At 46.9% G+C, this 71,248-nt stretch overlaps 2 protein-coding genes and 1 long non-coding RNA gene across 3 annotated transcripts; 1 reads left to right on the forward strand and 2 right to left on the reverse strand.

Moving 5' to 3' along the window:
• Positions 1–2,509: 2,509 nt before the first annotated feature.
• LOC110151011 (uncharacterized) lies at positions 2,510–7,195 on the reverse strand. The gene is made up of 2 exons (XR_011492270.1): positions 6,763–7,195; positions 2,510–4,851 (listed from the first exon to the last, which is right to left on the reverse strand). It is a non-coding gene; the product is annotated as an uncharacterized lncRNA (long non-coding RNA).
• Positions 6,029–9,941, forward strand: TOB1 (transducer of ERBB2, 1). Its single transcript, XM_020914191.2, has 2 exons — positions 6,029–6,330; positions 8,024–9,941. Exon 2 carries the CDS (start codon positions 8,164–8,166, stop codon positions 9,190–9,192), a length of 1,029 nt encoding a protein of 342 aa, XP_020769850.1. The 5' UTR covers positions 6,029–6,330; positions 8,024–8,163; the 3' UTR covers positions 9,193–9,941.
• Positions 9,942–28,935: 18,994 nt separating this feature from the next.
• On the reverse strand, positions 28,936–36,889 carry WFIKKN2 (WAP, follistatin/kazal, immunoglobulin, kunitz and netrin domain containing 2). Its single transcript, XM_020914237.2, has 2 exons — positions 34,395–36,889; positions 28,936–31,869 (listed from the first exon to the last, which is right to left on the reverse strand). Exons 1-2 carry the CDS (start codon positions 34,596–34,598, stop codon positions 30,349–30,351), a joined length of 1,725 nt encoding a protein of 574 aa, XP_020769896.1. The 5' UTR covers positions 34,599–36,889; the 3' UTR covers positions 28,936–30,348.
• Between the last annotated feature and the right edge of the window lie 34,359 nt (positions 36,890–71,248).

Raw genomic sequence — 71,248 nt, forward strand, 5'->3', positions numbered from 1 at the left:
AAATCCCTTCTCTCTGACCCAGTAAATTCACTTGTAGAACTATCCCAAGGAAATAATCAGGGATGTAGTTAAAGACATATAAAAATGTTTGATTAAATGATTGTTTTTAATACAGAAAAATTCTCAACATCCTACAGGCTGAGCAATGACTAGATTATCCTAAATCATAGAATGCAGTCATTAACAATGATAACCATGACAATGCTTAATGTCAGAAGAAATTAGAAACAATGTAATGCTAAATGAACTGCAGATATGAAACTGCATATGCAGTAGAAACTCATTCAGAAAGAAATGGAGCAGAATGCTTACAATGGTTATCACTGTACGGTGAGATTAAAGATGATTACTATTTTCTTATTTCTATTTTCCAAATTTTCTACAATGAGCATTTCAAGGTTTTATAATGAGAAAGAAACCCTGATATTTTAGACTTGAAAATATTTGTTTTTGAAGAATCAAGTTCAGGTTTCCTTAAAAGATGTTAAATTGGTATTTTTGTTGAGAATATGCTCCAGCTGTAAATCATGGAGCATTTAATGTGGATTAAAAAGTAGACCTAACCCAGGCAGTTACTAGGTTTGGTTGGAGCCCTCATCTCTGTGATTATCTTGCATTCTCTTTACGGTTTTATAAGAAGGCTGTTTCAGTGCCTGTCATCAGACTCATGTTAAGGTAGGGAGAAGGTAGACAGTGTCCCAGTGGTGATCTAAAAAAAGATCCCAAATTATTTGTCATTTCCCCCTTGAAAGGTAAGGGTCTATGTGCTTTCTTCTTGGATCTAGACAGGCTTATGATTACTTCAACCAATAGACTATAGCAAAAGTGGTACTTTATTACTTCTGAGGCCTTGCAGCTTCCAACAGGCTCTCTTACAATGCTCATTATCCAGAAACTCCCTCTTAAGATGCTTTCTCTCACAACCAGCTGCCAGGCTGTGAGAAGCCCAAGCCACAGGGTGAGTTCAGAGGCCATGTGTAGGTGCTCGAATCAACAGTGCCAACTGAGCCTAGGCTTTGAGTCATCCCAGCCCAAATGCTAGACATGCAAGTGAAGAAGCCTGCAGATCCATACTGTCCAATTCAGGAGCTACTGGCCGCATGTGGTTACTTATATTTACATTTAATTAAAACTAAATAAAATAAAAGCTTCAGTTCCTCCGTCACACTGAACACATTTCATGGGGATAGGGGCTACCATACTGCACAGCACAGACACAGCATCTTTCCATCATTGGAGAAGGCTTCCCAGGTGGTGCTAGTGGTTAAACACACATACACACACACAAACACACACACTTGCCAATGCAGGAGACATAAGAGACATGGATTCAATCCCTGAGTCGGGAAGATACCCTGGAGGAGGGGATGGCAACCTACTCCAGTATTCTCGCCTTGAGAATCCAATGGATGGGGGAGCCTGGGGGGGGTCTATGGTTCATAGCATCACAAACAGTCAGACAAGACTGAAGTGACCTAGCAGGTACGCATGCATCATTGGAGAACGTTCTATTAGACTATCCCTCTCCAAATGATTCCTGATTAAGTTTTCCCAGGTGATGTCTGTTTATGTCTCGTTGGCAGAACAGCATCACCCTTACTGCAGTGAAGGCTGGGAAGATAACATATTTAGCTCTTATAGCCTCTTTAGTCAGGCAGACAAGAGGAAGAAGGGGAGAGGGCATGGGAAATGGGTGACATAGCAACGATGTTTGCTACCACTGTGTGTGTGTGTACTGTACTTAGTTGCTCAGTAGTGTCCGGCTCTTTAGGACCCCATGGACTGAAGTCTGCCAAGCTCCTCTGTCCATGGGGATTCTCCAGGCAAGAATACTGGAGTGGGTAGCCTTCCCCTTCTCCAGACATATATATACATATATCTCCAGAATTGCAGGGTCATGTTATCTATTTCATAAAATAGAATTATGTATATATTTCTATTTTAAGCAGTGCTGCACAACAGTAGATGCAATCTATGCCTTAAATTTATATATTATTTTATTAAAGTATTTTCAATTTTCCTTAACCAAGTGTGCCATGGATGAAATCTATAATTCATATATTTAAGTAATAACATTGGCTTATGGAAACTTTAAATAAATGTGTTTTACTTAGAAATGTTTAACACTGTATCACTCCTAGAATTTGCAACTATAATCTGTTGCTAAGCTCAAAATCCTCATTCTTGGCTAATAAAAAGAAATTTCAAAATTTTGTTTGGTTTTTGTTCATCAGGATAATAGGAAGAAAGCAAGTTATAAGAAGACATTCTCCTATCAGACCAAGTTGCCTGTTCCAAAGATAAATGGGTTTGTTCAACGTTGTCTATTTATGTTATAATTATAAATGTTTGTGTTCCCATCTCTTGGAGAATGTATGGCTCTCCTCTACTAATCCATATGAGAAATCATAGGAAACCACACTGAGTTTCCAAAAGTCATTAAGTCCATATCTTCCTTTGGGAAATGTTCAGGAAAGAATTGGTATACTTGGCTTTAATAACACAATGATTAGCTTAAAATTGTTCTTTATTAACAATTTTTTAAAATGTGCATGCTATGGTTTATGTTGCATGACTGTCTAAAAGAAATGAATAACCATAATGATATAAACACCGTTACATTTGCATATTGCCTAATTTTCAAGAAAACATAGAAGTTGATTCCCTAGACTCAAAAATGAGCCTTAGTAAATACAGATCATGTGATGGTGATTCATCCATAATCTTGTCTCAGTTTGCAATGAAGTACAAGGAGAATTAGAAAGTTTAGGATATATCTCTCTCAGAAATCAGGTGAGGTGTGTGTATGTGTGTTTATATGTGTGAATGAGATAATTCAGGACACTTTCAAGAACCATTGGAACTTTATCTGTCTGTCTCTTTTTTTTTTTGGCTGCACCAGGGGCCTTGCTGAATCTTAGTTTCCCCAGAAGGGATTGAACCCAGGCCTGCTAGTGAAAGCACCAAGTCCTAACCACTGGACCACCAGGGAATTCCTTGGAATTTGCCAAACAATCACTTTACTGTAAGGCATTTCTCCAGGAGTTGTGTGGAATGCAGTGATGTGAAAGGGAAGGGCTGTGATTTTCAGTGACTATCAATTGCTAGAAGAGAGGAATACCTGTTGGTTGTGATACCACCTGAAGGTTAATAATATCAAATTCTTTTTTCTCTATAAATTTAAATACCTATTTTAGCAGTCTACTCCCCTACACAATTCCAAAGTAATGCTACATAGCAATAAACTGTACGTAGGATCCTTTAAAGGGCAAAACTTGAAAAAAGGGAATTTTATGCCTTGTGACTGGCAATATTGGAAGGATATGAATCTGGTTTTCTTTGTATTTGCAAGCTGTATTTGGAAAAAACTGCATTAAATACTTTAGGGGCACTGAGTTTTAAACGTGGATTTTTTAAATTGAAAGAGTTAAGAAATTAGTTAATCCAATAAATATTTATAGATGAGAGAACTAGAAGTTGAAAAAATGTGTGAAATTCAGATTTCCCAGTATCTGCTCTTCAGTACTTTTTCTTGTGTGCCATTGGTATTTATTTGTGTTTTTATTTATGTTTGGTTTGAAACATTCTCATACCCTTGAGCAGCAATAACATGTTGTAAATCTAAATTTCTGATTTAAAAATTTTATTTACCACTAGTAATATTTAATTAATACCTATAAGATGGCTGCTCTCAAATTTTAAACCTGGGATTATAGATTGGGAGCATTCAGAAAAGAGAATCTGTCTTCCCTTTAGAGAATTCTTGAAAAGTATAAATAAACTTGAACAAAATTACAATTCATCTATCTCTAGTTAGATATATTAATCTCAGCCAAGCATAATATGCTCCTCTAATATAGTGATGTATTTCCAAGTTACAAATCAAGATGCATGGCTAATTCATGGTCCTGCAATTCTGGGTATTTGTTACAATATTACTGGCCTAATGGTAAGAGAAATTGGGCTCTGGAGAACACGAAAAATCAACTGTTTCTCTGGATAAAACTGTTTCCCAGATATCCTATATTCTTCTAATTTCTGTGCTCAATTAAATATAAAATTAAAATAACATTTTAAAGAACAAATGAAATATTCACTATAGAAAAAAAATACAAGTGAGCAAAAGGAAGACAACACTAAACGAATAATATAAATTTTTTTGATGCAGAGGAAGGGATGTTTTAATTTAAAATGTTTTCATACTGTCACAACCAAATCTCACTCTTCCTCATTAACAACTTAAAAACCCAACTGGTTTTAAACACTAAAACAGAACTTGAGTAAAACTTCTATTTTTTAAAAATGCTGCCCAAGTTTTAGAAATCCACACAATAAACAAGACAAGTCACCGGACCACTCCCAACCTCAGCCTATTTCACAAACCCATCTTCCCTCCTCCTCTTACACACTTTGAGCCTTTAGAAATACCCTTTTCCAATTCTGTTCCTTCTAAAAGGTGAGCAGAGCGGGGCAATAAAGTCAGGTTGGACGGAAAAAGCCACGACGAGATTTTGCGTCCATAAAGCGAGTTTGTGCCCCAACAGCGCAGCTGGTCTACATGGCTGGTTTAGCCAACACCCCACTGTTCGGTGAACTGCGATTTAACTTCCTTATGGTAGTTTCAGAGTGCCGGCCTCTCCGTTTTGAGGGGAAGGCGGAGACCCAGTTGTTTTCCCAGGAAGCACTTCTTGAAGTGCACAGGAATGGAGCGAGAGGTAGGCCAGGTGACCGGCGTTTCATTCCTCGCTTCTCTTTCTGCTACCCTTCTCTCCGCGTAGACTTTCTCTCCGCCTTTTCCTGTGCAAATTTGACGTCGGTCTCCTGGATACCAGACAGCCAATAGCCTGGTTGCTAAGGGAGAAGGGTGGCCAATCAGGCGTCGTTGCTACCCGTGAGTAATATTTTTAGCTGGAGAGGGACTCTGGGCTCCACTCCCAGTGTAACTTCGTGTATTTCTCTGCTGCAGGTTGTGGAAAAGAGAGCTTTCCCGCCCCCTTTGAGGCCCTCTCTTTCCCCGCTCCCTATGTACTCGCCCAGATTTCAACTGAAAATTATCTTAAACGCAAAACACAAGAAGGCACCGTGTTTATTGTGTATTTACGTTAAGGTAGGCACTAGAAATACACGCATGCGTACATATACACATATACGTACACAATTTGGCATGGAGGCCTGGATTGGGACATTCGGAATAAAATGTGTTTCTTCTTAGTCGCAAGCCACCCCCACATCGGAGCTGCTGCCGGGTCGCACGGGGAGGTCTGATGTGGGATGCGGAGGCAGTTAAACTGTCACCTAGGCGGGAGGTGTGGCCAGGTGGTCTCCCTTCCCCACCCCCAGCCTGGCACGGCAACTTTGGGTTCTGCAGTTGCCCCTCTGTGAATGGCAGTTGGCCTAGGCCCTTGAGGTGATTAATATTCAATCAGTACAAGAGTCCTTCTCACAGTTCCCCCTTTTTTTGGACTCTCCTGGGTGCACTGGAGGCCGATACTTGTTAGCTTGTCAACGAGTGGGCTTTTCCTTGGCCACAATCCCACATTCTTTGTCCATTCTCCCCTCCCTCTCGGGGTCTTGGGCTCTTCTTCCCGTTCACCTCGCCGCTACGCCCCCAGCTTCTCTCCCCTCCCCCTTTCTACACAGTTCTCCGCCTAAACCTAGAGTCAGCCGCCCCAAACCACTTCTGTCACCCTCTCTGGCATGTCTCTCCCCCAATCCTCTTCCAAATTTTCTCTTAATCCCGCCCACAGTGTTTGGAAGATTATCGGTTCATTGGCCACCCTGGAGACCAAGATGTGTGGCCTTGCCCACTCGGCCCTCCGCGGCCTGTCAGGACTTGGGCAGGCGGGACTTGACCAATGGCGTCCGGGGGCAGGGCAGGGGCGGAGCCAGCGGCCTGGGTCTAGGGTACCAGGTGGGAGGGCGGGGAATGGTGACGCCACCTGGAGCTGTGTGACGCGGGGCGGGCGCGCGCATCCCTACGGGAGGGGATGGGGGTGGGGAGGAGAATATAAAACGAGAGGCGGGGCGCGCGCCGCAGCAGAAAGAGTGAAGCTCTGGCCCGGCGCGGAGTGGGCGCTCTACGGGGACACTGGACCGGGCACCCTGGGCCGGGCACCGGGCTGTGTGGAGAAGTGAGCGGGCTCGCCTGACCCCGTCCTTGCCACCCCGAGCCAGAAGGGGCGAATTCCTGAGGCCCCGGTCCTCCGCAGCCTCCTCCCGGCGGCGTCGGCGTGCAGTCTGCCCGGCCAGCTAGTCGCCGCCGACCCTTCCTTGCCCCCGCCCCGCCTCCCCTTCTCCGCCCAGCGGCCGGGTCTGTGGTGGAAGCAGCCCGTAAGTATCTAGGGGCGGCGGGCGGGGTTAAGAGGAGGAGGGGCTGCAGCGGCTTAGAGCCCCCGGCCCTCCGGGCTCGGGATGGCGGCGACGCGGCCCGGGCGCGGTGGGGACCGTCTCCCGACACCCGGTCGGAGGCGGCTCCTAGGGTCTCCGGCGCGCCCCGGAGGCGGGGCTGGCCGGCGAGTCGGGCTCGGCCGGGCCGGGTCACCGGGCAAGGGCTGTCCGGGGCGAGCTGAAGGGAATCGGGGGTTGGGGCGCCTGGGAGCAGCGGCGAGCTCGAGGGGAACGCTGGAGTCCGCGGGGCCGCCGGGCCTGAAAATGGTGCCGAGGAGCTGGTGCTCCCCGGACTCTGGCTGGGTCCCAGAAACCTCGGAGAGGGGGGCAGGGAGCGGCGGGTCGGGTTACGGCGGGGGGAGGGGAGCGGCTGACCTGGTGCGACCGGCGCCTCGACCCGCCGGGTGTCCAGCCCCCGGCCCCGAGTGGTCTCTTTTTCAATTTCTCGTGGCTTTCCTCCTCCTCCTGTTGTCGCTGCTGCTGTAGCGCTTGGCTCCGAAGGCTGTGAGCAGAAATCTAATGAGACCCAACTGGCTGTTTATGTAATTCTTCATGCTCCGGTCTTTAAGGCGTTGCTTTGAAACTACCTTTCGCCGAGCCTGAATTTCGCTCGACTGCACCTTCACGCAATTTGGCTTAATCAGCTGCCTTTGCCAGCACACGGGCTTGGAAAGTGTTTGTAGTTTGGGGGCAGCCTGGGATTCTTCTCCCTTTATCACCACGAGTATGGAAAATGAAACAGATGGGTTAATACCAACTTGATTTTTTTTTAAATGCCCTTTAAAATCAACCCAAGTGTACAGATAGATCCCTTTTGCAAATATCTTGTTTGCCCTTGATCTTTTCTTATCCCCACCCAGTGCTGATCCAGCAAACGTTTAAAGGTCGACCTTATCGTACATGCCTCTTCGGCTGTTCAGTTATCATGAGAGAGGGAGTTGGTTTTGAAAATCAGAATAAAACCCAGAAACCCTACCCTTTAAACAGAATAATCAGTAAGAGTTTGAAGTTAGTTGTTTCTTTTGTTATACTTGATGAACAAGAAGTATTTTCAGATTTAGAAAAATATACATTAAGTAGTATAGAGAAGAGGTTGTATCATGTACTTTGAAAATTAAAATAATTTTCCTTACCTCTCACATTTGGGATTGTTTGATAATAAAGCAGATTTAAGCAGTAAATGTCCAAAATGAACTGAAATACAGAATTCATTTCTAAGCTAGTGTATAGGAGTATGACCAATGTTTAAAACAAGCATATACAGGTATGTAGACAGATATTGGTTTAGTATGGTTTCCAATATTCTTTTGAGAACTGCAAGAAGAAAAAGAAGGAATATGCTGTATATTCTGAAAGTGTTTTTCCTCTTAGAACTCTATTCAGAAACAGAAAGTAAATAATAGGGTTTTGTTTTGCACGTTTTAAACTGTAGATCTTGTTTTCCCAAGATTTTGGTCTTCAATAGACAGTTTTCTATTGGTAAGTCCTTACATTTTGTGCTGATTAGATTTTTCAGACTTTCTAGCTTATTAGAATTTTTCAAAACTGAAATTACTCTGGGGCTAAAAAAAGGTTGTGGAACTAACGTTTATCTTACGTGGACATGTTTTCTTTTGTTTTCTATGTTTTCTTTAAGGAACAAGACTGCTTGAGGTGAAGGATATCTACTAATACCAGCACTTTGAATGAAAATTTGTTTCTCTGCCACAAACTGAACTTTTTTGTCTGTGTCTGGGGGGAGTTGAAACACAAACCTAATTTTGTGGCATAGCAGCTATGCAGCTTGAAATCCAAGTAGCACTAAATTTTATTATTTCATATCTGTATAATAAGCTTCCCAGAAGACGTGTCAACATTTTTGGTGAAGAGCTTGAAAGACTTCTTAAGAAGAAATATGAAGGGCACTGGTATCCTGAAAAGCCATACAAAGGATCAGGGTTTAGATGTATACACATAGGGGAGAAAGTGGACCCAGTGATTGAACAAGCATCCAAAGAGAGTGGCTTGGACATTGATGATGTACGTGGCAATCTGCCACAGGATCTTAGTGTTTGGATCGACCCGTTTGAGGTTTCCTACCAAATTGGTGAAAAGGGACCAGTAAAGGTGCTTTATGTGGATGATAATAATGAAAATGGATGCGAGTTGGATAAGGAGATCAAAAACAGCTTTAACCCAGAGGCCCAGGTTTTTATGCCCATAAGTGACCCAGCCTCATCAGTGTCCAGCTCTCCATCGCCTCCCTTTGGTCACTCTGCTGCTGTAAGCCCTACCTTCATGCCCCGGTCCACTCAGCCTTTAACCTTTACTACTGCCACTTTCGCTGCCACCAAGTTTGGCTCTACCAAAATGAAGAATAGTGGCCGCAGCAACAAGGTTGCACGTACTTCTCCTATTAACCTCGGCTTGAATGTGAATGACCTCTTGAAGCAGAAAGCCATCTCTTCCTCAATGCACTCTCTGTACGGGCTTGGCCTGGGTAACCAGCAGCCGCCGCAGCAACAGCAGCAGCCATCCCAGCCACCACCACCACAGCAGCAGCAGCAACAGCAGAAAACCTCTGCTCTTTCTCCTAATGCCAAGGAATTTATTTTTCCTAATATGCAGGGTCAAGGTAGTAGTACCAATGGAATGTTCCCAGGTGACAGCCCCCTTAACCTCAGTCCTCTCCAGTACAGTAATGCCTTTGATGTATTTGCGGCTTATGGAGGCCTCAACGAGAAGTCTTTTGTAGATGGCTTGAATTTTAGCTTAAATAACATGCAGTATTCTAACCAGCAATTCCAGCCTGTTATGGCTAACTAAAAAAAGAAAAAAATGTATCGTACAAGTTAAAATGGTTGGGCCCAAGGGGGATTTTTTTTTAATAACCTCCTTGAGTTTTTTTTTTTTTAAGCTTATAGTAAGGATACATTCAAGCTTGGTTACAAAAATAAAACATGCATCATTTTTCATTGCCAACCAAGCACAAAGTTATTTTATACTGACTGTATATTTTAAAGTATACTCTCAGATATGGCCTCTTACAGTATTTAAGATATAGCAAGGACATGGCTGATTTTTTTTTTATAAAAAATTGGCACTAATAAGTGGGTTTATTGGTCTTTTCTAATTGTATAATTTAATTTAGTACAAAGTTTGTAAAATATCAGAGGATATATATATTGTTTCTACGACATGGTATTGCATTTATATCTTTTTACTACAGTGATCTGTGACAGCAGCTTCATGTTGTATTTTTTTTACTGAAATTGTAAAATATCCATCTCAAAGACATCACCTATTCTAAAAATTGTGTACAGGATACTCCTTTAGTGGTGGAATTAAAATGTACGAATATTTGCTTTTTCAAAAAAAAGTATTTTCTGTTAAAGGTTTAAAAATTTTTGCTATATATTATGGAAGAAAATGTAATCGTAAATATTAATTTTGTACCTATATTGTGCAATACTTGAAAAAATGGTATAAAAGTATTTTGAGTCAGTGTCTTACATGTTAAGAGGGACTGAAATAGTTTATATTAAGTTTGTATTAAAATTCTTTAAAATTAAAAACATTTATTGTGGTCTTTGTTTTTAAGTCTTTGCCGAAGATCTAATTCTGGAATTATGTTGTAAATGCTGATACAGCAGAAAGATCTGACTCATTGAATCACAGAGTTATAATGGAAAGCAGTTTGCTCTACTAGAGCACAGATAGTAGCTTGCCATATAAAAAGTTGTGCTTAACCTGAGCAAAGCTTGGGACAGCTTTGTTTTTAGCAACTAACTGTTCAGCCCACATGTCTCCCCACAACAAGGGTGGTATGCTTAAGGCAAGTCAACCTTATTAAAATTGTGTCACACTAACATCTAAGATGGAGTCAGGTGATAAAATGAAATTCTCTCATGTAAACTTAGAGAATTTATTTGAAATGTATATGGAGAAAGAAATCATTGGATCAGTTTTCTATTTCTGCATGGGAGATGAATAGCTCAGAAAACTTGCTTGACAAAGCAGCTCACCTGACTACTTAAAAAAAGATGATTTAGGTCTGTTTTTACTGATCCTTACACTTATAGACTAGTCATTGTAACTGGAAAATTTATGATTAACATCTATTCAAAATCGGACAGGTTGTTAAATATTAGTATTTCTGTGCATTTTCCTATCAAAGTTTACTCACAGGTTTTGGGTTGGTTTTTTCCTGGTTTGGTACTTCAAACATTAGTCATAATGTGTCAAATTGTAGTGGCTCCTTAAGGAGGGAGGTTTTGTTTTTGTTTTTTTTAGCCCATGAGTTGCAAGGGTGAGACACATTGTTAAAGTAAAATAATGAATCATTTTACTGTTTAAATGTCCATTGATACAGTGTTGACATTAGAAAATTGTCTTGAATTGGAATAACTTTCTCTGCTTTTTTAGTGAGAAACGAGCACTGTCCAGGTTACTTGTGAAATAAATTTGGTTTCAAATGAGGTTTTTTTAGACACCAGTCTACAGAAGCCTTTTGTCTGTTACCTTTGTAATTTAGAGGAATAAAAAGTTTTAAGGAACAAGCCCTAAAAACAACAGAGCTAAGCTGTTCTGTCAGCTCTATGGTGAGGCCTTTGTCCGTCAGTGGACAGAATGAGGTTATGAAGAAGTATTGAAATAGTGACTGGATCCGGGAGAGATTTTTCTTTGTATGCTATCACTTATGTGCTTTTGTGATCGAATTTGAAAAGCTGTAAAAGAATGATCAGAGTAACAGTTTTAAATACTAGTTTCTGCTAGAAGCTTTTGGGTAAAGTTATAGGCTTAACTTGGAAGAAAACTGGTCTTCTATAAATGAAGAAAGGCTCAAGTTAACTTTTTCTAAAAGCAACTGGCCAATAGACACAAAATAGAGTTTAACAATCAAGAACACTAATACACATATTCAGGGCTTCTTCCCTGGTAGTTCAGATGGTAAGGAATCTGCCTGCAATGCAGGAGACCAGGGTTTTATCCCTGGGCAACCCACTCCAGTATTCCTGCCGGAAGAATTCCATGGACAGAAGAGCCTGGTGGGCTTACAGTTCATGGGCTCGCAAAGTCAGATGTGACTAACACACATAATACATATGTATTCCTATTTTAAATAATTGAACTTTATGACTATCTTTCAGATCTTGGATATGTGTGTACTGACAAAAAATCTGAGGGAATTTTCATATTAGTGCATACATTGATTTGGTGCTGAAAACATTAGCTCAATTTTATCATGATTGGGTTCAAGAAAATTAGTTGATTTGAAATTGATTTGAGCTTGGTATCCTTGAGGTTTTGTTGTTTTTTTTTTTTTTTTAAAAGAATGAACAAAGGCTCTCTGTTTTCATGCCCTTTTTGTTCATGAGGAATGGAAATTTTTAAAGGTGCTTTTGTTTAGCACAACTTAGAAAACCTTAGAAATGTTTACATCTTAGTCTTTTTTCCCCCACTGCCATCACACTTTCTGACCTTATGTGTGGAGACTTTTAGTTGACAGTTTTGCTGAGTTAATTATACTAATGGATTTTTCCTTTTTTGCGGGGGAGTGGCTCTTCAATAACTATACTGTGGCAGCCTCTGAATGGCCCTATCTTGGGTGTCTAAAATGCTGCTTTACAAAGTACATATATCATTGATGAGTGAAGATGATGATTCCAAAAAGTAGTCCTCTGATTTTAGAATATTCCTTTATTGTCCATTTTCTAAAATCAGGTGTATTGTTAAATCTCCTTTGGATAACTTTAACCTATATTAGATGTCAAAATTACGACTAAAGTCAAAATGCCTCCTTAAGGATAAATAATCTTGGACTTGCCTGGTGGTACGGTAGATAAGAATCTGCCTGCCAATGCAAGGAACAGGTTCGATCCCTGGTGGGGGAAGATCCCACATGCCAAGGAGCAACTAAACCTGTAAGCCACAGCTACTGAAGCCCATGAGCCTAGAGCCTATGCTTTGTAACAAGAACCACCGCAATGAGGAGCCCATGAATCACAACTGCAGAGAAGCCCCTGCTCACTGCAACTAGAGAAAGCCCTCACACATCATCGAAGACAGCACACACACACACACACACACACACACACAAAGATGATAATCTTTGTTTACTGTAATTAATGTCTTAACTTCTGAAGGTGAAACTAAAGGTATCCTGAGTTTAAAATGTTTTTCTAATGTGTATCAGTGTTATTCACATATGTTACCCATATTATAATTGACTTAATCTAACAAATGTCCAGAACTTAGGTTATTTTTAAATGTCAGTGTAATGCACAGAGAAAATGAAGTACAGTTGAGCCTTGAACAGCATGGAGGTTAGAAGCGGCACCCACCCTCCACTCAGCTGAAAATCCATGTATAAGTTATAGTCAGTCCTTCCAAGTTCTACATTGAGGATTCAACCAACTGCAGATCATGTAGTGTTATAATATTTGCTATTGAAAAAAAATCTGCATGTAAGTGGACCCACACAGTTCAAGCCCATATTGTTCAGGGATAAACTGTACCTCTTTTTGCATGCACTTAAACCAATGAAGTAAAACGCTGGTTGGAGACGTTCCTACACAAGCAATATAGCATAGACATTCGTGCCTGCTCGGGGTGTGTGCTCAGTTGCTCAATCATGTCTGACTGTTTGCAACCCCATGAACCGCCAGACTCCTCCATCCATGGAATGTTCCAGGCAAGAATACTGGAGTGGGTTGCCATTTACTATTCCATTGTCATTTCCTACTCCACGGAATCTTCTAGACCCAAGGATCGAACCTGTGTCTCCTACATTAGCAGGCGGATTCTTTACCACTGACCCACCTGGAAGCCATACCATAGGCACAGCACATCAAATGTATTTCATTGCCTGACTAGAATATATCAACCTGTCAGAAGGTGGATGACAATACTCTAGTGCAAGACAAGATAAGGAAAAAGTCTGACGAGGATGTAAAATTACCATTGCTTAATAAAACTCATTCTGTTGTTTAGCATGCCAATCAGCTGATGCTTAATCAATTTGAGTTCACTTTAGATCAGAGTTCTTCAGTTTTTTTGTTATATTAAGAAGATATCTTCTTTTTTTTCTTGTTGTTGTTCAGTCCCTAACTCGTGTCCGACCATCTTTGCAACCCCATGAACTGCAGCACACCAGGCTTCTCTGTCCTTCACTATCTCCCCGAGTTTGCTCAGGGAGTCAGTTATGCCATCCAACCATCTCATCCTTCTCCTCTTAACCTCAGTCTTTCCCAGCATCAGGGTCTTTTCCATTAAATCACCTCTTCACATCAGGTGGCCAAAGTATTGGAGCTTCAGCTTCAGCATCAGTCCTTCCAATGAATATTCAGGTTGATTTCCTTTAGGATGGACTGGTTTGATCTCCTTGCAGTCTAAGGGACTCTCAAGCATCTTCTCCAGAACCACAGTTCAAAAGCATCAATTCTTGGACACGTGGCCCACTTTATGGTCCAACTCTCACATTCTTACATGACTGCTAGAAAAACCATAGCTTTGACTATATGGACTTCTGTCGGCAAGGTGATATCTCTGCTTTTTAATATGCTGTCTAGGTTTGTCATAGTTTTTCTTCCAAGGAGCAAGCGTCCTTTAATTTTTTTCTTAATTATTTTTTATTTATGTGTTTATTTTTTAGCCATACCACATGGCTGTGGGATCTCAGTTCCCCGACCAAGTACCGAACTGGAACCCAGGACACTGCTTCAGAATCTTAACCACTAGACCTCCAAGGAACCCCCGTGGGAAGATATCTTCATGCTTCAGGGACCTAGGACCAGGAATTCTCTGGCAGACCTAGGGAATAAAGGACCCAGAACCAATGTGCATACAGTTGGAAAGTTAATACAACACATACTTTTTTAATGTTTTAAAGTTAACAGACACTTATATATCTTATTGGACTTCCCTTATTGGACACTTATTGGACTTCCCTGGTGCCTCAGATGGTAAAGCGTCTGCCTACAATGCAGGAGACCCAGGTTCAATCCCTGGGTTGGGAAGATCTCCTGGAGAAGGAAATGGCAACCCATTCCGGTATTCTTGCCTGGAAAATCCCATGGGCAGAGAAGCTTAGTAGGCTACATACAGCCCATGGGGTCGCAAGAGTCGGACACGACTAAGCGACTTCACTTCACTTATATATCACTTTCTGCTGTGCACAGTTCTAACCCAGTTTACAGAAGGGGGCTATGCCATGTGCTCGGTTGTGTTCGACTCTTTGCGATGCTATGGACTGTAGCCTGCCAGGCTCCTCTGTTCATGGGATTCTCCAGGCAAAAATACTGGAGTGGGTTGCCATGCCCTCCTCCAGGGGGTCTTCCTGACTCAGGGCTCAAACCCGTGTCTCCAGTGTCTCCTACATTGCAGGTGGATTCTTTACCCGCTGAGTCATCTAGGAAGCCCCCTGGGGGACTGAGGCACAGCTTAATATTGCATGGCCAATAAGTGGCAGACTTCAGATTCAAGCTCAGGTAGTCTGTTCCAGAGTTCTTGCTCTTAAGCTCTATGCTTTGTTCCCTCTCAATGGTTGCTATTCTACTTTGAAGTTACAGGAATAAGAACTTTTTTTGATATATTAGCCACATCACTTGTAGAATCTCTTTATAAGAATGTCAATGAGAAGAGGCTAGTGGAAGGCTCTTAGCCATACTCCAAAGTCATGATTATGTTTTGAAAGATATACTTTGGAAATCCAGTGGCCATAAACTATAATCACAGGCTATCTGGCAATGTTTTTAGAAATCATTGTTATATCAATTCTATAATTTTTATTTTCTTAATTTAGTTGTGTTTACTTCTCTTATTTTGGAGCCACTGGGTGATGATTCCTTCAAACTGAGTAAGGGCTGTATCACTTCTAAGTAAAACTGTGAACATTGACCCCCTGTAGCTATTTTGACACACATTCCTTACCTGTGCTGTTGATAAATAATATACGGAAAGACCAAGTAAGCTATCAAAATAGTCTTCAACAATGTGTTTCTAGTACTTATGGTTTAAGTTACTTTGAAAAACTATCTTAAGGCTTATCTTTGTAGTATACATGACTTCTATACGTATAGATGTTGTGGTAACTAGTCTTTTTGCTTTTATTTTTAAACATTAAGTAAACCAGATGGCCTCATTTTGAACTGATTCTGAAAGATTTTCTTAAAAAAGATCAATATATTTTGGTTTAAAATAAGAAAGGGGACTTTCCCTGTGGCTCAGTGGTAAAGAATCCACCTGCCAGGGCGGGAGACACGGGTTTGATCCCTACTCTGGGAAGATCCCTAGAGCCTGGAAGCCACAACTGCCAAAGCCTGAACCCATGATGTGCAACGAGAGAAGCTGGTGCACTGCAGCTAGAAAATAACCCCCAGCTGCCACAACTAGAGAAAAGCCTGTGCAGCACTAAAGACCCAGCACTGCCAAAAATAGACAAATAAATTAAAATTATTTAAAATAAGTAGTTACATTTTAGAAGGATAAGCTATTAGGAAGGAACTTATATTTCCTTTATTGTTTTTTGTGTGTGTTATGTGGTGTGCTTTATTTTAGGCCATGCCCTGCAGCATGTGGGATCTTAGCTCCCTGACCAAGGATTGAAACCATGCTCCTTGCATTGAGAGCACAGAGTCTTAACCACTGGACCTCCAGGGAAGTCATGTATATTCCCTTTATCATTGCTATTCATTTTGAACATGTTTAAACTGCACAATAAACAAAAGCCCACTTAAAAAATAGCTCAGAAGAATTTCTGTAATTTCTATATGTATTAAATCTTGTTATACTAAATGTTATACTAAATGCCTAGTATTTTGATTTGGGGTTAAATTTAATTGGACCAAATATTGCTGAACCATTAGATGGGCTTATGGAGGTTTAGATTGGGCTAAAAATCTTGTCAGTAATGGTATTTGACTTATGAATAGTTAAACCTCTACTAACCATTTCTCAGTGTTTGAGTTTTAAGATTTATATTTTAGAAGACTTGCTTTATACATATAATCTATAAGTGAAGCTTTGAGATCATCTTACAATTAGGCAAAGCTTAGAAAAGAGGACATTGTGAAGCAGCTCATGTCTGGAGGCAACTGGAAATTGTGAGTCTAGTTCCCTTCTTAAGCATATTAAGAAATTTGACTCAGATGGCTGTTTCTTCATCTGCAAAGTAAGTATACAGTGATATCCATATACTTCCCCAGGGAATTACGAGGAAATAATCACCTTCTATCAAGAATTGTAATGTGTTCTTAGAAACCATGAGGTCCAGAATTTTATTCATATTTGTTGTGTTGCCCCTTGAAAGCAAGAATATAAATTAAAACCAACTGTCTTTATTCAACATTTTGTTGTCCAGTCTATTATTTGCATCAACAGAGAATTAAATGAAAATTCTACAGTAATATTCTAAAAGCTATTTCATCCTTGTTTCCATAATAAATACCACTGAGTTTGTATTTCTAGTTTTGAGTCGCTGATAGGGAAACCCGTGTTTCAGCATTCTTTTTTATACAATCAGCAAGTTGATTTAAACCTAGTGTACAAGTTGGCATTCCTTTTGGGAGCAGTCAAAAATGTTTGCTGAAGTGTCCACACTGTTGTGAAAAGTATTGAAATGGTTGTTCCTAAAGAGTACTGCTCAGGAACAGGAAGAGTTAAAATGTAACTTTGAGGGTAGAGGGGTCATGTGGATAATGTCTCTAGCTTTATTTTAGTGCAGGTAGAAAAGAAGAGGAGGTTTGCTTTACAGAAGGGAAAAACATTGAGGACTTGGAAGGAAAAACACATTCCTCATCTGGCATTATGAGCACTTTACTTCACTGATAAAATATGACCAGTGTGCAGAACAGAGAACAGGTGTAAAATATTTTTAGACAAACCTTGGCATATGCTGTAGGTCGCACCCCTTCTGTCTATACACTCAAGTGTTTCAAAAATAATGTGGAAAAAACACATTAACAAAATAAGATATTGCTTTTATGGGTTTTTTTTGTACAAAATGTTAAAGTCAAACATAAACTTCTATCCCAGCCATCAGGTTGCAGCTATTTTTAAACACTAGCTCTCCACATGCCCTTTGACAGCTTTTGAGTCTCCTTTTCCTTCCTTATTGCTGTTGAGAGAGCTGGGAGAATATGGCTCCTTAGCCTCTTTTGGAGCGTGAAAGCTAGATTGTGATATTTCCCCAAACCAGACACTAATTTAAAACAATTTTGAACTTCCTTTAGGCTAGAAAGGTAAGACAAGCATGGATATGGCATTGTCTAGCTGGGTTTCTAGCATGTGAGTATAAGCTGATGACTTCTGGATACTGATAGACAGGAATACTGATGCTCCTTCTATCAGTATGGTTTAAGAAATGGAATCATAGGACCCTACAACTGTCTATTTTAGACCAGAGTCCAGATGTTCTGTGACACGAGCTCAGTAGTTCCGGGCACAATTCCGTTTTCTGTTTTAAACTAAATGCAAGTACTCCTTTCAGATGGCTTCTCCTGGCCACCTCTCCAGCCAAACATGGATTCATTTCTAGTGAGGATGAAGGCTGGCTTTTTATTTGTTTTGTAATGAGTATGTCTGCTGTTTCTTTACTGATTCTTCAGATCTGCCTACTGATCTCAGAGCTCTTTTTCAAAAAAAAAAAAGAAGAAGAAGAAGAACAAGAACCTTCCTTGTTTTGTACACCACCTGCCTTTTTTTTTTGTCTGCACCTTGCATGAACCCACACCCCCTCCAGTGGAAGTGTGGAGTCTTAACCACAGGGCTGCAGGGAAGCCCCAATTCATTTTAAAGTTCTCTAGAGTTCTGTGACTGATTTTCTGCTAATTCCTTTCTATTTCCAGGAAACATGATGGGGATACCTAAACCATTTCAATCCAATGCTTAAGACAGCTGCAATCCCTGGACAGCCTTTCTAGAAACTAAGGTGTTACCAGAGGCCATTTAACTAAAGACTGAGAGCAACCCAGTTTCCATAAGGATATAAAGGGCTTTGAACTGAGTCTCCTGCATTGCAGGCAGATTCTTTACTGTCTGAGCCACATAAAGTGTTTTACCTGGAGAAATTTCATGCTTTTGAATCTTACAATAGATTGGAAGAAAGGGAGGACCTTTTTCTTTCTTCTTCTTTTTTTTTTTTTTGGAACTTAGGAAGAAATATTTTTTGGAAGGAGACTCTTATTTAGTTCAAAGAACTTTTGGGGTTCTGTATAAAGGAATAGGGAAATAAGACCTCATCTCCCCAGGAGCTTCTGCCAGAGGAAAAGAACCCAACAGCAGATAGAAAAGGGTTAACAAGTGTCCCTTCTATCTGCCCTTCCTTCAGGTATGGGAAAGATGAAAGAACAGTAAAGAGGGAGCCTGTGTGTGTGCAGATGCAGGACTCCTCCTGAAGACCATTTCCCTTGATGGATATTTTGCAGAAGTTTGGAGACCCGGGACAAGTCCCCTAGTCCAGGTACACCACACTCTCCTGGTGATTACAAGTTTTCTTCCAGACTTTAACAATCAGTAGGTAGCTCCACCAGTATTTTGCATGCTACCTATTTGAATGACAATAATTTTGATGTTATCAAAAGTCTTGTGGAATTGAGGCAATAACCAACCTCAGAAGGTCGATAATAATCATCAACATTTTATAGTATTTACTGTGTGCAGAATATTGTTCTAAGCACTTATTGTTCTAAGTTGTACATTTTAGCTCACTAAATTTCGTAAGAAGCCTCTGAAGGTTATGCTATTTCCCTCATTTATGGAGGGAAGTGGAGTTTGTGACATAGTTACTGCCAGTAGAGTCAGGATTTGAACTGTGGGAATCTATTTCCCAAAGTCCACGATCCTTAACCATTATACTATACTATTCCTTTGAGCCCCATAGGAAGGCTTTATGAAAGGACCACACTTGATTACATGGGAGGCAGTATCTAAACTATATTTTGTGTCATTTCCTTCCCCAAACACCTGGCCTGGTCCTTTAAGTGGTCATTTGCTCAGCAACCCTAAACTTGTGTTAATATTAGCCTTTGCCAGGCATAGTTAGGAAAAGAAAATCTGCTGCAGAAATACAGCGGGGAGTGGGTTGGAAGAGTTTGCACGTCATGGGCTAGTTTTCAGTATCCACATCCTGCTGCCGTCCAAGTGTTCAGATTCTCTTTGAGGCACTTCACATACCTGAAGTCTTTGGTCCTGGGCTTTACTAGTCTTTATGATAGATAGCAGAAGGGTCAGGCCGACTTGATGGTCAGATTCCATTCAAGTCCTTAAATTGTATCAAAGTGAGGTAGCATTAAAAGAGCCCCTATGTTCACCCAATCAACACATTTATCGCACATCTCCTGGGTTAGGAACTGGTGATACATATATAAGCCTGGAGAATCCCAGAGACAGAGGAGACTGGTGGGCTGCTGTCTATGGGGTTGCACAGAGTCGGACACGACTGAAGCGACGCAGAAGCAAGGGCTTATACTCTACCAAATAATAACACACACACCCAAATAATCATACACAGGAGAATGTGGAAGTATGAAAAAAACGGAGAGAGATGACATCCATCTGAGGGGTTCTAGACTGGGGAGGAGTAATCAAGTTATGAAGAATGGGTCACCTAGGGAAGCGTGGGCTCTCTCAAATTCCCAGCCCCAGTGGAGGAAAAATTTGGCCCTGGTTCTTTTGCTTTATCTGATGTGTCCATAGTGGGAGAATTTGTGCTCTTAGCGGAGGAATCTGAACTAGAAGGCTTGCTACCAGCCCCACACTCCTAGGAAAAGCTGCTGCTTTTAACTTCGGGTATTATAATTTTTTTTTCATTGTTTCAAGCTTTGAACAGAAGTATTGTGAAAGAGAGGTGGTTTGGAATTTATTTATTTGTAAGACCCAGGAGTGAGATGGGGAGGTGAGGGAAGAATTCCAGTGTAGAATTGGTGGTAGAGAGGAAAAGAAAGTGCAGGAAGGGAAACTATCCTAGTTTCAGCTTTAAATGCTTATCCTAAAAACCACCTCAGGCGAGAAGCTCCCTCTAGGGGTCACCTCATTTGTTTTCCCACCTTTAGAGACAAATTTCTTTTTGTTTTTTGTAATTATCAGGGTTCAGAGCAGGTAACGCCCTTCCAGAAGCTGACGTGGGTAGAATGTGTCTGCTCACTGCACAAATCCAGACACCCCCCAGCTCACTCCCGCTCGCTGTCCCCCTCACATTTTACTCCTGGCCAAGGTAGCTTGTGTTTTCAGAGCTAAGCTGTTTAACTTTCCAGCTTGGCTTTTTGGTTGCTTATAATATTTTCCAGTTTGAGCCTAAATTATAGAAAGAGGCTTTGGTGAGGAAGCTTTATAATATCTAGGCAAGAGATTAATAGCCACAAGTCACTTTTCCCTTGGGTCACTTTCCCTGAGCAATGCCTTTGCCGAGTCTCCCTAAGTTTCCTTTATGGCTAAGCACTCTCATCCTCTGAAAACACCACACATGCTGGTGGTGTGTGTCCAGAGAACACTGGTCAACTGTCTAGAGAACATTGTTGCTCTGTACAAAGTTTGGCTCTTGCTTTGGAACAGAAAACATCAGTCTCACCCCAATATCACCAGTATGGAGATAGAGGTCTAGGCCCCACAGGTTTCCCTCCAGACCCTTTGGTAACTGTTAAGAGCTAAGTAGTATTCTATAGGAGTGTAGGGACTTCTATTAAGCCTCCAAATAAAATTACTCCCAGTAACCCTGTCACTAGGGTTCGACAACCCTAGGGTTGACTTCAAACTGAATCCCAAACTCACCTTGGAATGGCTGTGCCCCATTAAACTTTTTCAGCCTCAGATTTCCTATCTGAGAAAGCCTACTTGTTACAGTTAGTGTGAGGACCACTAAGGGATATGAAGCATTGATTGTAATCCTCTTCCCTACAGGGAATGACCTGAATACTCTCTACTCTACTGTGAGAGGGGCTTACATCCTCTCCTCTTTTAAACATGACTTTTCATGAGAATTCTACACAGTGAAACTTCCTGGTGGATTAGCAGGGAGAAGGGAAGAAGCAAAAGAGAAAACAAACATACTTCAGTATTCTTGACTCTGGTGAAATATATTATTAAAGTGAAGTTGCTCAGTCATGTCCAACTCTTTGCGACCCCGTGGACTATAGCCCACCAGGCTCCTCCATCCATGGGATTCTCCAGGCAAGAATACTGGAGTGGGTTGCCATCTCCTTCTCCAGGGGATCTTCCCGACCCAGGGATCAAACCCAGGTCTCCCGCATTGCAGAAAGACGCTTTAACCTCTGAGCCACCAGGGAAGCCCATGTGGTTAAATGCATGGGCTTTGGAGTCACAGAGACTGACCCAAGCTTGGTTTCGTGCTTGGCCAGTGGCCTTCAGTAAATTACTCAATCTCTCTGAGCCTCAGTTTCATCATCTCTGAAATGGATGACAAACATACCACAGGGTTGTAAATATTTAATGAGATAGTGTGTGTTGAGCACATACTAGGTACCTCAGGCTATTAGTAATGGAAACTACCAACCCTGCTATCAGGGCATCTAGGTGGTAAAGAGCAGGGGTACCTTCCATGAGGCCTGAGGTGGGAATGGGTCACCGCCTGTGTAAGTCTCACTGAAGCTGCATTTTGCTCAGCCATGAACACTGGTGAGAGGGTAACAGGCAGGAAGGCCAGGGGTCTCCAAATGGAAAAAAGAGGTTGCAGGTGCCAGACATTTTTATCTCTCTTAAGTGGCAGGAAGAAACAAACCAGCGATATGTCTTTCCTTCTCTATACAAATTTAAAAGGAGGTTTCTCTCAACATGTTGTGTGGCCATGACACCTGGTCTCACCTGAAGCTAACTACTCTCAAACCTCGAGTTAACCAATACATTTCTTTTTCGTATGGAAATGTTGTCTTAAGCTATGTTAATGAACTCCAGACTCTACCTTCAAGTTGGTTCCGCCAAACAGCCTAAATTACTTACTCAGGTATTGTTCCCCTAATCTATGTAAACGAAACTATTTGTTGGTATTCTGCCCTTCTACGAGATTCAAGTCAATCGTTTTATGGCCAGGGATGAATTATCTGGTGCTTTTCTAAATTTTATGACATTCTTTTCATTAACAGACTGTGAGTGACTATATAACATACAGCTAAAGACTAGGAGGGGGCTACTCTTTTGTCCCCTTCTGATGCCTATGTCTGAAGCTTTCTCTATCTCCTTTATACTTTAGTAAAACTTTATTACACAAAAGCTCTGAACGATCCAGCCTCGTCTCTGGCCCCGGATTGAATTCGTCTCCTCCGGAGGCCAAGAATCCCGCGTCTAATCATTCAGCAACAACCTTTCACTGGCCTTTCCTCTTATTAGGGTCACAGGTGAAATTGTTGGTTGTGATGAATGAGAGGATTGCTTTGAGTCTGAGTTACTGGTTATACCAGGACTCTGAGGCTGTTTCCCCTTTTATTCTTTTGTCCTTTTTGGTGCATTGAGAAAGCGAGTGGTGCTTGAAATAAGGGATCGGTAAGAACTCAGCTCCATGCATGAAGCTATTAGAGTTAGGAATGGTAGGGAAATGCTCTTGGAGTGTCCCTGGAGGTCCCAGATGTTCCCCATCTCTACCCCTTGGTACACTTATCTCTCACTTCTTCCAGTACAACTCAGGCTGTGTGTCTCCCTCTCCTCTCCTCTCTGGCTACCCATACTACTGGCTACCCAGGCTACTAGACTCTTCTTTGGTCTGCAAAGGAGACTGTATCTGTTCTTACTTTGCTGTCCAAGGGCAGCTTCGAGGAGAGGGGCCTGTTCTAATCTCCTGGTTCTTTCCAGCCATGAGTGGGAACATGCAACAGCAATTATCTCCAGCCAGCTGGAGCTGCCAGTCCCAGGCTGACTACTACTAGAGAGGCACTGTGGGAACAGTTATTATTCATTATTTACAGATGAAGATACTGAGGCATGAGAGCTTAACTTACCCAAAGTCACAGAGCCAGTATTCGAGCCCAGATAGTTTGACTCAAGAGCCCATGCTCTGCCTGTCATGACTCTGGCCTTTCGTCATGGCCACTCACCCTATATACCACGGAAATTGGAGGGCCTAAGGCCTAAAATATCTGGTGCCTCTTTTATTAATAAAAGTCTTACGCAATTCAGTTCTAACAGCAATGACCATAACAAAATAATTCTTAGACCTTTAGTCAGCACTTCCATGGCATCTCTGAAGACCTGTTAAATACCTGGCCCACCAGTGGGAGCACATCACAGTTGCCATGGGCACTATGTCATGCCGTAAAGATATTTAGTCGATAGCCCCTACTGTCTCCCTCCAATCAGCAGCCCTTCTCCATCATATTTAGCTAAAATTTTGGTAAACTCATCTTCCCCTGAGTGCCACAACTGCTGGGGCTTGGTGTGTATGTACTCTTTTGTGTACCTGTTTTGTGTACCTGTTCTGGGACTACTTTGGCGGGGCTGGGGGTCTTCATTGTAGTAAACAGGCTTTCTCTAGTTTGGGTACATGGGGTCTTCTCTCTAGTTGTAGTGGATGGGCTTCTCTTGTTTCAGAGCACAGGCTCTAGAGCACATGGGCTTCAATCATTGTGGCTCACCGGTTTAGTTGCCCAGCATCATGTGTGATCTTAATTCCCCGACCGGGCTTAACCCGTGTCCCCTGTATTGGAGGGTGGATTCTTAACTGCTGGACCACCAGGGAAGTCCCAGGAACCCTGGGATGTTGAGAAAGGCCATCAGGAACTTTATTTGCAAGAAGGCTTACAGAAGCCTTCTGTGAGAGAAGATGAGGGGGTTTTTTGAGGCTGAGATCAGAGTCCAGAGACAGTGGGGGTAATTCCCAAAGCCCTTGTGGCAGTAGGACCCATGAGACTAAAACAAGGAGCTCCCTGAAAAAGCAGGAACCCCTGGAGTCCTTGGCAGGGCGGGGGCTTAGAGTTAGGACCCCCACCCCTACACAAGATTTCTGACAGAGAAAACAAGAATTGCAGTTTAATCCTTTGTAACAGTCCTATCCAACAGGATTTTCTCTGATGACTGTCCAATATGGTAGTCACCAAACACGTCACATGTGACACTTGGACGATAGATGGGAGGCTGAGGAACTGAATTTTTAAATTTTATCATTATTTCCTATGAGGTCATTTACATGAATTCAATACTAACTATTGAAAGTTTTATAACTTTCTGTACAGCCTTGGCACTCCTGGATGAGTAGAAGTGGTGGTTATGGATATTCAGGAGGGGGTTGGCCATTAGTGGCCCTCAGCCTTTAGCCAAATGTTTAAAATATATATGTCACCCTGGAAAGAATATGGGCACTAAGGTCAGACAGACCCAGGATCCAGAGAGATCCTGGCTCTTGGGCAAGTTTCCTTTAACCATTAAAGGATTAAGGATTAAACTGGACAACAACTGTAAAGTGCCTGATCAGAGTTGTTCGCACTTGGGAAATCCCTGGTGGTCCAGTGGTTAGCAGTGCTTTCACTGCTGGGGTCCCAGGTTCAATCCATGGTAGGGAACTGAGATCCCACAAGTCCTGTGATGAAGCAAAAAATAATACAAAAAAAAGGACTTCCCTGGTGGTGCAGTGTTTAAGAATCTTCCTGCTAATGCAGAGGACATGGGTTTGATTCCTGGTCCAGGAAGATCCCACATGCAGGGCAACTGTGGTCATGCACCACAACTTCTGAACCCACATTCTAGGGCCCGCTGAACCACAACTTAGGAGCCCGTGTGCCGCAACTACTGAAGCCTGTAAATCTAGGGCCCGTACTCCACAGAGTAGACCCTGCAATGCGAAGCTCACCCACCATGAGGAAGAGTAGCCTGTGCTCGCCACTAGAGAAAACCTACTCGCAGCAACAAAACCTCAGTGCAACCAAAACAATAAAGAAGAAAAAAAAATTTTTTTAAGTGATCCCTGAAGAGCAGCATTAACAGAACTTGGAATCTTTAAAAAAAAAAAAAAGAGTTGTTCCTGCTCAAATGCCCACCTCTTCTCTTCTAGGACTGTGCTCCCCCACTGCTGGAGGTCCTCACTTCTACCCCAGGCCCTGTCTCTGCTTCCTGGATGTTCACACAGTAAGAAGACAGAACAGTCACCATCCTGTGCCAGAACTGGGTGTGTGCCTCACGCCAAGACAGAAAACAAATGATTGGGATGGGCATATCATCATCCTGTCAGGTCTCTGGCGGCATCCTGAAGACTTGAAAAGGACAGGAAACACCCAAGTACCTCATCTCACCCCAACAGATGTGCTGAGAAGAGGCCCTACCAGTGGGAGGGTCCAGCCCTCGAAGTGTTGGGGATGAAACCCGTTCTCTCCTTGTCTGGGAGGCCAGGGTGTGGCTGGAGACCTGGATGCCAGAGCTCCACATCCTAGGGTAAGTTGGGGTGGAACATGGAGACTCCAACGCAACCCTAGAATAGGAGCTAGAGAGGAGGGAAGGAGAGGGTGGTGGGCTGCCCACCTGCCACCCCTACCCTCTCCCTTGGGCATTGCCAGCTGGAGGGTTAAGCTTCCTTCCTCCTAACATGCAACTTGAGTGAGGAGTGTCACTTGACCTCAGGGCACATTCCAGAATGAGGTCACGGCCAAGAATAGGACCGGGGAACCCTGCCCTCCATCCTGCCTGTATTAATCACCCACTCCCAGAGCCAGAGGGAGACTTCAGACTCCTTGGGGAGGGGGAGGGGACAGTATCAGGAAGCAGAGCTGGGAAAAAGGAGGGAAGACCCCAGAGGAGCCCCCTCACACCCTTGCAGCTGCCCGGTGCCCCACATGGCCCTTGCTCCAGGGCCATTTGTTCATCCAGTGAATCCTTCTGGAACTCTGTCAGCTGGGCCCACAGGCCTCCCCCAGAGCCCTAGGCAGTGACCCTGGCCAAGGAACAGTGCAAGTGTCAAGGGGGACAGAAACTGGGAGAAGATTGTTTGTGCAGCCTGGGGACGATGGAGGCCCCGGAGGAGCTGAGGCCTGAAGGGTGAGTAGGCTCAGGAATCTAGGCCATGACTGCTCTTGCGTGTGATAGAAATACCATGTGACGCGTAGGATCATAAGCATGGGCTGGTGTGCATGAGGCTGATGAGAGGCAGGCTCTTTGGAGACATTTGAGTTCCTGATGGGATTCCACGCTGCCCAGCCCAGAGCTGTGTGTGTGTGCGCGTGTGTGACATGCTGGGAGAAACAACGTAGCATGAGCATAAAGAGCCTAGAAATCAGACTGCCTTGGTTCAAATCTTGGCTCTGTCCCTTAATGGCTGGGTGATCTTGGGCAAGTTTCTTATCCCCTCTCACCTCAGTTTTCCCACCTACAAAACAGCATTCTGTCTCCCACGTTTGTGATGGAGATGACAAGACCTACTGCCTGTACTGTAGCAACCACCCACTCAGTGTTGATGTTAACAGCAGGACGATTGGACACAGGGCATCCTCCCCAGCCTGGGGAAACTGCTCTGTGGCTGTGGATTTATTCTCCCCCTTTCTTCATCAGGTTCTGCCCCTGGTCCCTGCTCTCTGGCCCCACTATCCAGAGGATGACATCAGACTATGGAGCGGCTGGGCAGACAATGGAACAGAGTGTCCTAGAAGGCCAGAGGTGCTGGGGGAGGCAGAGGGTGGAAAAAGCCAAGCTGCCATGCCCCAGAGGCCTCAGGGCTGGTCTAGAGACAGCCAGCACCAGAACAAGCCTCTGAAGAGGCAAATGGAGAGACCAGAGGGTTGCAGGGAGTGGGGGGTGTGGGGCAGACAACAGATGCAAGGAGGGGAGGAACCAATATCCAGTGTAGACAGGAAAGCAGATGAATCTGACCTCAGACCTGAAGGAGGGCTCAATCCCCCTATGTTCTGGGGCCAAATCTCCCAGTGGGGCAGCCTCTCTAGGTCACCTGGCAACCAGGCCCTGGGATTTCAGTTCATCTTGTACTGAGCACCTTTCAGAAGTCAGTTCCTGTGTAAGGCCTGGGTGACAGAGCAAGAGACAGACCGGTTTCAAGGACAGAAAACAAATGCCATGTGATAGGTCCACAAGGATAATTGATTCTCTATCACCCTTTCTCCAAGTAGCTATGTTTTACAAATCCCAAATCAGCCTATGTGGAGTAGTCAGTTCTGAGCAGCAGAATACAATATTTGAAACTATGTGGTCTCTGAGCCTTCAAAACCCGAGATCTGGATGGAAGAGCGAGGGGCGGGCTGTAGGTCCTGGGGGCCTGCTCTCAGCCAGGGAGCTGCCAAGGACATGGAGGGGGCCCAGGGGCAGCCATCTGTGCCAAGTTGTTTTCTAGGCTTTTTATTTCAGTGCAGATAATAGGGTAGAGCTCCCCAAGTCTCCATGAAGTGCTCTGTCCTCCAGATGAGGAAACTGAGGCTCAAAGAGATGGCAGCTATGTGTCAAAGCCCAGATTCAGCCTTAGGTGGATCTGACTCCACAGGCTGGGCCTTCCCACCCTGTCAATGTGGGGCTGGAGTGTGACAGGGACCCCAAGTCTGTGGCTATGTGTCAGCAGTGAGCCTGTGAGAGGAAGCCTGAGATTGGACCCCTGAATCTCACACTTCCACATCTATGCAAGTGGAGGGAAGTGGGGAGGTGACAGATGCTGGCACGTAGGCACTTGCCCCCTCAGGTTCTAAGGTGATGTGCTATTATTAGGGCACCTCAACCTAGAAGCAGGTACAATAGTATGTCCCCAATCTGAGGGAGGGTGAGGAGCCAAGTCCTCAGTCCCAGATTTCAAGACCTGAATGGTTGGGTCCTGAGCCTGTGCTCACACCTTCTTGGTTAAGTTCTGTGCTTAGCATTTTCTTGGTGGCGACTTGAGAAGCTCCCATTCCTCTGGCCTCTCTTCTCTCAGGGAGCAGCTTGTCTTCTTGATCCCAACCCCTCCTTATTGCAGGGAATTATCTCTAAAGAGGAATTGGCCCGACTGGGCTGAACTGAGCCTGAATTCTTCCTTTGGGCTGTGGCCCGGAAAGACCAGAGAAATGCAGAGGGATCAGGTGTCCCTCGTGCTTAGCTGGCTTCCAGCCTAGGGGACAGACAAGCTGGGGTCATGCCCTGGCTGGAGGCTCCTGAACACATCTCTGGGAAGGGGAGCAGCCAGGAGCCCCTGAGACCAAAGGTGCTGCTGCTGCATCCTGGAAACCTGATCACACACTCCGAGCACCCAGGGCTTTGGGACCAGGTCTTACCCAGAGACCCCCCCCCCCCCAGGGAGTCACAGCCAGACAGAACGGTCCCCCTGCCCACTCCTGTCTCCCCCTATTGTGAGGGGGCAGGGGACTGAACTGAGATACAAAGCAGAACGCCTGGGCTTCCACCGAATGCCTCCCCGCCCAAGTCCCTGGGTGAGTCACCTGGCCTCAGCTCTCCTGTGCCTAATGCCCAGAACTGCAGTGAGCACCACAGTAAGGAGTCTTGGAGCTGCAAAATGGGTGGAGTGTTAGCAGTGTCTCTCCATCACTCAAATGGGATCCAGTTGGCCAGATTCCCCCTGTGCTCCCCCCAGGTAGGTCACCAAAGCAAATGACACTGCCCAGCACTCCCCGCTCCCACCTACACATCAGCCCAAGAGAACCACACGGGAAGGGCTGTCGATACTATGAGCTTTTAATTGACATCTTCCCCCTACATTTGAGGAAGAAATGAGAATGCCCCACAGTGACCTTCTTCAGCTTTGGAGGGACATGGGCATAATGAAGGATGAGGATTGAAGAGGGGTAGATAAAGAGCTGACAGTGGCTTTCTCAAATCCTAAATCTAATAGTGGGGTAGCGGACTTGTCCTGGAAGTTCAGAAACAGAAATCAACAAGCTGCCACATCCTCAAACTGGCCCTCCCAGTCCACACCTAGAGCCTCCTTCTAGGTCCCTGCAGCTCCGAAGATCACCACCAGATGGCAGCATCGAGCAGCATTCCTTTCCCTTCCCAAGCCTACCTCCCGGTCTTCCCTCTTTTCTTCTTTCACCAACCCACCTCCCTGCCTTGCTAGTCTCCTTTATTTCTCTTCCCATCAAAACAGATCCTGGGGCTTCTGTTGACTTTATGTCTGAGGGAGCCAGTGGCAACTGAGAGCACACTATCTGATAAAGGGATCTTTTGCCAGCTGGGAGCACCAGCCATTAATCTGCTTCTGGGAGAGCCCTGGGATCTGGACATTTGTGTTCAATCACTGTAAGCTGGACAGTAACTAACATCTCTCTGTGGTCCTATCACCTGGCACCCAGTCAATGTTCAGAAAATGTCCACTGACTTGGACTGAATAAAACTGAATCAACAAATCAAACATCAGTAAAGCAATCAATAAAGCCAGGGAGAAGAAGCACGACAAACATATTCTGCTTGCACTGGTGGCCTCAGAGACTGCTAGGCCAACGTGATCAAAGCACAGGCTGGCCACCACCCAAAGGACTTGCTTGGCAGCCTCCCTTAAGGCAAGTTGTGCACTGGGCTGGATCATGCCTCCTGCTTCCCGCTTCCCACAACCCTTGCCATGAAGTAGTCTCTGTTCATAGTGCTCTGGGGGGCTGTGGGAAGTTTATCCAATTAGTTCTGGGGCCCTCCTTTCTATCCCCACCTACCTTTTTAGCAAACCAATTCATTCATTTATTCCTGTGACCATCATTCAGCCAGTTGCCATCTCTAGAATCCTACCTGGGAGTCTGGCTAGGGGCAGGGAGTCTGGGAGAGCCAGGGGAGGGAGTGGTCAGTCAAAAGAAGATAACAAAGTCAGAGGAGACTGGTCATCAGGAATAACCTGCAAATGTCGGTTGACTTCGTTTGTCCCCCTCACATAAAAAGACATGCCCCCCCCATTATCAAACCCAAAGAATAGAAGCTGATTTAAGATCCTCTGGTGGCCTTTTACTGATGCATTGACTGATTTTCCCCTGTTGGCCTAAGACTGTCTAATCTGACCTTGCCCAGTTTGCTGACTGAGGGGTGCCAGGAATGGGTAAGTAGAAGAGGATCAGAAAGAGGGCTGGGGAGGGGCAGAGGGCTTCACTGCAAGCCTGGGAAGTCCTTGAGGACGTCGCAGGTTTTCTTGTGCATGACCTCACGCAGCTTCCGAGCCCGCCGGGTGCTCGAGGCTCCCACAAAGCTGTCGGGCCGCAGCATGGCCATGCCGCCGTCCACCTCGCCCATGATGATGAGTGGCATCTCGCCCACTGTCACATTGGGGCAAGGGCAGGTCCAGTCCATGTGGAGCAGAGTGACCTCCAGTGGCTCCCGGCCCAGGAACTTGAGGCCCATCTTCTCATCCTTTAGGACCTCGTCCACAGTCACCAGGGCACGGCCTGAATCGGGCTCCTCGGTCAGCTCGGAGATTCGGCCCAAGATAACAAAGTCACTCCGACAGAAGCTGGTGACGAGCTTCTGCCTTGGCTTGCAGGCCCGGCAGCGCTGGTTCCCCCGAGGGAAGGGGCAGGACTCCTCGCAGTCCTCACGGCTCTCAAAGTTGTTGCCGTTGCCCTCGCAGCCGCCGTAGACAAAGGACTGGCACTGGCCCGTCTGGCTGTTGTAGGCCCAGCGGGGCTCATAGGCCTTGCAGGGCCCCTGCAAGGCAGGCAGGCTGCACACGGCCAGCGACCCACTCATGCAGGCCAGCATGCAGGCCTCATAGGTCTCAAAGTGGTTGCGGTTGCGGTGGCAATGGCCGAAGGTGAAGGTCAAGCAGTTGTTGGCTTGGGCGTCAAAGTACCAGCGGGTCTGCTCCTCACCACAATCATCACTGTCAGGGGGCTTCAGGCACTCAGCTGTGGGGAAGGCCGTGCCATTGGGGCTACTCTCTGCGGTGGCTGAAGCCTGACCCCCACTGACCACCGACAGTGGGAAGTCAGCACGCAGGACACCAGCAGCATTGCGGGCCGTGCAGGTGTAGATGCCAGCATCCTGGGGCTGGGCATTGTAGATGACCAGCTGGGCAATGTTGGTGACCACCACATTGCCGCGTACATGGTTGGGTCTCATAACCACATTCTCCCGGTCCTCCAGCTGCTTCTCCCAGGTGATCTCGGGCCGGGGCCGGCCCACCACATCACAAAGAAAGCTCACTGTCTCACCCACAGTGACTGACTGGTGCGCAGGGTGGTTGAGCAGAGCTGGGGCCGTGGCGTCCAGCCCAGGGGTCTCTGGGGGAGCCGTGGTGGGATGCACAGTGGTCTCCGGTGGCGAAGGGCTGGTGTTGGGCCAGGTGAAGTGATAGCGGCAGGTGACGACAGCCAGTGTGATGCCCTTGGAGCAGGCTTCAGCGTCCATGTAGCAGCGGTTATAGTAGGTGAGGCCATCGGAGGCGCAGGTAAAACTGGGCTCCTTCTCGCAGCGATCTCTGCATTTGCACACTGGCTGGCCATCCCAGATGTCACATTCAGAGCCCTGCTGCAGACACATGAAATGGTCGCATGTGGCCTCCTTGGGCATGCCCACAGGGCCCTTCTTCCCCTTCACATCCATGTAGCGGGCTGCCACGCAGCTCTTGGTCCCACACACGTTGGGGCAGCACTTCTCATAAGTCTCACACTCCTGGGGAGAGCCAGATGGAGAGGTCTGAGCAAGGAGGAGAAGGGAGAGGGCACAGGCCTCCCCCACCTTCCCCCATGGCTTACAGGGAAGGGAACTAATATGTGCTCACCTATCATGAGAAAATCATTTTGATATAATAACTAACGTATTCATAGTACCCACTATTTGCCAGGCCCTCTTCTAAAAATGTTTACAACTGTCAACTTATCTCATGCTCATTACAATGGGTATAGCCATCATTCTCACTTCACAGGCAATGAAAACTGAGGCCCCGTGAGATAAGGGAACTTGCCCAAGGTCACACAGTGAGCAGTGTGGGAAGAGGCAGATCACATACTGCACGAGGGAAAGTCTTCCTGCTACCATGAGATGAAATGAGAATGTGAAGACTAAGCAAGGTGACACTCAAGCCCTCAGAGCTGGGAACTGGTGGGAAAGGACTTCAAGCTCCAGGTGATGGGATTCAGAAATGAGAGTTTTTTTGTCTGCAACTTAGCATTCCCACAGTGAGGTGTCCCCTGGAACAGTTGAGCCTGCCTTTGTGTCTTTTCCATCGGGAATGCCCTGGCCAAATGCTAAGAAGGAAAAGTCAGACACTGCTGGGACAGCTGTTCAAAGCTGTGCCTGTACATAAGGAATGCACATGTACACATCAGGCAGCTCTCATGCTGACCCCTGTTCATCCAAAGCCTAGAGGAAGGGCAGGCAAGGCAGGCCCAGGACATCAGGTCTCACCACTGTGGGCCGTGCTAGTTCCAACATGTGAGACTTTGCATGGGGAAATCAATAGCAAAAAAAAAAAGTCCCCATGTGTGGCAAAGGTCAGCCAGGCCGTCATCGAGGACTTGCCAGGCTGTAATTCCTTCTGATTCTCTGTGGAGCCATGAAAGGCATTAGTCTAATTCCTCAAAATTAGCAACATGCTCTGGGGCTGACACAAACAAGGATTTCACGTGGTGTTTTCTCCAGGATGTGGGCAATGCCCCTAATCCTGAGCCCTGGTCATGGCTCTGTGAGCTGCTCCCCACCAGGGCTGGCCTCATGCGGCCGCATCAGCTGAGGGCTGCGTGGAGCCTGCCTGCTAGACTTGTTTACTGTTTTCCCCTCTCGGCTCAGAATGGGGACTTTGTTTTGCAGCCCTTGCTTGGCATAGGCTTCTAGGCCACACCAGGGAGGCTCTAGGGCAGAGATGGACAGATCTCAGAGCCGGGTTCTGAGGGAGAGGGACCTAGTGGGGGTGAGGGCAGGCGGGGGCTGAGCAGCAGGAAAACCTGCTCCTTGCCCAAGCATCCCAGTTCCTTAAAGACTCTGGCCTGGGAATCTCCTTCAGGACTTGGAGGCCTGAAAGACTGGGTCCTTGAGGAAAAGGGGAAGGTAATTCTGGGCACAGAAAACCTGGAGGGAATTTTCAGAACGGTTTTTACTTAAGGGCTCAGAATGTATCCATAGGCTAAGTCCCCAGCCTCACAGAGAAGCTTCTCCCCAAAACATAAAATCAGCCAGAGTCTCACTGTCTCCAAGCCCCACCTGATTTATCAGGCCAGGCTGTGCCCCTGAAACAGCCTTGCCTACAAATGTAGCCAACCAACCGCCTGATCTCAGCCAGATAGGAACACTTTTCCACCCCAGCCCGTCTTTATCTTCCTTTCCCTCGGCTCCCCCATTGCTCATGAACAGTAAGAGGCTGGGATTGTCTCCTGGGCTCTCTGAGGGACAGGCCACTCTCTCCAGGACCAGTCTGGGCTCTCACAGTCTATGTACATTTGGCAGAGGGAGCACCCTTGGTGATGCCCAGACTGGTCCTGAGCCCAGGAGCTGCCAGACTGTCAGGAATTACTTCTGCCTAGGCAGGTGCCAGGTACTAGCAGGCTCTTCACCCTGAGAGAAGTAACAGGAACAACCCTTGAATGCAGGAGCAGGGAGAGAATTGTCCTAGCACCAGGTTGATCCAGGCCTGCCCTGAGCACTGGGAAGCTTAAGGGATCTCCCAGGTTGAAACCTAGCCCACTTCCCTCTCACAGACACCCAGAGAGTCTATTCAGATCCACTCCTGCCCACCCTCCCCATCAGCCTGCACTGATGTCAGGGTCAGGGTCCTAACCCCCAGAGGTGGCCCAGAGGCTGGATGAAGCATCAGCTTTGTGGTCAGATGGATGCGGATCTGACCTCCCTTGCCTTGGAGCCTTGTGCAGTTCAGTGCAGTGCCCTGAGTTTCTCTCTCACCTGTTGACAGGCTGCGGGTGGGTTGTGCCAGTCTCTCTGATGTGCCTGGCATAGTGCTGGCTCAGAGCAGCCCTCAGCAGACCTGAGACCAGGAATCCAAGGATTTCCAGCCCCTGAGAAATTCCAACATCATGCTCATCTCTTCTTCCAGGCCTCGAAGTTAAGACATCACACCCTGTTCATGTCCATGTGGCCCGGGGCCAGGTTCTTTCACGTTTTGAGTTGTTCTCACCACCCAGCTCCCACTCTGCCTCACCACCAAGACTGCTTGGCCTGGCTCAGGCCTCCGGATTCACACTCACCTGGTCCGTCTCACACTCCCGCTTGCAGGTGCTCTGGGCATCCACCCAGAGGTTGGGATTCATGTCGTTGGGACAGATGCCGGCGTGAGAGTATCGGAGGGGCGGCAGGGCCAGGCCTCGAGGGGGTACCCCAAGCAGCAGCAACAGCAGGGCTGCCCGCTGCCCCCAGCGGGGCCAGGAACGGCAGCCCCACAGGGCCCACATGCTGAGGTCTGCGGCGGCCCGAGACCTCCCCTGAGAGGACGCCAGGGCTGGGGGCCCCCTGGGCCTTCTGCTCCTCAGGGCTGCAGACACCTGCCCTGCCCACCCCAGTGGGCCTCCTTGGGCTGCTGCGGCTGCTGAGGCTGCCTCCACCGAGTCTGTGGAGTCCGCCGGGCTGTGGAGCCTCAGATAAAGGGAGCTCCTTCTCCGGAGTGTGCCTGGAGAGGAGCCGCACCGGGGCCAGAGCCTGGATTTATGTCCTGGGCGCGCCACCCGAGTGGGAGCGAGCTAACCTGACGCCTGTCACAGGCAGGCTGCCGGCTCCTCTGTCCTGTGGCTGATCACAGACTTGTTGCAGGAAAAAAAAAAAAGCTGGAAGCAGTTTAGGCGGCGTATCTGGCACGGTGGGACACCTGCTTGTTTTTGACTCCAGGAGGCCTTTAACCCCTTCAGGGGCCAGAAATGGCATGTGCTTTGGGGGGAGCTGGCTCCAGGACACGCAAGCTCACTGTACTACATGAAGAGGCTTGCTTCCCTTCCCCCCACCTCTCAGCCGGGCCCCCTCCTCCCGTTGGCCACCTCCGAAGAACACACACTCACTTGTTACAAGGAGGGACCTGCAGCCGCAGGGTTAGCATCGCCGGCCCGATAGTACATCTGAGAGCAAATGACGTGGAAAAACAACAAGTTCACGGCCATTCCAGGGCGGGCCTGAGCAGCCTGTTCTGTGTAAGCCGACTCCCACCCCAGCACCAGGTCCCAGGGTGGAGGGACGTGCGGACAGCCCCCTATCTCTCTATCCTGGGTAGTTTGCGTCTCAAGTTCCAACTTCGGTGAATTTTCCCCAAATCATTCCAGAGACACATACCAGCTATGCTCCAGCTCCCCCAGCTCCGGGACGTATCACATTCCTGCTCCTCGACTGACACACTCCCCGCTCCAAGAGAACCTACGTGGTCACAGTGTCTCAGGACAGTGCTGGGCAGCCGAGCTGCCTCGCTAACGACCATGAAGCTTTTACCCAGGAAGAGCCAGTTGGCTGTCATCTCCCCACTTTATGAAGGAGAAGGTCACCCCTGGTAAACAGCAGTAGGATATTTCCTGGGGTCGTAACGTGGGCCAGACTGTGTGCATTTTCTCATTTAATCCTCACAACAAACTCTACCTTCATTTTAGATTTGAGGAAAAGATAGGGTAAGCAACTTGCCCTGTGTCACACAGCTATGTGACCCCACCATTAATGCATGGACCCTAGTTTGCAGGGCCTTTGAAATCACCCCTCCCCACCAAGCTGTCAAACTGCTGTCAAGGGGCAACCCGACTCTAGTCTCTACAAGCTGGACAAGAAGTTTGTGAAACATCAAGGACTGTATTGGAGAAGGAGCCAGGAAAAGAGCCAGAAGCTGCCAGGGGGCGGGGAAGAGAGAGGTTACCTTTTCAAGGCCAACTGCAAAGGATTTGGGGAGCAGTAACCAAGCTGCTGTGTCCCAGGGGCAGTAGAAAGGGGTGCGGCCCCAATCTTTTCACAGATGGGGAAACTGAGACCACTCTTCCCTCAGGCCAGACCCCAACATCTAGTTGCTCTGTAGAAGGGCGTGCCCCTCCCTCCACCCTGAAGATTTTGCTTCTTCCTCTCGGGCAGGGTATTGTCTCCTCCCCTGAGCCAAGTCCTTCCTGTCTGTGGGTCATTCTGCAAGATCTGTCTTTTCTGCTTATGTCAAAGAGCTAATGAAGGGTGTCAGATCCTAATCCCCTAAATTATTGGAATAAACTTCCCTCCGAGGCTGGTCCCAGTAATGAAGCCAGACAGCAGGCGACGCCGGCTGCTTTGAATTCCCTGTAATTTCATAAACCCGTGTTCCAGCTGCTCCGAGTTGGGCCTCAGCACAGCCCTTGATGAACATGGTTTGTGCTGCCTCCTTTGATATCACAAAGGGAAATGGACAGTGACACATTTCTGAGCAGGAGTTAGAAAAACTGTCACAGCCCCATTACATGAGACAGGTATCTAGGAAAAGGAGGCTGATTTCTTGGGAGTCACTTGAAACCATTAGGAGGGAGGTGAGTGCGTAGGGACATAGGCCAGAGGTGGGGGAGGAGAGGGGGAGTCCCCCGCCCAGCCCGGTCCTATTGAGAGCTGTGGGCTTCCCCCTGCCCAGGCCCCACTCCCGGCCATTCTGCTCTGAGAACTCTCAAAACAGCACTGGGGAAGAAGGGGCCCTAGTACACTCAGCTCTCCCTCTTAGCCCTTCCAAGTCTCCCACCAAAACACAGCTCAGAATAATAAATAACATCTGATCAGGGCTTGGCGCCCACACAGCACTTTCACCTACATCGTCATGCTGACCCTCACGCCAGTCCCGGAGGGAACCCAGGTGTGGCTGTGAGCTCAGTTTTATGAGAGAAGAAACCAAGCCGCAGAGGGGTGAGGTGGGCCTGGCTGGGGTCTCCAGGCTCTGGCCTTCCCCTCTCTGACCCCGGTCCTCTGCTCTTCACACAGCCCGGTGCGTGCTTCCAGACCCTCCAGAAAGGCCCCTGCTGGCCGCCTCACCAGCTCAGCTTGTTTATAAGCTGTTCAGGGAGTGCTTTGAAGTCCTCTCCTCCTGGGCCTTCTCTCCCACAGTCCCTGGATCTGGCTCCCTCTGACTCTGTTCCCTTCATGCCCTTCTCTGGAGGGTGGCGTGGAACCCATGCTCACCAACTCCCCGGGACAGCTGAGGGCTCAGCTGTCTGTTCCCACCTACTCAGGCCTCTGGGGAGTGGAGATGCGGTGGGTCAGCCTGAGCAGGGGCCTGAACTTGTGGGTGTCCTCTGCCTTTCACCCTCCCTAAGGAATCAGGCATAGATCTGTCTGGAAGGGCCTGTATCCTGACCTTGTCTCAGAAGAGCCCCACCACTGTGGGAAGGCAGAGGGCCCATGGACCCTTCATACCTTCTAGGACGGGTTCAAAGCCTACTCTAGGTGTAGCCAGTAGGAAGTCAGCCAGGACAGAGAATTCTGGATGACCCTTGACCTCAAGATCACCCTTAGCAGAACAATTCCCAAACCACTAGAATATTGACAACACACTGACATTGCTTCCTAAATGGGCCAGGTCTCCTCCCTCCAATGACTTCAGCTATAAACACGGTGGGGACACCTGGAGATCCACAGGGACACCAAGCAGCATCTCAGATGCCATGTCCCTCATGCACAGACCAAACCTCTTACCTCTTGAAGCATCTCTTCCCGCTCCCTTCTTGATGTTTTCTAAAGCAACTACTATGGGCTAATTTGTGGGTACACAGGGATAGATGGCAGTCCTCGTCCACAGGGAGGGCACAGTCTTGGCCAGAAAACAAACATGCAAAAGCATAAGAGCAGTTTTCAATCTTGGGCATCCTTACAAGTGCCGAGGCATGGCAGGAGGGAGAAGCCTGGGGTGCCTGTTGGACCCGTGACATGGGCTGGGTCTTGAAGCCTGAGCAGGACCCTATTTCTTATACTTCTTCTTGGATGCCTCCTCAGCTAAAGCCCTCCTTCCTGGGGCATAGGCCTTCAGTAACAGAGGTGAGAGGGAAGTACAAGGATTTAGGAAAGGGGATAGGGGTGGGAGCTGTAGGTCTGGCTTCTGCTTGAGGTGGCCCCAGCAAAGTCAAAGCAGCAGCCCATCCTGGTCCGTCCTGCTTGGGCTCCCAGACCTGAGGCAGTCACACTTTCTCCCAGAAGGATGAGAGAGGCCAACCCCCTGGGGGCCTCCCTGCCCTTATCCTGGTTATTTAAACATATCTGAGGAAGAGGACAGATTTGAGGCGCAGGAATTAGGGTGCTGGGGAGAAGGAAGTCCTCAGCAATGGTACTCAAATGGATTCTCAGAAGGCCAGGCAGCCTTGGTTAAAGGAGGTGATTAGTCAGAGCCAAGCCAAGGAGTTCAATAAAGCCGGCGGCTCATTACGCAGCTGGGGACCCCCTGCCTGAGCAGCCCAGGGCCTGGGTTACATTACAGGGCTGTGTGAACTCTCCCCTCAGAGTGAGACTGTACTGGCCTTGAAATAATTATGGGGCCTCAGCAGATGGTGGAGGCAGACAGGGGAGACCTTCAGCTGTGAGACACGTGACCTGTCAGCATCTGTGCAGAGCAGGACATGGGAGGGTCCACCCTGGGCCTCAGGGGAGGCAGCACTGCATCAAGATCTGAGAATGACGAAGTCGGTTGTTGGCGCGGCCTGGCCAGTGCTCTGGGCCAGCCAGGCCTCTTTACAGCCTGCCCAGTCCAGGGGGGCCTACTAGTGGGACCAAGTCCCTGGAAGCTTGAGGGCCAGGGTCTGAATAGATTTGCGGGTCATACCGCAAGAGCAGGAGACACTTCTGGCAACTGTGAGTCCTTGAATGCCTTCCTGGAGCAAGTGGGCATCAAGGAGCTTGGGGATTTCAGACACCTCTCCGGGAGGCTCCATGGTGCTGAGGCTGAGCACCATGCAAGGAGTCAGAGGACCCCCTGAACAACCCCCCTCAGGCCCCTTCCCTCTCCCTCCTCTGTGATCCTTCGTCCTGACTCCTCCAGCTCTGCCTTGACAGAACAGGCTTCAAATATCCTCAGGCAGCTCTCAGCCAAGACAAACACCAGAGGGAAGGAGCCAGAAGGCTGCGGGGCTCCCCCTCTCCACTCTGCCGGGGGAGAGCGAGGGCCTGGGGCTCCAGCCGGGAGACTAAAACGGGGCATGGCCCCCATTCCATTCAGGCCTCGCCTACCCAACAAACTTCCCTGACTACTCCACCCTCCTCACTCCCAAGCTCTCTGCTTCATGTTTCCTCCTTTTGGATGAGAGAGAAGTAAGGACGGCTCAGATTCGGTTCTCTCTGCCCACCCTCACGCTGCTGAGCCAAGGGGGGCACATATCCTTTAGGACCAGACACAACCCTAGTTCCCTTTCCAACAGCACAGAATATACAGTGACTGAGAAACAGGCCCCTTTCCTGAACGATCATTATTTCAAGACCTATGGCTTAAAGAAGGCTTCTCCACTTTGGTTTAGCCTGTACTAGCATGGACTTCTGCCTCAGTTTGCTTCTCCATCTCATGGTTCTCCCTTCTCTCTCAAACCCTGGAAGCTGCCGTGTGGCTCTTTCAATCTTTAAAGTTCCACACAGGATTTCCCTTTAACCTATGTGAATGCTGTCCTCCCCACGGAAGACTTTCCTTCCCTGGCCCATTCCGTCTGCTCCTGGCCAACTGCTTCCCAACCCGTCTTAGAAGCTGCGCCTTTCAGGAGGCCTTTCTGACCTCAGAAGCTGAGGGAGGCCAAAATCACCCTGGGGGGTTCCAGGTAAAGTTTTTAAAACAAAAAAGCAAAACAAACAAAAACAAAAACTGGTATACAAAACCTGTTGCAATTAAACATTCAGCCGTGTCAGGATGTATGTCTGTGCCTGTGTAAATGGTAAATAGGTTTAAATGATAACGTCAAAAATCCACAATAGATGGAGGGGAGGAATAAATGAGGAATATGAGATTAACAGATACATATTACCACACAGAAGGTAGATACACAAAGATTTACTATATAGCATAGGGAACTACATTCAGTATCTTTTAATAACCTATAATAGAAAAGAATTTTGAAAAAGAATATAGCAGGAGATGGCAAGATTGAATATCAACATCTTAGGAATTGGTGAACTAAAATGGACAGGAATGAGTAAATTTAATTCAGATGACCATTATATCTACTACTGTGGGCAAGAATCCCTTAGTAGAAATGGAGTAGCCTTCATAATCAGCAAGAGTCTGAAATGCAGTACTTGAGTGCAACCTCAAAAACGACAGAATGATCTCGGTTCATTTCCAAGGCAAACCGTTCAACCTTACAGTAATCCAAGCCTATGCCCCAACCACCAGTGCTGAAGAAGCTGATCAGTTCTATGAAGAACTATCACCAAAAATGGTGTCCTTTTCATCCTAGGGGATTGGAATGCAAAAGTAGGAAGTCAAGAGATATTTGGAATAAAAGACAAATTTGGCCTTAGAGTACAAAATGAAGCACTGCAAAAGCTACAGAGCTTTGTCAAGAGAACATGCTGATCATGTTGTTCAGTCGCCAAGACATGTCTGACTCTGCTACCCCATGGACTGACGCACACCAGGCCTCTCTGTCACTCATCATCTCCCAGAGTTTGCCCAAGTTCATGTCCATTGAATCAGTGATGATATCCAACCATCTCATCCTCTGCTACCCTCTTCTCCTTTTGCTGGTCGTAGTAAACACCCTTTTCCAGCAACTCTACACATGGACACCACTAGATGATCAACAGTGAAATCAGATTTTTTGTAGCTGAAGATGGAGAAGCTCTATACAGTCAGCAAAAACAAGACTTGGAGCTGACTGTGGCTTAGATCATGAACTCCTTATTACAAAATTTAGGCTTAACTTGAAGAAAATAAAGAAAACTAATAGGCCATTTAGATGTGACCTAAATCAAATCTCTTGATTATACAGTGGAGGTAACAAATAGACTCAAGGTATTAGGTCTGGTAGTGCCTGAAGAACTATGGATGGAAGCTTGTAACATTATACAGGAGGCAGTGACCAAAACCATCCCACAGAAAAAGAAATGAAAAAAGGCAAAGTGGTTGTCTGAGGAGGCTTTTCAAATAGCTGAGGAAGAGACGCAAAAGGCAGGAGAGAAAGGGAGAGATATACCCAACTGAATGCAGAGTTCCAAAGAATAGCAAGGAGAGATAAGAAGGCCTTCTTAAATGAACAATGCAAATAAATAGAGGAAAACAGTAGAATGGGAAAGACTAAAGATCTCTTCAAGAAAATTGAAGATATCAAGGGAATATTTCATGCAAGGATAGGCACAATAAAGGACAAAAATGGCAAGGACCTAACAGAAACAGAGGAGATTAAGAAGAAGTGGCAGGCTTACACAAAAGAACTATATAAGAAAGGTCTTAATGACCCAGATAACCATGATGGTGTGGTCACTCACCTACAATCAGACATCCTGGAGTATGAAGTCAAATGGGCCTTAGGAAGTATTTGTGGCTCAGCTGGTAAAGAATCCACCTGCAATGAGAGAGACCTAGGTTTGATCCCTGGGTTGGGAAGATTCCCTGGAGAAGGGAGAGGGTACCCACTCCAGTATTGTGACCTAGAGAATTCCATGGACAGCCCATGGGGTTGCAAAGAGTTGGACATGACTGAGCAACTTTCACTTCACTACAAACAAAGCCAGTGGAGGCGATGGAATTCCAACTGAGCTATTTAAAATTCTAAAAGATGCTGTGAAAGTGCTATACTCAATATGTCAGCAAATTTGGAAAATTCAGCAATGGCCACAGGACTGGAAAAGGTCAGTTTTTACTCCAGTTCCAAACAACAACAATGCCAAAGAATGTTCAAACTACCATACAATTGAGCTTATTTCATGCTAGCAAAGTTATGCTTAAAATCCTTCAAGTTAGACTTCATCAATACATGAGCCAAGAATTTCCAGATGTACATGCTGGGTTTAGAAAAGGCAGAGGAATCAGAGATCAAATTGTCAACATTTGTTGGGTCATGGAGAAAGCAAGGGAATTCCATAAAAAAAAAGTCTACTTCTGCTTTATACTAAAGTGTTTGACTCTGTGGGTCACAACAAACTGGAAAATTCTTAAAGAGATCGGAGTACCAGACCACCTTACCAAACTCCTCAGAAACCTGTATGAGGGTCAGGAAGCAATAGTTAGAACCAGACATGGAACAACGGACTGGTTCCAAATAGGGAAAGAAGTACGTCAAGGCTGTAAATTGTCACCTGGTTTATTTAACTTATATGCACAGTACATTGTGTAAAATGCCGGGCTGGATGAATCATAAGCTGGAATCAAGATTGAGGGGAGAAATATCAATAACCTCAGATACGCAGATTATACCATCCTAATGGCAGAAAGTGAAGAGGAACTAAAGAGCCTCTTGATGAAGGTAAAGGAGGAAAGTGGAAAAAGCTGGCTTAAAACTCAACATTCAAAAAGCTAATATCATGGCATCTGGTCCCATCACTTCATGGCAAATAGACGGGAAAAAATGGAAATCAGTGACAGGTGACAGATTTTATCTTGTTGGCCTCCAAAATCAGTGCAGCCATGAAATTAAAAGATGCTTGCTCCTCAGAAGAAAAGCTATGATAAACCTAAGCAGTATATTAAAAAGTAGAGACATCACTTTGCCAACAAAGATCCTTGCTGACAAAGATCTTTACAGTCAAAGTTATGTTTTTTCCAGTATTCATGCATGAATGTGAGAGTTGAACCACAAAGAAGGTTGAGCACCAAAGAACTGATGCTTTAAAACTGTGCTGCTGGAGAAGACTCTTGAGAGTCCCTTGGACAGCAAGGAGATCAGACCAATCAATGCTAAAGGAAATCAACCCTGAAAGTTCATTGGGAGGACTGATGCTGAAGCTGAAGCTCCAATACTTTGGCCACCTGATGTGAAGAGCCAACTCATAGGAAAAGACTCTGATTCTGGGAAAGATGGAAGACAAAAGAAGAGGGTGGCAGAGGATGAGATGCTTACTCATCCAACTCAATGGATATGGATGACCAACTCAATGGACATGAATTTGAGCAAACTCTGGGAGACAGTGGATGGCAGAGGAACCTGGTATACTGTAGTCCATGGAGTCACAAAGAGTTGAACACAACTTAGTGACTAAACAAAATGTATGACACACACACACATACATACATATGAATTAGTTTGCTATACCCCTGAAACTAATGCAATATTGTGAATGAACTATGCTTCGATTTAAAAAAAAAGTCCATACAATGAAATGTTACTCAGCCATAAAAAAGAACAAAATAGTGCCATTTGCAGAGATGTGGATGGAACTAGAGATGGTCATACAGAGTAAGGTAAGTCAGAAAAAGAAAAACTAATAAAATGTGGCTTGTATGTGGAATCTAGAGAATGGTGAGGTTGAACTTATTTGCAAAGCCGAAATAGAGTCACAGGTATAGAGAACAAGCTTAGGGTTACCAAGTGGAGAAGGAAGGGTTGGGATGAATTGGAAGACTGGGATTGACATATATACACTATTGATACTATGTATAAGATAGCTAGCTAATGAAAAGCTACTGTATAGCACAGGAAACTATACTCAATGCTCTGTGGTGACATAAATGGGAAGGAAATCCATAAAAGAGGGGATACATGTATACCTATGACTGATTCACTTTGCTGTACAGCTAGAAACATTATAAAGCAACTATTATTTTTTAGTTACTAAGTCATGTCCAATTCTTTTGTGACCTTATGGACTGTTTGTAGCCCACCAGGCTCCTCTGTCTGTGGGATTCTCCAGGCAAGAATACTGGAGTGGGTTGCCATTTCCTTCTCCAGGGCATCTTCCTGACTCAGGGATAGAACCCACATCTCCTGCATCACAGATTGATTCTTTACCACTGAGCCATCAGGGAAGCCAAAAGTAACTATACTTCAATAAAAATTAATTTTTAAAAATCCACATTTGAGGCCCTCTGAGTACACCCTAGCCCAGTGACCCTCCTGGGATTGCCTGTGGTAGACCTGGGCATAGTTTGTGTAGTGCTGAAGTTACTTTCTCATCTATCATCCAGACTGGCCTAGAAACTCCTGGCAAGCAGAGACTGTGTCTGGTGCATGGCTCCAGCAGAGAGCACACACTGAACCGATGTGCATTGGAGGAACGAATGGATGGTCCCATGAATGAATGGATTTGTCAAGCAGACCATGTGCTTACAGGACAAGAGTGAGCATTGCTGGTGTCTGTCACCCCTGAGAGTGACAAGGTAGTCCTAGGGCTGTAAATCAGGACTCCAGAGACCAGCTCTAAGTCAGGCCAGGTAGGGTACAGCCACCCCTGGGCCCATCAGCCAAGCCGAGGCAAAAAGGTACTGGAGTCTGCAAGGAGCAGGCCTGGGCAGTGGGGTCAGAGAAAGTCTGGACATCACGTGGGCAGCCATAGGGGTAGAAAGAAGGTGCCCACTGGGACCCACCACAGCTCCCACGCTGCTCTTCACTTATGCATCCCTCTGCTTCTCTCCAGGCCTCCCTGACGTCATATTTAGCAGCGAAGAGCCCCTCTTCAACCATATTCTTCTCTGCTTCCAGAGTTACCGTTTTAATTCCAAAACTGAACATGTCTCCCTGTTGCAGTGGGTTGAATGGCATGTGTGTGCGCGTACGTGCTCAGCTGCTCAGTCTTGTCTCTTTGCTACCCCATAGACTAGAGCCCACCAGGCTCCTCTGTCCATGGGATTGTCCAGGCAAGAATACTGGGGTGGGTTGTCATTTCCTCCTCCAGAGGACCTTCCTGACCCAGGGATCGAACTCTTGTCTCCTGTGTCTCCTGCATTGCAGGCAGCTTTCTTTACCACTGAGCCGTCGGGCAAGTCCAAGTTGAATGGTAGCCCCCCCCCGACAAAGATATGTCCATGTCCTAACACCTGAAATCATGAATGTGAACTTATTTAGGAAAAAGGTCTTTGCAGATAGGATTAAGTTAAGGATCTTGAAATAAGACCATTCTGGATTATCCAAGAGGGTCCTGAATCCAGTGACAGGTGTCTTTAAAAGAAAAAGGCAGAAGAAGGCTGAGACACAGAAGGAGGGCAGGCCATTAAAGATGGAAGCAGAGATTAGAGCAATGTTATCATAAGCCCAGAGATGCCTGAGCCATCAGCAGCTAGAATAGGCAAGAAAATGATCCTGCTCTGGAGCCTTTGGAGGAAATGCAGCCCCACTGACACCTTGGTTTAGGGCTTCTGGCCTCCAGAAAATAAATGTGTTGTCTTGAGCCACCAAGTTTGTGGTAATTTATTATGGCGGCCCTAGGAAACTTATATACCTGCCTCAAACTCTTGAATGGCCCCTCCTGGTCAGGATTAAATGGCCCAGGGAGCCCGCTGAGAGCTGACCCTGCCACCTCTCCAGCCTCGTTGCTCACCCTGCAGGTTCCAGCTATACAGAAGTACTGATGGCCTCTGAGCATCCCACCAGGGTGACCAGCCATCCTGGTTTGCCTGGAACTGGCCCGGTTTTGGCACTGAAACTCTGGCATCCCAGGAGACTCCTTAGTCCTGAGCAAACTAGAATGTTTTTTCCCTTTCTATCATGCTGTCTAAATCTTAGTTTAGGCCATTCCCTCTGCCTAAATTGTTCAAAAAAAACCACCGCTTTGGGACAAGACCAAAAAAAAGGGTCACCGGGGCAGTCCAGAGGTGAGGGGGTGGGCCATCTACACCTTGGGGAGCCCAAGCCTGGATCACACTGTGAACCATAAAGACAACATTTATCTTGCCAGGGACCCAGAGTCAGCTGGTGACAGAGCTTCGGGCACCAGCAGCAGTGAGGGGTTGACAACCTGGGTGTGGGTCTAGCCCCTTAGGAAGCGTCACAGTTGGCATTGGTGTGGGTGAACTAAGGCAGTGGTCCAGAGGAAGTGGCTATGGATGGGAGTCACGGCATGGCTGCTGGGTAAGGAGGAGACACAGGCCAGGACTTTTTTGGCAGGAGTCGTCCAGTGATCCGAGGGTTAGAGACAAGCAGTCAAAATAACTGTCAGTTAGGAGTGCATTTGGCAGCATGTAACAAAGCCTGAGCAGCTGCGGCTTAAATAATTAGAAATTAAATTTTCTCATGGAATAAGAAGTTCAAGGCAGCTTGGCTAATTTATCAGGGCTGTGGTTCTTATCTTTCCTGTCACCTTCAGCATGTGGCTTTTGCCCTTAATGTCTGATGATGGCTACTCCCCTTGATACTTCCTCATTCTGGACCCAGAATAGGGGAAGAGTCAAAACCCCTGGAACTACATTTGTTTATTCAGGGAGGGAAGACTTCTTGCCTTTTTTTTTCCTTTTAGTACAATAGCTCTACATACTTTTTAGTTTATTTATTGTATTTCTTGCCTGCACTGGGTCTTCGTTGCTCCAAGTGGGCTTTCCCTAGTTGCAGCAAATGGGGGCTACTCTCTCATTGCAGCGTGCAGGTTTCTCATTGTGGTGAATTCTCTTGTTGCAGAGCACAGGCTCTAGGGCACATGGGCTTCAGTAGTTGTGGTATGCAGGTTCAGATGCCTGGCTGTATGCAGAATCTTCTTAGATCAGGGATCAAACCCACATCCCCTGCATTGGCAGGTGGATTCTCAACCACCAGACCACCAGGGAATTCTGGAAGACTTCTAAGAACCTCAGGCCACAGCACTTCAGCAAGGATGGTGTCACATGACTCTAGCTACAAGGGAGCCTGGAAAGGTGATGATTCCAGCTTTGCAACAGGGAGAATGGAGTTGTGGTTGGTTTGGGGGTAAGTAATCCACAATATCTGCTACAGGGACCATTCCTAGGACCCATTGGCTGGTGAGGTGTTTCATTTTGCAACCCTTGGTCTTGTCTGCCATGTAAAGTAGTTTCTGCTTTTAGGATTGAAGTCAATTGACATGCAGGACAATGTGATGTTAGGTAAAGATGGATGAGAATTCTCAGAGATGCCTGCAGTTCTGTGGGATACCAGTGAGCTATGATAAAGCTGGACTGAGGTGGCCCCATAAGCCCCTAGAAGCTGACAGGGTGCTCTGCACGGCAGTGGGTGTGATCAGCTTTGTCATATGGGGCTTACTGATGGCTGCAGTCTCAAGGGAGAAGCTGGGCAAAGGGGTTGCCTGGAGAAGGGATCTTTAACTCAACTCTTTTGACAGTGAACATCTCAAAAACTGAGCCCTGTCTAAGGAAGGAACAGAGGCTGGTGTCAGTGATGCCAGAGCTTTGGGGATGAGTTCAAGTCCACTGCCCCAAATCTGGATGAAGACTGAACCCAGACACTGAGACAAGTAGTGGGAAAAGTGGTTTAGGTGGGAGGGTGAATTGTTGTATGATTTGTAACATAACAAATATTGAGATGATTTTGGGAGGGCTGCTGGGACAGTCTCAGGGAAAGGACGTTATCATTCGATAGTCGTTCACTCAGTAAAAATTGATTTTATGCCTGCTATGTGTCAGGCTTTGTATGAAACAGTAGAGATATAAACCAGGAATATAGTCCTTGACCTCAGGAGGCCTACAGTCTAGGTAGAGAGAAAGGTGTAGAACAGCTCATTATATAGTCAAGAATCCAATTATAGCTGAAGCATGCTAGGAAGGAGTCCAGGAGGCAGGGGACATCCAAGGAGAGGAAGAATGGGTCAGTCAGAAGAAACAGGATCTAACTGAAGTGAAAAAAACCTTAGGCAGGTCAAAGGCAAGTCTGCCATGGCTGGAGCCCAGAGAAAGAGAGAAGTAGCTGGTGGCCCCAGTCTGCCAAGGAAGGCAGGGATTAGATCCTAATGGGCATTAGACTGTGGCGAGGGGTTTGGACTTAATTTTAAGGCTGGACTATGCCCCTGTGACTGAAAGGTCCCAAGTATCGGATGTTGAAAAGAGGCAATGGGCAGGAACCCATACTTCTCATGTGGGCTCCGGGTTACCATCACACAGAACAGAGGGAGTCACACTCTGCTCCCAGACCAAACTTAGGATATACAAGCTGTGCCTGGTTCCTGGAAGTGACAGCCAGTTGGCAGAGAAACAGCCCCATGGAAGCTTGGACTGACAGGCTAGGGATCGCCCTCTGCCTTCTTTCAGTAATGAAATTTATGTAGGAAGGAGCAGAGATGGGAAGGGAAAGATGGAGGAGGAACAGGTGCTGCCCCAGAAAGTGAAAAAGAAATTTTCCTCATAGGAAGCTTGCTGAGGAAAACGCAACTGTTAGGTTTCATCACAGCTTCCTTCAGTCAAGCTGAGGCTGGTAAAGGGCCACAAGTTTTAAGTGACTCAGATGCCAGACACCTGCTGGACCTCACTGAAAACTTTCATGCCCAGTGAACAACAGGACTTGTATAGTCAACTATAGAGTTATACAGAGTTGTACAAACTGCGGAGTTGTACAAACCTGTGAACTCACTCTACCTGATCCCAAAGGCCAGAGGTCAATGCCTAATTTGCACAACTGCCATGACCTGGCCCTTTTAGTTCCTCCTAAACTACTCTGTCCAACTCTTTGTGACCCCATGGACTGCAGCACGCCAGGCTTGGTAATGGACAGGAAAACCTGGTCTGCTGCAGTTCTTGGGGTCGCAAATAGTCAGACACGACTGAATGACTGAACTGAAACTACTCTTAGTTGCTTCCCAGAAGTATATTCTCTTTGTTGATTTACTCTTTTACAGAGCCTCATGGTCTAGATGGTCTTAAAATAAAGACATCCAACAGGCTTTGAGTGACCACAGTAGTTGAAAATTGAACCCAGTAGCAAAAGCCTTGCTCTACCCTGTAAGGCAGGAGAGCTGGTGGCATTGGACAAGCTTTCGGGAAACAGGTACTAAAGAAGGGGCTGAGCTGGACCAAGCCCAATTTTGTTTATTTATTTTTTTTATTTTTATTTTTTCCAAGCCCAATTTTAATCTGTAATCCCTGGGATTTCACATGTTTTGACTGAAACACATAGTAAGAAATAGCCTTTATTTGTGATGCAGAATTCATATTCCTACACACAATTGAAACAACAGTTTTATAAAATGTTACTTTTTCTACATGTGATGTACTCTTCAGTATTTCAAAAGCTGAAGATTACTTGGGAAGGTTGAGAAGAATAAAAGGACTGGGATTTGAGGACTTTGGTTGTCTCCATCAGCAAGCTTAAGGCTTCAGAAAACCAGGTTCATATATACAAGTCAATGATTTTCCTTTATTCCATCAATGAACATTTAGAATTTGGAATTGAACAGCCACTAACTGCTTGGAGAGAAACACATGGAGACATGGAGAAGCATCATAGTGAATGTCTTTCTTGGACCTTCCAGCCCAGCCCAGCCACCGGCCGAATGTGGTTGAGACAATGCCACACGGAACAGCCCCACTGAGCTCTGCCCAAAGTTCTAAGCCACAGAACCATAAGCAAATAAAATGTTTACCTCCCCCCCCAACTTTAGGGATAGTTTTTAGAGCAAATTATAAGTGGGATAGGTTTGCAGGGATACTGTGGAGGCCAGCTTCAGCTGCTCAGCTCATGACAAGTCAGGAGTCAGAAACAAGTATGCTGTCAGCGTGCCCTATAGAGTCTGAGATGGAACACTTGAATCCTTCCCTGCAGTCGTGTCATTAGAGGGTTCTGGACTGTGAGCTTGAAGGAGTGCAACATCAAAAAACCCTAGGCCAACAGACCCAAAGCCAAGGGTGATTGATTATTTGCAGTTTACCCAGCAAACATTTTCAAGCAGCTGTTGTATGTCCTGTGTTATATTTTAAACTGTGGAGGTGGTGGAAAATAAAGAGTTTTGGCCTCCATTTTCAAAGATTTGAAATTTTGGTATAGGTTACAGAAACTAGACAACTGCACAAATGAATGTCAATGACAGATGATGGCAGGTGCTTAAAGGAAACATACAGGATACCTTTCAGCAGGCAACAGGGCTTGCACCCTCCCTCACTGGTCCATGTATTCCACCTGTAAAGAGTGAGAAGTCAGCTGGAGGAGCTCTGAACACCTGGCCAGGAGACTCAAGGGGAGAAAAGTAAGAGCAGGAGCCTTGTTTCCAATGTAGAGTAGGGGTCAGGGAAGGACTTCCAGAGGAAGTAGTACTGATGCTGAACCCTGAAGGATAGATCACACATAGCCAGGCAAAGAGGGAATAGCACATGCAAAGGCTGCATGGGACATCTGAGGACTGGGAAGACAGCCAGGGTGACTGGAGAGCAGCAAGGTCACACAAGTCCAAGAGGGACTTGATTCAGAGGGGGGAATCTCTGGCCCATGCCTATACCACCACCAAGGAGGAGGCCCTGATTTTCTCTTCCACTTAAAAATGTTTCCTTTGTGCTTTGGATTCTGTCTTGGGCAGGTATTGGGTGAGGAATTTGAGAAAACAAACATATAAAGCAAACCCAATCTGCAGCTAATTAAGAGTAGGTTGCAGAAGAGCCGTTGGCAAGGCACTGCTTGCAGCAGACAGAAAACATACGGAGTATTTGGACATCTCTTAGGAGCATGAAAGAGGTGAGTGGGGGAAAGCTACTGCCCACTTCATGGCAGAATGGATAAGGACACAGCCAGACACAGACCAGGGGCAGAAAATGAGCCAAGCCCATTTGTCAGGAGCCACTAGGACTTCCTGCCAGTGAGGGATACAAAGACAGGTGCCTCTCTAACATGGAGCAGGAGGGTAGGCATCATGGCTGAGGACAGAGGAGGCTGTTTCCAACTCCAGGGCAGCACAGGGAAATGGGAATGAACAGGAAGGTGGAGAGGGGGCAGGAGATACCTGTTCAAGTGGCCAGCCTTACACACCTTCTGGGTTCAACCCATAGGCAGTGATCTTGAGCCTGCCTGCTGCCCAGTGTAGCTTCAGGTAGCAAGGACCAGGAGAGGCAAAGAACCTACCACTTGAGGGCAGAGAGCATGAGGGTGTTGGGATGAAGGCTCGATACCTGGACCCTGTGACTAATCCACCCCCTGATGGTTTCCCAAAGAAGGAGTGGGCACACACAAAAGACAATGCCAACGGGACCAGTGTATCCATCAGTCTTAGTCTTCGGGGCTTAGTGTCTGAGCCACTGCAGAGACTCTCCAGCAGCACAGACCCTGACTGAGGAGAGGGCCTGGGTCAAGGCCCCCAGGGATTCGTCTCCCAGCTTCCCTCCCCAGGGTGCAGGCTATGGGGTTAAAGCTGGCTTACCAACTAGACACCTAGTTACACATGGAGAAGGTGGACAAGGAAGAGAGGACAGCCAGACCTCTACCAGGTTGCCCATCACTGGAACAGTGGCTCCAGGTCTGGCTGCCATGAAGGGAATACCGAAGAAAGGAAAAGCAACAGACTGCACTCGGGGGAAAGAGGACATGGACAGAGGGCACGGAGCCCCATCAGTGAGCAAACTGCGGGCGCATATGTGTTCCTGGAAGCACGCAGTGAGATGACCCCCTGCCCTTGCCCTCATCCTCTCCATCATCCCTCCTATTACAACAACACTGTTTGTGTCAGGTCCCCACCCTTCTCTCCCCTTCCACCTTCTTAGGAACTTGCTGCCATCAATTACACCTTTTCTCTTCCAAACATCCACCAGCTCTTCTTAACTGGGCCATTTCTATTAGCATCTGGACACTCTCAAGTCTCTCCCATCCTCAACAAATGACTAAAATCATTCCCTTGACCCCCACGTGTTAGGGAACTGTTGACTAAAACTGCCTGCCTTGACCAGGCATGATGATAACCACTTGCCTGAGTTGTCTTGCAACAGGAGGTCTGATTAGAAATGTGGTGTTTCTACCTGGGAGAATTTGGGAGGGGTCAAAGAGGAAGGAGGAGACCATACATCCTACCAGCCTCCCAGAAACCCTCACGCTGGAATCCAACTTGGCTGAGAGATGTGTGCACCACCAGGAAGGACCCTGAGTCAGACCAAATATGAGCCAAGCAAGATGACTGGCTAGAGAAAACCAGGAAACTAACCCCATTACAACAAAACCTGAGACTGTGAACCATATGGCAGAGCGGTTCTCCTGGGTCCCCTTACCTAGCTGCTTTCCACCTGGGTGCCCGTTCCCAGGAAAGTCTTTTGCTTTGTCAGCATTTGTGGCTCCTTGGACAATTCATTTCCAAGTGTTAGACAAGAGCCTATTCTCAGGTCCCGGGAGGGGTCCCCCTTCCTGTAATGTACAAACCCCCTCCACAGACAACACTCATCTCCAAAGTCAGTCTACATTTTCTGGATCCATTTTACCTTCCAAGTCCTGACTAACTTCTCTTCTGTACACTCAGGTCCAGCTTCGCTTTCATCGTTCTGCTGACAAACCAGCAGCTAAATCCACCAGTGGTGGCATGGCCTTAAACGGCACACGCAGCCCTGCTCCTTTCCATCTCTGCAGCATGTGACCTGTTGACCACTGCTCCTCTGCTAGGACCCTCCTGCTTCTCACCCACTTCCCTGGTAGCTTCTTCCCTATCTCCTTTCCCCAGACTTTATGCTGCCTCCACAGCCCCTCCTCCCATAGACAGGGGTTTTCAGCACTGGCTGCATATTAGAGTCACCTGGGGACCTTTTACAAAGTACCAGCACCTGACTGCTCCTAATTAAAGCAGAGTCAGAGAGAGGTCAGATGTGGTAGCTTTAAAAGCTCCAAAGTGATTCTGAACGTGCAGCCAGGGTTTCAAGGCATTGCTCTGAATGACTTCTTTCATGCCCCAAACTTCGTGGCCATCTGGATACTAGTAGTCAGGCCCTATCTGCAGGCTCTGAGATGTCCAGAAATACCTTTGCTTCCCCAAAGGCAACAGACCAGATGTCATCTTATACCGGAAATTGATTCCTCTCAGCTTTTACAGTAACCATTCCAGAGTCTAATACACTTATGTAATGCTAAAGTCATTTATCTACATATAATCTGCCTTCACATTTCCATAATGAACTAATTGGAAAGACATTTTCCTTCTGGCCTAAGGAAGACTTTAGTAGCATATCCAGAAGCAGGTTTATTATTTTTATCTCTTAAATTATGAATGAAAAAAAATCTAGACTGCTAAAATACCTATGACTAAATCATGATGCTTTGTTTTGGTTCTCTGCCTCTCTCTCACACACACACACAAGGAAAAGAAAGTCACTGCTTTCTGCTTCCTGGTGCCCTGACCCTGATCCTGCCCCTCCTATGAGTCTCATTCATCACACTGGAATGTGATTACCTGTCTCCCCAACCAGACTCCAAGGCCTTTGAGGGAAGGGACCATGTCTTAGTCATCACTGCATCATCCATGTCTACCATTGTGCCTAGCAAAGGGTAAGAATTTATTGAATGAATGAATAGAATTTTACAGAATAAGCCACCAATCTGGTTGTTTCTCCTAAATTGATTCATAAGGAGGAGACATAAGCTCTCAGCTTAGAAACTATAATTGGAAGGCAGACTTGTATTGTCTGCAGATAGGATATGCTCCTCCTCTGGGCATGAACTTAAAGGAGGGTCTTTAAGAATCCCAAGCCTGGCACACACGAGAGTCACTTGGATGGCTGGTGAAGCTTGTCCTGATCTCACTGGGATAAGGAACCGGTCTTTTCACACACTCCCACTGGCTGCAGACTGGAAATGGAGGACAGTCTAGCACTCCCCAAAGGCAAAGTTTCCTTCACTCAAATATTTGGGAAATAAACTGAGGAGAAAAACACAGAAACAAGGAAATTCACAAGTAACCCAGGTAGGAGACAATTTTCTGCAGTCAGACTTGTCCCAGCACCACTTGCTGGGGTGGGAAAGCAAAAAGTGGGCACAGAAGTGATGCTGTAGACAGGGTATAGGGGCTCACCAACCTGGCAGTCTCCCTTATGAGACAAGGAGACCCCCTGTCTCCCCTGGCAGATAAACTTCAGGGGTTCCCACAACCCCCTCCTCAGTTTTGATAGTTTGCTAGAAGAGCTCCCAGAACTCAGGAAAACAGTTTATTTACTATTTATTGCCAGCACAGATGACACCATCCTTATGGCAGAAAGCAAAGAACTGAAGAGCCTCTTGATGAAAGTGAAAGAGGAGAGTGGAAAACCTGGCTTAAAATTCAACATTCAAAAAACTAACATCATGGCATCTGGTCCTATCACTTCATGGCAAACAGATGGGGAAACAGTGGAAACAGTGGCAGACTTTATTTTTGGGAGCTCCAAAATCACTGCAGATGGTGACTTCAGCCATGAAATTAAAAGGCGCTTGCTCCTTGGAAGAGAAGCTATGACCAACCTAGACAGCATATTAAAAAGCAGAGGCATTACTTTGCTGACAAAGGTCCATATAGTCAAAGCTATGGTTTTTCCAGTAGTCATCTATGGATGTGAGAGTTGGACTATTAAAAAAAACTGAGCACCGAAGAACTGATGCTTTTAAATTGTGGTATTGGAGAAAACTCTTGAGAGTCCTTTGGACTACAAGGAGATCAAACCAGGTCCTAAAGGAAATCAGTCCTGAATATTCACTGGAAGGACTGATGATGAAGCTGAAGCTCTAGTACTTTGGCCACCTGATATAAAGAACTGACTCATTGGAAAAAAGCCTGATGCTGGGAAAGATTGAGGGCAGGAGGAGAAGGGGACGACAGATGATGAGATGGTTGGATGGCATCACTGACTCAATGGACATGGGTTTGAGCAAGCTCCAGGAGTTGGTAATGGACAGGGAAGCCTGGCATGCTGCAGTCCATGGGGTCGCAAAAAATTGAACATGACTGAGCAACTGAACTGAACTATTATAAAAGATACAACTCAGGAACAATCAAACAGAAAGATCATAGAGCAAGGTTTGAGGGGCTTGCATACCACTCTCAGCACTTTGATAAGCCAGAAGCTATCATAAACCCCACCCCATTCCCACCACAGTTTTTTATGATTTCTTTATGCAGGCATGATTGATTAGATCACTGGCCATTGCTGATTAACTCGATCTCCAGCCTCTCTCTCCTCCTGGACGGTCAGGTTGGGGCTAAAAGTCCAATCTTCTAGTCATTTCTTGGTCTTTCAAGGGCCCCCAGCCCCTATTCTGAAGCCATCTGGAAACTATCCCTCCCTGATGCTATCTTGAAGCTAAGTCCCACTCCTCTGGCCCCTCACCCCAACCCCTCCATCCCATCATCTTATCCAATCAGCCAACAAAAGACACTCATCACTGGAGATTCCAAGGAACTAGGGACTAAGATCAAATATAATAAAAGATGCTTCTATCAGTCAGGAAATTACAAGGGTTTTAGGAGCTCTATGTCAGGAATGGGGGACGAAACTCTAGAGAAAGAAACATGGTGGGTGTACCTTTGGAAGTAGAGACACCCCAAAGTGTTTCTAAGCCCCCAGGCTCCACTTCCTCACCTCTCCTACTGGCATGTCACGGGCCACCAAGGACCTCCCTGTCACTTATCTCATAGGCCCAATTTGACCATTCCACAGGTGCCTATGAAGCACCTGCTAGGTGCAAGGTGCTGTGTTAAGTGCCCTGTGACACTTGTGGACCCAGCAGAGAGGGGGCAGAGGAAGTGGAGGGTCACAAAAGAACCAGAAGAAGGCAGCCCAGAGACCACAGAGGGAGCAGGCTGGGAGGCGGTTCAGTGGGTCTGGGAAGAGTGTTCCAGGCAAGGGGCCTGACGGCTAAGGGTAGAGCACAGAGGAACCTCTGAGAAAGCAGAAGTTTAACACAATTGACCAGATTTTAGAGACCAAGGAGCTTGAGGGGGAAAGATGCTTCCAGAGAGATGAGCAGGAGACATGGCAGACCAAGCTGTGTGATCTATGGCGAGGAGGAAAATCTGAGTCCTCTCTTCTTCACTTTCTCTGTCCAAGTGACACCTAGTTGCCTCCAAGATAGCTGTTGCCTATTCAGTTCTCCGTGTCCTCCTTGTTCCAAATCTGCCTTATGAGATCATTGACCTAATTCCCGGAACATCCAAACAGTACCTTACACAGCAAAAGGGAATACCATCTTTTGCCATACAACATGTATAATTAAGTTAAGGATCTTGAGAGGAGGACCTTCTCTTGGATTTTCTGGGTGGGCCTTCATGCAGTCATGTGTATCCTTAGAGAGATGCAGATGAGAAGATAGAGAGAGTGGAGAAGGCAGAGATTGGGATGATGCGCCTTAAACCAAAGAATGTCAACAGCCACCAGAAACTGGAAGCAGCAGGGAACAGATTCTTCCCTGAGGCCTCCAGGAAGGGGGCTTGACTTCAACACCTTGACCTCAGATTTCTGGCCTCCAGAAGGGTAAGAGAATAAATATCTCTTGTTTTAAGCTACCAGATTTGAGGTGATTTGTTACAGCAGCCACAGGAAACCAATGCAGTGAGAATCTTTTCTTGCCTTCAGGATCTAGAGGCCACCTACATTCCTAGACTCACGTCCCCCTCCTCTATCTCAGAGCTAGCAGTGCAGCATCTTCTGGGCCCACCTGATAATCCAGGACATCTCAAGATCCTTAACTTGATCCCATCTGCAAGGTCCTCTTTACCATATAAATTTACATATCACAGGATCCAGGGATCAGGACACAAACATCTCAGGGAGTCAGTAGGGGGAGGAGTGTTATTCTGTGAACCACACTCAGGTACCCAGCTTCAGGGTGCTTTCTGAGTGCTTGTCTTCAGGCGTCTCCAGAGCTGTGCTTAAGTCCTCTTCCCACCAGAAGACTCAGTCCTCTCCTCCAGTTCCTCCTCTGGAGGCACCTGGGGCCCCTTTGTGGTTGGTGGTTGAGATGTTCATGGGTCTTCAAACCCTCCAGCTGCTCCCCCAATCCCTGGAACTCACAGCCCTGAGAGCCACCCTTCCCCTTGGCTGCCCCTCTTCTACCTTTCCTTGGCAGGCTCACTACCAAACCCTAATTTCCCACAATCTCCAGCCACCTCTGGGTCCACACACCTTGGCCTCCCACTTTACTAAGGTCATGGCCATTCTCCCACAAAGCTTACTCAGAACCATGTCCAGGAGAGGCACTTAGTGAGGGTGTATGTGGTCCACTGTTGGTGGAATCACCCAGGACAGGATTGTCAACATGGCCCTGTCACCTTAGCCCAAAGTCAGTTGGGGTCAAAGGTATGCTGAGCGAATGAGGGATTCTGCCTCAGTTTCAAGCGTCATCCTTCTTTGGAGCTGCTATGTTGTTCCTAAACACCCAGGCCTCCTCTTTCTCTCTATGGCAGGTGCTGTTGCCTGACCAATGCCTCCGCCCCCCACATCACCCTGCCAGTTGGACCCCAATTTTGTTCACCCTCTCTTCAAGGAAGAACCCCTGCCCAGCCCGAGGCATGAACTTTAATTGCTCCAAAGCAATTCTGGTGGCTCAGGTCTTTTGCCAAGAGATTGGTTAGGCATGGCGGGGAGGTGAAGAAATTCCAGCCAATGAAACATAAGAAGGTAGCTTTGGGGAGTTTCATGTTTAAAAGGAAGCAAAGGTGAAGAAGCTGCATCACTCTGCCTCTGAGTCTGATAGATGCTAGACCTACAAGGTATGCCTTAGGAGTCCAGAAGAGCCAGGCAAAGGGGTGGACGGAGAAGACAAGCCACCATCTGTGTCCCTGAGGCGGGTCCAGTGAAGCACTGTGAATTTACCAGCCCCAGACCTGCCCTCAGGCCAGGACTCCCCCTCTGTGTCCCCACCTCTGCAAGGTCCTCACTGACTCAAGTGCTGCTGCGCTTTTTGCTCATCACTCCCCATCCGTGGCCTCTGTGCATCCTTGCAGCAGCTGTCGTCCTTGTTTAAAGCCCCACCCCAAGTCGGTTTTGGCATCACAGTCTATCCTCTCTTCTTCAACTCCAAGGCTGGGGATAGAGGGATGGCCACAAATGAAGCTCCACAGCACGGAGTTGCCAGGTGTATACACTGGCATGAAGTGACTAAGTTTGGACTGCTGCTGGGTGGGGTGGGAAAGAGATTAATTGGAAGTTGATGGCACACTGGGGAGACCTTTTTAATTGTCACTTGACTGGAAGGTTGTTCTTCTGCCGAAAGTCAGGGTGGTCCATATAGCCCCTCTGTGACTGGAGGTGGTACAGAGAGAACCCCAGACCCCCAAGTCACTGGAAGCCACAGCAGGGCCTGGAGGCTGAGTCCACCCAGTTGGGTTAAGAGGAGAGGCCCCAGAGCAACAGAAGTGCAGTGGTGGGGCCCCACAGATGGGAAATCAGGTTGTAAAACATCGATGCCAGGAAGCTGAGTGTCAGCTCTGTGCTTACTGTGACCAGCTGGGGACGGAGGGAAGGGTCTCTGAGTGGCCCAGGACCATGACAACCAGTAACAAAGAGGGCCCCAAAGGCCAGGACTGGACGGGGCACTGCTCTCAAATTCCTTTGCTGGTGCCACAACAGTCCCTTCCTTGGAACAGTTTGAAGGCAAGCCCCAATCTTCCCTCCTGGATTTTTGGAGTTGGGTGATCACCTCAGGGTGCATGTCTCTGAGAGTGCAAATCAGTCACTCTCCTGGAATCACAGGCACCAAGTCTCCAGGTGAGAATCTACAGCTATCACTGAGCATGCTCTCCTTCCCTCCACCTTCCAGAAGTCACTGGCTCCTTAAGAGTCCACCTGGGAAGACACATAAACACACTTAAACACAAATACACGTACATATATGTGCTTAAATACCCAATTCCATGTACATGCACATGTACACAAATACACACAGCACATGTGCACTAGAACCTGGGGTGCTCATCAGAAATGCTTCAACTCACCTGTCCCGCCTGGGGGACTGAGGAGCCCCAAGCAGGCACAGCCTGTAGACAGGGCTCTGGAGGACCTGACATTTTTATTTTCCATTCTGAAAAACCAGTCTTGACTCACCTTCCAGGTTTCCAAATTCCTACTGGAACCCGAGCCTCAGCCTTGTTTAACTGGAATCTCTGGTCTTTCACTTCTCCCACAGTTCAGACTGGAGCTCTGGCTCTGTCTGCTTTTGGCTACTGGAGAGGCATGAGCCTGGAGTGTGTCACCCAGGCCAGGCTTACCTCACCCTCACAAGCAGATTTGACCCCTCTTAGAAACTATCAAATTCATCTGTCAGAGGAAGGGGGAGAGAGGTAGGCGCCCCCAGCCATCACTGATCTCTCTAGGCCATTCCACAGGCTGTCGTGCTCCTGGACAGCTTCTCTGGATGTGACAATTCACTGGTTGCCACTAATACCCAAGACAGATTCTCATTCTTGAGTGTGTAAGAGTTTGCCTGCACCTTTCCAGATACCCAGCACACCAGGGGGGATGACAGAGATGGAGCTGGGAGGTAGGACAGTGGTGATTGAGGGGTGTGGTGGATGAAGGTGTGTGGTGGCCAAGGGACTGTTGTGGGTGAGGATGTGAGATGGCTAAGGAACTATAGTGGGTGAGGGTGTGTGGTTGTTGAGGGTGTGTGGTAGGTGAGGGTGTGTGGTGGTGAAGATGTGTGGAGGGTAAGTTAGTGTGGTAGGTGAAAAATGTATGGGGTGTGTGGTGGCTGAGAGTGTGGTAGGTGAGCATGTGTTGTGGGTGAGTGTGTGTGGTGGCTGAGAGAGAGTGGTTAGTGAGGATATGTGGTGACTGAGGGAGAGTAATGGGTGAGGGTATGTGGTGAGCGAAGGTTTGTGGAGGGTGAAGGTGTGTGTGGCTGAGAGAGTGTAGTGGGTGAGGGTGTGTGGTGGGTGAGGGTGTGTGGTGGGTGAGGGTGTGTGGTGGCTGAGAGTGGTGAGTGAGGATGTATGGTGGCTGAGGGAGAGTAGTGGGTAAGGGCATGTGGTGGGCAAAGTTGTGTGGTGGGCTAGAGTGTGTGTCAAGTGAGGGTGTGTGGCTGGTGAGGGTGTGTGGTGGGCGAGGGTGGGTGTCAAGTGAGGGCGTGTGGTGGGCGAGGTGTATGGTGGGTCAGGATGTGTGGAGGTTGAGCCAGTGTGGTGGGTGAAAATGTGTGGTGGGTGAGGCTGTTTAGTAGGTAAGAGAGAGTGGTGAGTGAGTATGTGTGGTGATGAAAGGAGAGTAGTGGGAGAGGGCATGCGGTGGGCGAAAGTGTGTGGTGGGCTAGGGTGTGTGGTGGTGAGGGTGTGTGGTTGGTGAGAGTGTATGATTGGTGAGGATATGTGGTAAGCAAGGGTGTTTGGTGGGTGATGGAGTGTGGTGGGTGAGGGTGTGTGGTGGTTGAGGGAGTGTAGTAGGCAAAGGTTAGTGGTGGGTGAGTGTATGTGGTGAGTGAGGATGTGTGATGGCAGGGGTGTTGTAGGGGGTGAGGATGTGTATTGGGTGAGGGTGTGTGGTGGCTGAGGGAGTTTGTTGGGTGTGGATATGTTGTGGTTTAGGGTGTGTGGTGGCTGAGGGATGGTGGTGAGTGAGGAGGTGTGGTGGGTGAGGCAGTGTACTGGGTGAGGGTGTGTGGTGGGTCAGATTATGTTGTGGCTGAGGGAGTATGATGGGTGAAGGTGTGTGGTGGGTGACGGTATGTGGTAGGTGAGGATATGTGAGTGAGTGTGTGTGGTGGGTGAGGATGTGGTGGGTGAGGAATGAGAGGGTGAGAGCGGGAAAGAAGGTTGGTGACTTCTGTGGTTGGAAGAGAGCCCAGAGGTGGTCTCTACCGTGCAGGTGGTGCAGACACAGCGGGAGGAGCCCACCCAGGCCCTGTGGGGCGCAGGACCCCAGTGTCAAATAGATGGAAGAGGGGTCAAGATCATGTCCCTTCTCTGAGGCTCCCAGCATGTTTTTTTTTTTTTTCCAACAAGAAGTACCAAAATAGGCTTTCTAAGACCGTGTCATATTTTAAATGTTGTATTCATTAAATTAATACTTTTGATACACACACAAGCAATTAAATATTTCATTTCTCTGTTCCTAAGAGTAAACAAATTGATGTAGTTTTGAGTGATATAAAATGTCAGAACCTTTGCAGTAAAATCACATTAATTTTGCATTTTGAATAAGACAGACTATTCTACCAATTATAGTTTAATAATAATTCTGTGTCACTGTGTGTTGGTTTCCTGAGGCTACTGTGATAAATTACCACCAGCTTGGTGGCTTAAAACAACAGAAATTCATTCTCTCACACACTCTGGAGGCCAGAGATCTGAAATCAGTTTTTACTGGGAGAATCCATTCCTCGCCTCTTCCAGCTCTTTTGGCTTCTAACTTCCTGGCGGCACCACTCTGATCCATTTTCCTCTTCAGTGGAAACAGCTCCTGAAATTTAGTTGCTCAGTCATTTCTGACTCTTTGCGACCCCATGGACTGTGGCCCACAAGGCTCCTCTGTCCATGGGATTTCCCAGGCATGAACACTGGAGTGGGTAGCCATTTCCTTCTCCAGGGGATCTTCATGATCTAGATATTGAACCCATGTCTCCTTCACTGGCAGGCAGATTCTTTACCACTAAGTCATCTGGGAAACCCATCAGTTCAGTTCAGTGGCTCAGTCATGTCCGACTCTTTGCGACCCCATGGACTGCAGCATGCCAGGCCTCCCTGTCCATCACCAACACCCAAAGCTTGCTCCAACTCATGTCCTTCAAGTTGGTGATGCCATCCAACCATCTCATCCTCTGTCATCCCCTTCTCCTGCCTTCAATCTTTCCCAGCATCAGACTCATTTCCAATGAGTCAGTTCTTCGCATCAGGTGGCCAAAGTATTGGAGCTTCAGCTTCAGCATCAATCCTTCCAATGAATATTCAGGACTGATTGATTTCCTTTAGGATGGACTGGTTGGATCTCCCTGATATCCAAGGGACTCTCAAGCATCTTCTCCAGCACCACAGTTCAAAAGCATCAAAGGAAACAGTGACAGACTTTATTTTCTTGGGCTCCAAAATCACTGCAGATGGTGACTGCAGCCATGAAATTAAAAGACAACTGCTCCTTGGAAGAAATGCTATGACCAACCCAGACAGCATATTAAAAAGCAGAGACATTACTTTGCCAACCAAGGTCTGTCTAGTCAAAGCTATGGTTTTTCCAGTAGTCATGTATGGATGTGAGAGAGTTGGACCATAAAGAAAGCTAAGCGCCTAAGAATTGATGCTTTTGAACTGTGGTGTTGGGGAACCATGGATATGAAGGCCCAGTGATAAGATTTTCAACTTCTCGTAGGCTTGGAGTCTCAACCCAGCAGCCCCCATTGTTCAGGTATCTAGCAGAAAAGTAATTCAGCCTGCTTTTCTCTGCAGATACTGGTTTTAGAATAAAGGTGCCTCTGGCTGCTTCTGAATTTTAATGAAAGCTAAGCTTTTCTACTCAGCTCCTGCCCCAGGCTGCAGAGTCAGCTGTGACTCAGACTGAACACTATTCTGGCAACATGATTGCCAAGTCAGACCCATGAGAGCCATTTCTAGGGCTTCTCTACTGAGACATTCCCCTCTTTTCTGATGGGGCTGAAATATATGGATGCTGCTGCTGAAGGATGGACAACCACGGGGGGTTATATCCCTGACTGACTGCACCCCAGCTTCTGAGGTCGCAGACACACCACAGTTGCTGACACTCCCTTGGACTTTCCTCAGTGTCCTTCCAATAGAGGCTCCTTGTTTCATTTTAACTAGTTTATAGGTGGTGGTTTAGTTGCTAAGTCATGTCCAACTCTTGCGATCCCATGGACTGTAGCCTGCTAGGCTCCTCTGTCCATGGGATTCTTCAGGCAAGAATACTGGAGTAGGTAGCCGTTTCCTTCTCCAAAGGATCTTCCCAACCCAGGAATTGAACCTGGGTCTTCTGCATTGCAGGCAGATTCTTTACTGACTGAGCTATGAGGGAAGTCCAGTTTGAGTAGACTTTCTGCCAAAGATACTCAATGTTCCTAGGGTTCACCAGAGAAACTCCATCACTGTTTTCTCACCCCTGTCACCAAAACAGCCAGCCCCTCAACAAGGAGAAAGGTTCAGTCTTAAATGATAACCCGAGGCCTTCAGGAGCTGAGAAATCCACTCATTTGGCCTCCTTGGTCTTCTCTGAGCCAGCTTCACCTAGGGTGCTGCATTTTGTGTATTGATGGGGACACAGGATTACCATAGGATATAAACACAGATGTACCACCTCTTTGGCAAAATCTGGTCCTAGCTGAGATCAACAATGCAAGTGGAAGCAATTAAGACTACCTTCAAGGGTGGACAAACTACTTTTCAGAAGACTGGCTCCCCAAGGTGGTTCAGACCACCACATACCAATAATCTGAGGCAAGTGACTTGTTTGTGACCAGTGAGATGGGCGCTGTTCTCCGAGAAGTTTAAGTTTCACATCTTTGTCCGGCTGAGAACCTAAACTGCTGAACAGGTGTCAGAAGAGCTAGACATGAAAACTAAGAGAGACTGTGGCCTGAAAGCTTTGTGGTTATCTTATTATCAGGGCAAGTTAATGCTGCAGTAAGCAAGCTGGAATGATAATGGCATAAACACAGCTGAGTTCATTTCTCATTCACATGAACAGTCCCAGGCAGGTTCAGTTCTGGTGGCTGGGGATACTGCTCTCGTAATAAAATTCTTCAAATATCTGGGCTCTGTTATCATCAATACATGGCTTCCAAGATCATTGTAACAAAAGAGGAGAGGTCATGAAGGACCATGCAATGAGGATGTTTTCTACAGTTATATCAGGCCTAGAAAAGTTGTCACATTCCATGGGCCTCATCTCAGTCTCATGGCCTCAACAAACTGCAAAGGAAGCTGAGAATGTGGTATGGGTGTGTGCCCAAATGGAGGAGACAGCCATTTAGACAGAACTTAGCCATCCTCATGGTTCTTGTGGACATGAAGTCACCTGTGCATGCTATCCATGCTCCTGAGATCCAGAGCTGCCCTGGCAACCTCCATAGGGGTGGTTCTAAGGGGCCAGGCTACAAGTTAAATCAGCTGGGGAAAGCTGCCCCGTCATTGTTCACTCATCAGGGGCAATTCTAAATTACTCTCATGAATTCTGAATGCCCCACCCTTTGCGTGGGACCCAGTTGGAACCCTTGACCCTCACCCAAGCCTGATAGCCCTCAGACTACCACGGCAAAGACTTCCAGATTAGCCCCCATGTGAACTCATGCCACATGGTTCTACTGCCACTCTCTTCCTGGATCCTTGACGCTACCAGCTCCAGCCGCTGCCGTTCTCTCCACAAATGACCCAGACACCTGAAGTTGCCGTTCATTTCCCAGGTTGAACAAGCGGTCACCAGTCAACCATTTACCACCCAATAACCAACGACCAAAAAGAGCTTCTCACTCATATCCTTCAGCAGTGCTGAAAATGTCTCCAATTCCCTACAGTGATTTTTGGAACCTATGCCATGTCCTTTCCTGTTCCCAGTCATTTTCCTTGTGAGGCTGGCAGGAGCAAAGGCTTAATGATGAAATTTCTGGGCTGAGGAAAGTCCAGCAGAGCCCAGACCCTGACTTCTCCTCACTAAGGAGAGGAGTAAACAGGCGGTAGGCACCCAGGGTGCAACACCTTCTCCAAGGTTCCAGGGATGGCTCCATTCCAGCCACCCACGCCAGTGACCTGTCGTTCCCTCAGTGTTGCCCGTCCCCCAAGATGGGCTGTGGATGAAGCTGGGCCTGAGCTCCAGCATCTGTGCCCTTCCTGAACGGGGCCTGGCCTGTCTCCAGGCCTTGGGTTATTCTCCTGTGGTCATTCCAGCCATCTTCTGTGGTGGCAATGCCTCCGGACAGCTGAAGAGATCCTCTGGGTGTTTTGCAGAGAGAACAGGAGGAGATCAGACCAGCCTGACCGCAATCCAGGTGCCACCTCTTCCGGCTGTCTGACTCTGAGCCAGTTCCACCCAGTGTCTGTCCCCTCCTTTCAAAGTACAGATCCCTGCAGGGCCAAGGGAGTCAACTAACTGAGGTCACAGCAGGGGTTCTTCCCCCTGGCTCCCAGGCTGCCTTTGGAGGTTGAGCACGGGGTCATATGGTGGGTGCCAGCTGCCTGTGTTGCACTGAGAAGAGGGGCCTTAGTTTTCGTCTGGTTGTCAGAGGGGCCCATAAGCCCCTCACCTAGAACCCCCACCCTCACCACTTTGGGCTGAGTATCTTGCTGGGTACCCAGCCTTGCCTCTTGCTCCGAGCTGCATTTGCCATATGGCACTGTGGTAACCCGTCTCCCACACCAGGATTTACTCAGGGCCATGCTTGTACTCAGACTGACCCAGGAATTATTTGCAACGGGGTCTTAACAGGTTCCTTCTCCAGCCACCATAGTCCTTTTCATCCAGAAGCCCTGCTACCCTCATCTCTCCACCCGCCCTTCAAGCGGAGCTGTGTTGACCCCCAGAACCCCTCTCTTGCCACCCCCCAGACCCCTGCTCTGGCTTCTGTGCCCCCATGGCTTCCACTAGGTGCTATGAAGGTGATACCAGCCACTCTGACATGGGAATCCAAGGTTGCAGTGGCTTAATGCAATAGAGGGATGTTTCTTCATATAAAATCCAGCTGGCAGTGGGTTCCACAGAGCCACCAAGGGTTCAACCCCTGCTTTCTTTATCATGTGGCTTCCATGGAGGCCTTGGGCATCTGTATCCAGCCAGGGACCTGAGAGAACATGGAGAACAGTGTGGATGGTCTCTTAGGTTTTTACAACAGATGCAGATATCATTTCTACCCCTTTTCTATTGGCCAGAACACCACCTGTTTTAGTCCACTTGGGCTTCTCACAGCTCTGGAGGCTGGGAAGTCCAAGATCAAGGCACTGGCAGAATGGGTGTCTGGTGATAGCCCACTTCCTGGTTCACGGTCGGCTCATCCTGCTGAGTCCTCACATCAGGGAAGGGTGGAAGAGTTTGCAGCCTTTTTTAAATAAGGGCCCTAAGTCCATCCATAAGGACTCAACTCTCATGACACAATTGCCTTGCTGTTCACACTGTTCGCTGAACTCAGGGTAGGCAAGACACAAGCTAAGAGGCTGGAAGGAGACTCAAGGAGCGGTAGAAACTGCAGACACGCTTATTCTCTCCTGGCTGACACAGCAGCAGCAGTGGCAGCAGACACTCTATATTCTCTCCTCTCATGGCTGACCCAATGGACACAGCCGTGACGAAGCAGTAATGGTGCCATTTTCTAGGTGGAGCTCGTATACCCCTGCAGCACAAAGTAGCTCGTGACCAGGCGAGTACCTTGTGACACATATGTGCAGTGCTATAAATGATCTCAGCTGTTACATAGTCATTCTTTACAAAACGTGAGGCAAGAGAGCCTGAATATGCCATCTTGGCTAATTTGCTCTCTCCCCACAGCGCCCCTGGGGTCACTGAAGCACTGTTCCTCTCCTCCTTTCCCACACGGAACACAGTCCCACTCCTGTGCCCTCTCTGCCTTCTGGGACCTGAGCCACACCCTGGGGCCCCCCCAGGAGATACACAGTTCTCTCTCTAGGTCCAGCGTGGTTCCTTGTGGTCTAGTAGTAGTAGTGTGAGTCGCTCAGTCATGTCCTTCTCTTTGCAACCCCACAGACTGTAGCCCACCAGTCTCCTCTGTCCAGGGGATTCTCCAGGCAAGGATACTGGAGCTGGTTGCTATTCCCTTTCCCCAGAGGATCTTCCCAACCCAGGGATCAAACCTGGGCCTCCTGCAGAGCAGGCAGATTCTTTACCCTTTGAGCTACAGGGAAGTCCTTGTGGTCTGGAAATCAACAAACTAAAAACAAGTCATCTGTCTTCATCTGGCCCTCCCTCTCACTGCCTCCAACACACACACACACACACACACACACACAGAGTATCCAGGGGCAGAATATCCACCATCAACACCCCAGTCAGGAGAAGAATGCAAGGTGTGGAGCAGGCTCTAATCGCAGAGTAGCCCTCATAATCAACAAGAGTCAGGAATGCAGTACTTGGGCGCAACCTCAAAAACAGAATGATCTCAGTTTGTTTGTAAGGCAAGTTGCTCAACTCACAGTAATTCAAGTCTATGCCCCTACCACCGATGCCAAAGAAGCTGAAGGTGATCTGTTGTAAGAAGACCTAGAAAACCTCCTAGAATTAACACCAAAAAAAAAAAAAAGATGTTCTATTCATCATTGAGGATTGGGATGCAAAAGAAAGAAGTCAAGAGATAGCTGGAGTAACAGGCAAGTTTGGCCTTAGAGAACAAAATGAAGCAGGTCAAAGGTTTACTGAATTCTGCCAAGAGAATGCAGTGGTCATTGCAAGGTCATCCCTTTTTCAACAACACGAGACGACTTTACACCTGGACATCACCAAATGGTCAATATGCAAATCAAATTTATTACATTCTTTGTAGCCAAAGAAGGAGAAGCTATACACAGCCTGCAAAAACAAGACCTGGAGCTGACTGTGGCTCAGATCATCAACTTCTCATTGCAAAATTCAGGCTTAAACTCAAGAACGAGGGGTAAACCACTAAGTCAGCCAGGTACAACTTAAATCAAATCCCCTATGAATATGCAGTGGAGGTAACAAATAGATTCAAGGGATTAGATCTAGTTAATAGTATGCCTGAAGAACTATGGATGGAGGTCTGTAATACTGTACAGGAGGCAGTGAACAAAACCATCCCAAAGAAAAAGAAAAGCAAGAAGGCAAAGTGGTTATTTGAAGAGGCTTTGCAAATAGCTGAAGAAAGAAGAGAAACAAAAAGCAAGGGAGAAAGGGAAATGTACATCCTCACACAGGATTCAAAAGAATAGCAAGGAGAGACAAGAAGGCCTTCTTCAATGAACAGTTCATAAAACTAGAAGAAAATAACAGAAGGGGAAAGACTAGAGATCTCTTCAGGAAAATTGGAAATATTGAGGAAATATTTCACCCAAAAATAGGCACTATAAAGGACAGAAACAGTAGAGACCTAGTAGATGCTGAAGTGATCAAGAAGAGATGGAAAGAATACATGGAAGAACTGTACAAAAAATATCTTAATGAGCTGGATTACTATGATAGTATGGTCAGTAACCCAGAGCCAGACATTCTTGAGTGTGAAGTCAAGTGGGCCTTAGGAAGCACTGCTGTAAATAAAGCTAGTGGATATGATGGAATTCCAGTACAGCTATTCAAAACCCTAAAGGATGATACCATCAAGGTGTTGATTTCAATATGCAGCAAATCTGGAAGACCCAGCAGTAGCCACAGGACTGGACAAGGTCAATCCTTATCCCAATTCCCAAGAAGGGTCATACCAAAGAATGTGCTAACCATTGGACAATTGCACTCATCTCACATGCTAGTAAGGTCATGTTTAAAATCTTGCATGCTAGGTTTCAGCATTATGTGAACCAAGAATCTCCAGATGTCCAGGCTGGGTTTAGAAAAGGAAGAGGGACCAGAGATCAAATTGTCAATATTTGCTGCGTCATAGAAAAAGCAAGGGAATTCCAGAAAACCATCTACCTCTGTTTCATTGACTATGTTAAAACCTTTGACTGTGTGGGTCATAACAAACTGGAAAATTCTTAAAAAGATGGGAATAGCAGACCATCTTACCTGTCTCCTGAGGAACCTGTATGCAGGTCAAGAAGAGAGAGTTAGGACCCCGTATGGAACAACTGACCGGCTCAAGATTGAGGAAGGAGTACGACAGGGCTGTCTGCTGTCTCCCTGTTTGTTTAACCCAAATGCTGAGCACATCAGAGAAATGCCTGGCTGGATGAGTTACAAACTAGGGTCAAGAGAAACATCAATAACCTCAGATATGCAGATAATACCACTCTAACTGCAGAAAGTGAAGAGGAACTAAAGAGCCTCTTGATAAGGGTGAAGGAGGAGAGTGAAAGAGTCAGCTTAAAACTAAATATTAAAAAAACTAAGATCACAGCATCTGGCCCCGTTACTTCATGGCAAATAGAGGGGGAAAAGGTGGAAGTAGTGACAGATTTCCTCTTCTTGGGCTCTAAAATCACTGCAGATGGTGACTGCAGCCATGAAATCAGAAGATGATCGCTTCTTGGCAGGAAAGCTATGACAAACTTAGACAATGTGTTGAAAAGCAGAGACATTACTCTGCCGATAAAGGTCCACATAGTCAAGGCTATGGTCTTCCCAGTGGTCACGTACAATTGTGAGAACTGGACTGTAAAGAAGGCGGAATGCCAAAGAATTGATGCCTTCAAACTATGGTACTGAAGAGGACTCTGCTGAAACTGAAACTACAGTGATTTGGTCATCTGATACAAACCGCCAACTCTTTGGAAAAGTCCCTGGTGCTAGGAAAGATTGAGGAAAGAAGGAGAAGAGGGTGTCAGAGGATGAGATGGCTGGATGGCATCACCAATGCAATGAACATGAACTTGGGCAAACTTTGAGAGATGGTGAGGGAGATAGAGAGGCCTGGCATGCTGGCATGCTGTAGTTCATAGGGTCTCATAGAGTCAGACACGACTGGGTGACTGAACAATAGCAATACCAATTTGTCTTAAAAACATTAACTCATTTAAGAGGTAACTCTCCCCAAATTTCATTTGCTAAACACACTGTAAGTTTACTTTTCACTCGTATAAAAAGCAGGCTAGGGAGCAAAGGACCAAGGACCTCTATTCCTTGCAGTCATTCAGTGACTTAGACAGATTAAGTAAGGCTGCGCCAGTCTCCATACACAGCTTCTGAGGGAGACCTGGACACCAGAACCCAGGCAGCAAATATAAGAGAGCAGAGCAGGGGTTGGCCTGGTTTTGTAGACATAGTTTTATTGCATCACAGTCAGACCCATTGTTGACATATTGCCACAGCTGTTTTCACACTACAAGGGCAGAGTTGAATTGTTGTCGAGGAGGCTGTGTAGCTCACAAGGCCTAATAAAGTTACCATCTGGCCCTTTGCAGAAAAAGGCTGCCAACCTCTATGGTGGAGGGCTGGCAACCGAAACAGGCCAGGCCCAGAAATGGCATCGTGGGCCAGAACAAAGTCACGTAAACACGGCCCCTCAACTGTAAGGGAGGCTGCAGTTGTGCTCTCAGTGGGGCCCAAAAAACAAAGAAAAGAGACAGAGTTATCATCTGGCCTGTCTCTGCCACAAATACCCTCCAGGCCCTGGTAACCTTAAATTCAACATTTATGGGTTCATCTGCTTTGTTAAACTTCAGATCCATATCTCTAGCAGTGTGCCAGACTTCCCAAACAGAACTTGATCCTTTTTTGCCGTCCCCTCCCCAAATCTGCTTCTTCTTCTGAGGTTCATAATTCAGTAAATAGTTCATAGTTCACTAAGCATGTAAATTCTAACCTTCCCAATCCCTCCACCCCGTAACCATGCTCTTCCTGTGCATATAAATTTATGTCTCCCAAATCTTACCGCCCCCCTGCTCTATATTCTACCACAGCTCTCGTGTATTAGCCTTTTAATTTGCTGCAAGTTAAGCACCCACAAAGCTTGCACACAATTGTCTGAGCCTGCTTCTTTAAAGTCTAGTTGATCTAAATCACTCCCCTGTGTGAGCTTCTTGCTGTCCCCAAAAGTCACAGACAGATCTCCTGAAGCCCCCATCTCTGCCATGCAGGGCTGAGAGGGGAGCTGTGGTTTAGGAGCCCTCAGAGACTCCATACTCCACTCCCCCATACTTTGCAGGATAAAGCTCCAGGAAGCACAAAGAAAATTCTTTGCATAGCAGAAACTCTTAAACCAGTACAGAGGGTGCAGCCCCCTTTCACACACTCTCAGAGAAAAATCTTGCAGTGGGCTGAGCAGTTTTGCTCTTCAGGGACATGGTCTTGTATCTCATCCCAGGCTCTCTGCCTCCTTGACTCTCCATTTCAAATTGTCTTTTCGTCAGAAATTCCTAATGCCCAAATCTTGAGAGCAGGACCTTTCCACAGGGGCTTCTCCTCCAGGACAAAGTCCCTCCCAAAGACCTCAGAAGATCACCATGTCCATTCCCTTTCTCTCCTCCTCATGACACAGCAGCCTCTTTGGGGGACGAAGAGAAGCCAAGTGGGGCTGAGTTCCTCCTGGGGATCGTGAGTTTGGTCCCTTGGGCTGCCTGGGTGATGACCCAGGTGATGACCCTGCCCAGGTGTGACTCCCCCAGTCACCCTCCATCACTATCCTGTGTTTCCCTGTAACAATCTTGTCTTATATGTGTTCATGGCCTGTCTCCCCCACTAGAAAGCAAGGTACCAAATCAGAGTGGTGACATTGTCTCTCTTTTCTGTTGTTTCCCCAGCATCTTGAAAAGCGTCTGGCTTAGCCTTGGTGCTCAGTAAGTTTTTGCCAAATGAATGAAGTAGCTA

The sequence above is a fragment of the Odocoileus virginianus genome, chromosome 17 (assembly GCF_023699985.2).
Source record: "Odocoileus virginianus isolate 20LAN1187 ecotype Illinois chromosome 17, Ovbor_1.2, whole genome shotgun sequence".
NCBI classification, from domain to species: domain Eukaryota; kingdom Metazoa; phylum Chordata; class Mammalia; order Artiodactyla; family Cervidae; genus Odocoileus; species Odocoileus virginianus.

What these genes read in the sequence shown, in the direction of transcription:
- WFIKKN2 (XM_020914237.2), bottom strand. Translation starts at nt 34,598, where the DNA reads ATGTGGGCCCTGTGGGGCTGCCGTTCCTGGCCCCGCTGGGGGCAGCGG. An exon ending in GGGAGTGTGAGACGGACCAG is followed by an intron (nt 31,870 to 34,394) that starts GTGAGTGTGAAT and finishes GGCTCTCCCCAG; the next exon opens with GAGTGTGAGACTTATGAGAA.
- TOB1 (XM_020914191.2), top strand. Translation starts at nt 8,164, where the DNA reads ATGCAGCTTGAAATCCAAGTAGCACTAAATTTTATTATTTCATATCTG.